Raw genomic sequence first — 72,089 nt, 5'->3', positions numbered from 1 at the left:
TTTCTACCTTTCCTCTCAAGATGCCGCTGTTAAGACTTTCATTCTGCATGTCTTGGTTCCACTGATACATTTTCTCAAAGCCTTACTACTCTATAAAAAACAGCAGGGATCAGGTAAATGCCAGCTTTCGTCTTCTTTTTAATTATTAGTGATTAGTAGTTATTAGATTATTGGAGTTTTCTGTTGCTTATACTGCTTCAAATGGAACATTGGAAGACTCTATGCTAGCTACCAAATCATTCAGCCCTGTTAAGATCCAGTCCTGAAAGTTGTTGAGAATTCCTTATTGAAAGTGAAACTCCAACTTGAGTGCTAGTGCACTGCAAATTTGAACAAGCCATCAAACTGAGTGAGGAGAAAGAGAAACTTTTGCTTGGGGCTTTGCATTATACAGGTACATGTGTATTTGTGTTTGTCTTAAACTTGGTCTTTGAAATAATGAGAATGAGTATAAAAATATGTGCACAAGGAAAGGCTGCAGGATCAGTAAACTAGTCCGTCTTTAACACACTTTTTTCCGAAGTGGAATCACTCCTTTGTAGCACTCCTGCAGATTCTGAGTATTAGATCTTTCTTATTTTTATGTGCCAACATATGTCTTGTTCTTGCTCATGCTATAAAAATTAGGAGCAATACTCCATGATGAAAAGGCATCCTATGTAATCCTATTGTGTAAATGAACAAGTGACTCAACTAGTAACTGCATTCAGCGAAGTACAGGCCAGTATAGGATTTATCCTGACATTTGCTACTTAAACAAATAGCCTAATTTTATTCTGAGCATGCAAACCTGAGAAAATAAAGCTAATTACCTCAGTGAGGTAGGGCATCTGGCAGAGAAGAAAACTGTGCCTGTACCAGTTTCGTTTTTTCCTAGAAGAAAGTGAGAACAAGTTACTGCAAAGAAAAACTTCCCCCTACACACACACACACACACACACACACACACACACACACACACAGAGACACATAATGCTGTGTGTGAAATACCCACAGCCATTTGATGCACCATGCAGCGCCATTCAGAAGGTTCACCAGGAGCAGGTGTTTCTAAACGAAGAGATGTTCTTGTTAATATCAGACAAAGTTTTCCCTAATGATAGGCAAAGCACTGCTTGATCAGCCAAATGTTTCCTGCTACTACGCATCCACACAGCTGTCAACTCTTCCAGCCACAGTTCCAGGGAAAATTCAGGCTGTGAACACTTCCACTGGGTGAGGCCAACAGCTTCAGCCTTCTGATCCATGAAGAAACCTCTCTGGGAAAAGGCACACTTTCTTCACAAAGAATTGCCTGAGAGGCCATCTTATAGAGCAGTTATTTTATAGATCAAAGGGAAAAGACAGGAAATAAACCAGCAGTCAGAATTACTATCTTCTGATCTATGTGGTATTCTAATGAACAGGTCAAAGAAAAATTGTGAGAATATGTTCTAAGCTGTCTGCAGCACTTATCTGAACATTATTTGAAAAACAGTAATAAACCAGAAAAATGTTAAAAATCCAAAGGAACAAACCCACAAACAAAACAAGCAAACACAAAGTAAAATAAAGAAATAAAACTTTCCAAAACAAGGACATAAGCCAAGCCACTTGAAAAAATATCAATTAGAAGTTCAGGAGAAGAGGAATTTAAAACAAATTAAGCAACTTTGTTTTTTAGAAAAAACATAAGGACAGCCCTACCACAGTGAAATAATGTCAAATACCAACAGGACTGTCAAAAATAAACAACATGATTTATTTTTGACAAAGGAAGTCAATTAATAATAAGTCACAGTGAAACACAGCGAATGAAGAAAGCTGTGATGCTAATGCTTGGAGCAATTACTTAGGTTTATGAGTATTCTTGATGAACAAATCTTTATTGGAGCATGAGAAATATAAGATAAGCATATTCAAATACACAGGATCAAGACTGAATCAAACAACTTCAAAGAAATATTAGCAACTTATGCTATAAGCATAACAATATGCTTATTAAAATGAAACCGAAACCAAAACCTTACACAAAGGTGGGCTGTTCAGGGGGGGGGGGGGGGGGGGGGTGTCCCACCAGAGCAGACCAGAGTGACAGAATCCCCTCCCTCTCCGTCTCTCCGTGCTGGCCACGCTGCTTTGGATGCAGCCCAGGATATGGTTGGGTTTACAGACTGTCAGCACACATTGGCTTAGGGTGCCGCCAGCACCCAGCATTGCTGGGTCACGTCCAGCCCCTCATCTACCCCAACTCCTTCTCCTCAGGGCTGGTTTCAATCCAGTCTTGGTCCAGTCTGTGTTTGTGATTAGTATTGCCCCAACCCAGGCGCAGCATCTTGCACTTGGCTCTGTTGAAGTTCATGACATTTGCATAGACCCCTGGCTGAAGCCTGTCCAGGTCCCTCTGGATGGCATCCCTTTCTCTGCAGCATGTTGACTGTGCCACACAGCCCAGTGTCACCAGCAAACTTGCTGAGGGTGCACTGGCTGTGTCACCAACAAAGACACCAGTGGACATCCCTGAGGAACATTACTCATCACTGGTCTCCACACAGACATTGAGCCAGTGATCGCAACTCTTTGAGTGCAACCACCCAGCCAAATCCTTATCCACCAAGTGTTACATCCATCAATTCCAGCTTAGAGACAAGGATCTCATGTGGAGAAGCATAAAATGCTCTGCATAAGTCTAAGACAGGTGATGTAAATCACACCTCCTTCATCCATAACTGCTGTAACTCCATGGTAGAAGGCCACCCATGTTTGTAAGCTGTGATCTGCTTTTCAGCAAAGACATACTGAGTTCATTACTTTCACTTTAAAAAGGGAAGTGAAAACCATTAGAAGGACCCTACACTTCTTTTTCTGTGTGTGTTCTTCCTTACAGCTCACTGGAAGCTGAATAAGAACCAGAGTTCCCTTCTCTCCACTCACACTGAGATGCTAAAAGTTGTCTAAGAAAGCAAATGATTTGGCACCTTCCTTTTTATAACAGTGCATTTCCCTTCTCCTCAGGTGATTGATAGGGTACGCTTACAGATCTCTTCCACAATTTTCTGCTAGTGAACATGTATTCTTCAGAAACAGTTAACATTTTCTTTTCTAGCATATATTTTGTGATATTGAACAGGAATCAACAGATTTTTATTATCAGTCTTATGCCAACAGCCCTGTGGAGTTTTACTGTGATATCACAGTGTGAAGACAAAGCAGCTAAAATGGGTCTGTAGCTGAAAAGTTTTTTATAAAGCACTATGCAGTGGTTAGTCTCTGCTACCTAATTTTGTATAGTGTCAAAAGGATTATTTAATTTTTTTGCTAGTACAGCTACATTTAACTAAGCTGTGTTCAGCTATAGGTGTCAGCAATCTTCCAGATTCCTTAATCTACATCACTCATGGCAGCAAAAGCTTTTCATTCTTGAGCACATGAAAATAGCAGGCTATTATCATGGTTGGGCTATTTCTATTTTGACGGTGTTTCCACTCTGCAGCAGTGGTGAGGACAGTCTGCTGTGTTCATTTTGTGGATTCTGCATACTTTAGCTTATGAACATAATATACAGAAAACCAAGGGAAAACAGAAGGAATAGCTATGCTATAACTTTCATAGTAACATATCTTAGAATAAGTTGATATATGTTACTGATTGTAACATCTGCACAACTAAATGCAGATGGCTAGAAATATTTGTGACTAAGCCAAGTGTTCATGGGTAATTTCTTCTTTCTGTTTGATATCTCACTGATGCAGATCTTAAAATTGTTTTTAAGAAATGCAAGCCCACAGAAAACCAAAACATAAAGCTGAAATAGAGTCATTACATTCTTCAAAGTGAAGTTTTTAATAAGTCTGTAATAAATTACCGGTGAGTACAACTAGCATAAAGGCTAGGCTGACAAAAATCTCACTACATGACGTATTAACTAAGGTGCAGCATTTCCTTTGTACATTCACATACTCGAACATACAAAGAACCAAAGGGCCAATGTAAACATGAAGATTAATTAAAAAGACTCCTGCTACATTCTTACTTTATTTGATGTGCTGAGGCTAACTGCAGACAGGGGCATACCACCTGTGCCAACCACAAAACTCAACTGTTTCCATTTCCCAGTGCCTTTGAAAATGAGGCACTCTTATTTCTATCAAAATTGTTTGTACAATTTTAAACCATACAGGCTCTTAATAAATGTATCTTATTTTAATGCAGCCCAAATAATCAGATTATGAGTAACCATTTATGCAGAAAAATTATACGTTCTTTAAACATCTTGAGCCATCTAGTCTTCCCAGCCTTGTCATTTTCTTCAGGAAGCTCTATTTAGCTGGTGTTCTCATAACTATGAGCGTTATGGTATTCCATAACTATGGATCTTGACTACAGAATGGGAAAGGAATGCAACAAAAGAAGCATTTCTATGGGGTGAAAAACACCATAGGAAAAGGGACTGGATTTCAGCATTTGTAATGCATCAGCAGCAGCAGAAGAAGGGCTGTGATATAACCATGGACTTCTTTATGAAAGATGTATCAGAAAAAAACATTTCAAAGCAGGTAAAAATGGGGTATTCTATTTCAGTGAGACTAAGCAAAGCTGGCATGCAAGACAGTGCAAAGGACATTGCTGGGTTTCAGCTCCAGCTCAGCTGTGTCACCTTGGGCAATTATTTCTCTGCAATATTTTATCCATCTGTATTGTGAACTCCACAGGACAGATCTTTTCCCCCACTACTTTCAAGACAGCTATCTGTGAAAATGAGCCACATTGCTAGAATAGGATAGGAATATTCTAAAGCAGCAATGATCATTGATCATACCAGCTTTAATATGTTTATAGTAGAAGAACCTAAATCTTGGGGAAAAGTGAGTATTCAGCAAAAGCTCAGAAATCACGTCTCTTCAGAAAAACATATTTTAAACAAAAATCAAGGTACCATTAAAACCATGTTTCCATAGCTTTAAAACAAGGCTTGCAGCTTCAAATAATATGTTCATTCAAACATGCTTAATTATTAGTAATATTCATCAGGACTGTTGCTGCTCTCTTGTACAAGTGTTTACAGAAATTAGCTGCAGCAAGGTTTGCATTGGCATGTTATTAGTGCCCACATGCACTGAGCTGTTAAAGACCATACTAGAAGTTGAATATGTCTCCAAATACCTGAGAAATGCTTCAGAGCCTAAAGTGTGCACACTCCTCTGTTGTGCTGCAACCAGAATAAGACTCTTTAATTTTACAAGTTACTTTCTATAACATTTATCTTGTAACTCTGACATCTGTGATGGAGGCAGTGTAATGCAGCATATCTGTCCATGGTTCACTGTTTTGCAGATCTTTCAAGACAGAATATCTGTTACTCAAGTAGGTGAAATACAGCTCAGATCTTCACAAAATTGTTAATTCCCTTGCTTAGTGTGTATTTAAACATTTTGAGGTTGAATAAGGTTTCTTTCCAATTGCCATGATACCCTCAACAACTTCTGACTCCAAATGCTACCACATTTAAAGCTTGTGCCTTGGAACCCAGCTTAGGCTTTGAACCTACAGAAGGATCTGCCACCCAGATGAAAGCTCTGTTTCTCTCTTCTCTTACCGTCTCTCTGCTTATGAGATGCAGGCATGCAGATTTATATTGAATGGAAAGGAAAAGGAATGGCTGGAGGGCAGCTGTGAAACAGAAGTTGCCTCTCTTCCATCCTTCAACAAGTGTCACTTTTGTAGAGCAAGAATGAATGTCTGACTGTGCCCTCAGCGTCATACTGGAGATCAACTCTGTCAAAGCAGCAGGAGATTTGAATGTCCCATCACTTTTCATACAGATAACTGCCCTGAAATAGTTTAATTCACAGCATTCTTATGAACTCTTTCAAAGAATTCCAGAACAGTTCCAGTGTTGGAAACCCCCGAACAATTTCTTTGTACATGCCTCTAGCAAAGACACATATGATCATCTATAGTTCTCTCTCCCAGGGAACCATTGAGAATGGTCCGGCTCCCTTCTGGGAACTTAGCAAGAGTTAGACAAAAAAAGTAACAATTTGGCACACTCTGGGTTTTGCTCTTACTCAAGGTTGTGCTAGCAGGAATTAACAAGGATGTTTACTATAGATAAAGTTTGTTCTGAAGTCTTCTAGAGTGAGGTGAAGCACAGACCGTTGTGACACTAATCATCTTGGAAGGACACAATTTCATGGGTAAAGAAACAGGTCAGCTACATGTTCAGTCCTGTTCATGTAACATGTGCTGGAGGTCCCACTGGGTTCTGTAATACTGACTGAACATTGGGAAAACTGGACTTCACTTTAAGTGTGCATTGTTCAAAAACATTAAATTTTTAACAGGGGTTTGTTTGTTTGCTTGTTTATTGTGAGTATGTGTGCATGTAAATCTACTGGGGATTTAAACAAATGGCAAGGTAACAACAAACAATTGACTTCAGGTGAGCAGTGAACTGCTCCAGGTGTGCAAGATTTACCCTGAACATATCTATGACTATTCTTGCATGCACAAAGGTCTGAATATGTGAACTTACTGGATTTAAATTTTAAAATATTCACAAATATGAACTGAGTAAGTTTCAACTGTAAGGATTCCCTCAAAACCCTGTGTATTAGTTTTTAATAGTCTTCAAAATATTATTAAGTAGTTTATTTATATAATGACTTCTGGCTGGAGATTTTCCAAGAGAATTTTTCAGGTGTTCTCTCATGAACATGAGAAAGTAAGATAAACCATTTCTTTCTGTCTCTCTGAGTTTACAACTATGCTACTTTGGTTTTAGCCAAGGATAACCTTCACTGCCCACTGTTGCCAAGTACTTGGTCACTTTTAGAATAATAATACATGAAAAACTTATGTTTAATTAACTACTTTCTGACACAATACCCCTTCAAGCCTTGTCAAAAATCATTCTTACTGATAAAACTGATCACATCTTATATTCTACAGGTTCTGAAAACACAGTTTGATAACAGAAGTAGAAATAGGAACACACTTAAGGGTTTAGCCCTGCGTCCCCAACACAGAAATTAACTCTTTGCAACTTTGATCCAGTATCTCATAGAGCCTGAATTAAGTCCTTGGATCTCAGTACAGACGACTTGCAGAATTAGGCCCTGGTTCTTAAAGTACTGCCCTTACCATAAGTCAGATTAAAATGATTGCTACGCAGCGTGTGATACAAATTTAAGTTCTCTTTAGAGCCAAATACTACATTTTTTATTCCTTCAGACTGTAAAGGGCTCTTGATATCCCAATATATTATAACTGAAATAAGGCACATGCTCTAAATCTGAAGTCTTCATACAATGGTCAAAGGATATTTATTCCTACTCTGTCCAAAAGGAGGAACACAAAAAAATGCTACAAGAAACATATAAAGAGACTGTGTACTGCAACTGCTTGACAAAGTTTCTCAGTTGTCAGACATTCCTGAGGAGCAATAGGATGACACCGGTTGATGAAGGGGAATGGAAATGGGTCCCTCCTCAGAGAGGTAATAAAAATTCCTCCCAACCCACATCACCTACCCAGGTACCACTTCAGAATAGGTGTGAGGCTCTGGACCTAGAGGGTCAGCCAGAGGATGTAGAAGAAAATTATCTGCCCAGAGAGCCTCCCAATTAAGCTTCTGAGGGGAACCCATATGTCAACTGGATCCACGTCACTGCTGCCTCCCTGGGGCCTGGGTACAGGATATTACTGAGAGACTCCCTGAGCTGATTAAGCCCTCTGATTATTACCCACTGCTGATACTCCAGGCTGGCAGTGATGAGATTGAAAAGAGGAGTGTCAGGGCAATTAAAAGGGACTTTAAGGCCCTGGAACAAGTAGTTGATAGGGCAGGAGCACAGGTAGTGTGGGAATGAACTCTAAAATCACAATGGAGCATCCCAAGGGACAACTAACTAATGACAGATGTATAGAAATAACAAGTCATGAACATGATACTCTTTCAAATTAATCAAAGTCTGTAAGGGACAATATGAATACTAAGAAAAATTAAATTGTCAGTTACCTACAAAAAACAGATTATTTGAATATTTAAAAAGAAAAAATAATATAAGTATGCTAGATACATAAAACAAAGATCTGTTTCAATTGTTAGAGCCCTGCACTGATAGGAAATTTGGTCCGTTAATGAAAGTTGCTACTATAAACACGGAAGAATGTCAAGAAAATTCTTCAGGGAGAAAAAAATGTGTTGTGTGATAATGATATTCCACTATAACTGTTATCAGCTAATTGGCCATCTTGGAAACTCTGCTGTTTCCCTGACACTTCCAAATATGCTACATACAAAGCTTACCACTGGAGGGTATTGTTATGCCAAGCTGTAGAAGAAAGGCACCTGGAGGTGCTAACAAATTTATTACACAGGTGTTATGTCAAGATGTAGCAGGAAGGCACACGAAGGAGGCAACAAACCTGTTATACACATGTGGTGCTGCTCACACAATGAAGTACGAAGGCTTCTTTACAGAAAAGATGTGGCCATTTCTCCATTATTAAGCACAGCCGTAGCCTCAGTTGAATAAAAACTGAGAAAACTTACAGAGTTTTACAAAAGATAAGCTGTACCAGAAACCCATGTCACAGAACGTCAAGATGTAAGTAAAATAAATTAGTCTGCATCCTAAAAAAGTAGACGGTTAAAATAGGCAAGTTAGATGTTTCTCTTCAGTCAACAACCAAGTCAGCTAAGCAACCCTAGGCCAAATGATCTCCTGTAGCCATGATATTATGAAAAATCCTTTGCTGGGATTTCTCCCGTCCTGAGAAGCTGAGGAGCCTCAGGAGAGAAATGTAAACAATTACTATCTGCTGCTGTGGAATGCAACAGGTGCATCTGTGATTGGTCCATGTGGATTGTTTTCCATTGATGACCAATCACAGCCACCTGTGCCAAGGCTGCGAGCAGTCACAGGATTTTGTTGTTCTGTTCTATTCTTGTTGTAGCCTTCTGATCTCTCTGTTTTTTTAGTATAGTCTTACTGTAGTATTTCAATATAATATTTAACATAATAAATCAGCCTTCTGAAATGGAGTCAAGCCTGGTGTCTCAACACGCGGAGAGTCCCCAACAATCTCCAACATTCACAGTTTCACTACGAAAATTGTTACATCCTGAAGATATTCTCATTAGCTACATTAGCTACATCATAATTGTAATTACTGTTAAAATACAAAGCAACTAATGCAAACAAGTTACTTCCATCTGGGGAAAAAATGGAGTGAGAAAAACATGAGACAGAGTGTTTTGATGTTAATCCAGAAGGCTTGGGGGAGGAATCTCTTTCAATAGGAGATGATATCACTACTCTGTGTCCCATCACAGGAAAAAAAATAGGAATATTTCTTCATCCAAAAGCAATGTCTGCTTTTCCAACAAACATTCTGCTCAAAGGAAACTCTGACCATTAGTTTTCTTCCAAACAGTCCTTCAGCACTAGAGAAGATGAAAAACTTTCTTCTGGCTTTTCTTCATCTTGATATCACATCTTCTTTCTGCCTTTGAAATAAATAGACTCAGCAGGAGAGTCCATACCCAGTACGACCCTGTCGGAAACCTCGATTACAAATAGCTTTGGGTTTCCCTGACAAGCCTCTCCCAGAGCCTACATCTACACCTGCTGACTGCAGTCTCCATTTAACCTCGTGTTTGTGCCTTCAGTCTCTGCTTAGCTACATCATAGCAGATGTGCCTGAATCATTGTTTGGATTCACCCGCCTCTGGTGCCAGGGGACAGCACTGTATTGCCAAGGTCACTGCTTGGCCTGCTTCACGGCTGCTCTCCTCAAACCTTCTTTTGGGAAACAGCCTCTTCTTGCCTGACCTTTCCGTGATGAAAAGACACTTGCCTTCCTGAAAGAGCCACACTTGTGCTTACAAATAGGTTGGTAATCTCTGCCTCTGGAAGGTTTGTAAATGGTGGCAGTGAGTAACTCAATTCAGCATAAAAAAATGCAATGGGAAAAAGGATATAATATTCCCTGACCATCTCCAACTATGTATTATGAATTAGAGTGAGAACATACCAAAATTTCTGATGCACCCTCAAAACATACCACCTCATTAGTGATGCATTACATACATACCCAAGATTCATACTGACTGGATCCTGGGAGAAGGGCAATGAAAAGGACTAAGAATTAGATCTTTGCTGCCATACTTACTGCATAGACTCCTACTAAATTTTTCTATGTTTTTTTGTCTCAAGGACAAAGGTTGTCTCAAAACAATCAGATACAACAGGAAATGTTTGGTACTGTCTTATCAGCATCGAAAAACGGTTATGGCTACCTTTTCAAATGGCTACTTTTGAGCTTAAACATGATTTGGGGTGATCTTCTGGGTTTCCTCTAAACTGGCCAATGCCAAATATTTATTTTAAAAGCAAAATTTATTTGCCTCATTGGGGGTAGGGGCTATACGTTCCAAATTTTACACATTCTCCAAGTTCTATGCACAAATACTGATTTTGAAGCATAATTTTACATCCCAAATTTCCTACATTTTGCATCAGCATTTTCCTTTAAGGTCTAGGAACAATCTAAAAATTTATATCAACAAACACAGTCATAATACCTTTCAATTTCTGCCATTCTTAAATATTACACATTATTTCAAGGCTCTTGAAACCCAAACTCTGCCAAAGCTTTTTGTTGTTCTCACCTGATCTTTTGTCACTTTCTAAAGCTTCCAAAGATCTTTCCAGCTCTGGACTCATTTGAACAGGCTATAGCTCACAGGTTAGCTGTGTTGTTTCCTCCACTGGTAATTTAGTTAGTACATTCCACAAGGCAGACATACATTAATTTGCTGGCATTTGCCAATAAATGCTATTTAGGTTTACTGTGATCTTAGAATGATTCTGCATTGAAATCAGGAGATAACATATGGTCTTAAATGGTATGTGAGTCCTAACTAAAAAACCATTTTCCTCATTACTATGGCAAGAGCACATATATTTTAACACATTCTTACACTTACCTGAACAGAAATTTCCCAAGTTTACCCCAGGAAAGAAAAACAACCAACCCTCTCCTTGTAGCACCGCCCCTGAAAAAAAAAAAAAAAAAAAAAAAAAAAAAAAAAAAAAAAAAAAAAAAAAAAAAAAAAAAAACACCCCCCCCCCTTGTGACCCCCCCCCCCAAAAAAAAAAAAAAAAAAAAAAAAAAAAAAAAAAAAAAAAAAAAAAAAAAAAAAGAAAAAGATCAGGTTTTTGATAAATACAGCTTTTAGTAGCTTACCAAAACAATTTCTACTTTTTCTTCACTGCCAGTAAAATTCTGCTAAAATTTGCACCCAGTTTTCTGCAGTGCATCAGGCTCCATAGTGGAAGACACAGAATGGTAAATCACAACACATAATTGTCACTTTGAGTGTTTCCCTTAAAGTAACTGGTTTAGTCAGAGAAAGCATCTACTTTTGTTTCTCTCCAGAAGTGATCAGCAGAGCCAAAGATGCAGCTTGTATTTCTGACTCAGTGCAGTGAGCAGTTTGGTGGAGTAGCCATACCCTACCAGGAGTTTGCAGCCTGTACAGTGCACAATAAACCTGAGAGGGGTAGGACCATGGAAGTCCACGGCTGCTCTTTCCAGATGTCTGCTCTGCTATGCTACTGTACTAATCCTAAAACCAAAAAGGTGGAGGAAGTTACCTTTTTAAATGCAGTTTATGGAGTGACTTTGCAGTTTAGTTGCACCACAACAGCTGAGGAGCTGGTAAAATTGCAGCGAATTACAAGGTTTAAAAAGGACTGTTATTTCTTGAGCTACATCTCTAGATGAAAGCCTTGTGTTGTCAGGCTGGAGCAAGTCAAATGACCTAGTCAATGACTACCCTGCTAAGAAATCTCTTAGGGTTTTTTTTTTTTTTTTCCAGGAAACTAAACAAAGAAGTTCCTACTAGAAGTGGTACTGAATAGTATTCTCAGAAATATAATGCATCTGGTTACATAAACATAACATATTACAAAGAACTGGAGTTTTAGTAGAAGAGTTACCTGAAAAACAACAACGTATCAAATTATTCTGAGTAAATAGGAGCTGCATAAAATGGATAATAGGTCCTCATTGAATAGAGAACAGCTTAGAAAACCTTTTAGCTGCCAAATATTAATTTATGTCATAAACACTCAAACCCATGGAATTATAATTACAACTCCAAAACACAAAACCACGTAATTTGGTTTTGATTTATTTTCATAGTGTAAGCAAGTGTTAGCAATATGGACAACAACAATATCAATAAGATAAAAATACAGTAGGTATTAGTTTCTTTCAACTTGATAGAATAACATCAAAGACAAGTAATTTTTAGTAAAATATGGTGTTGCTAAAACCAGATAAACATAGTTTGTTTAAAATAGACTAATTGCATCTGTCTATTCGTATTTGTATGCTGAGCAGACAAAATATCGTGCACTCAGGCCCTGATGCTATAATTGGATCTGTGCATACAGATATCTGTTCTTCCTCGAAGTTCTATCTAATTAAACCACACTATATACCTCTTTAAAGTAAACAAAACCATCATTCAGTTTCTATGTCCATATAAAAGACACAGCTGGAAACAACACATCCATTCAAAACACACACATCTAATTTATAGACAGCACAATTCCACAGACTTCCCTAAAGTTGCAAGAAACATGAATTTGACATAGGTCAGGAAGAATACAGTTTAAATTAATGAGAAAAAAGAGAAAAAGCTACAGACATAACCAATCAGAGAAACAAGCCAAAATTAATAAATAGAATAAGGGGACCAATTAAAAACAAACAAAACCACAAATGAACAAAACCTCCAAACTGAAAACAAACAAAAAATCTCTAAAAGTGTGACAGGTGAAGTAGGAAAAGAACTCCCAAAGCCCAAGTTTGCTTCCTAGAAGTATTTCCCCTCACATTATCTTTATCTCTCTCTCTATCCCTTTCACTCCTTGCCTCCCAAGAAGGGAATGATCAAAGTTTTCTTCCTTTCTGTTGTTCCCTGCTTGTGTAGCAACCAGCTCACAGGCCCCATCACAAAGGATTTATTTTCTTTTTCTATTATAACAATTTATCAAAATTTCTACTGTCTTTGTGAATTGCAGTTGAAAACTAATTTAAAAGCATTCTTCAATGGCAGCAAAGTCTAGATTACTGGCAAAACACACTTCTTTCTATTTTTATAGTGTACAGGGCAATTACAGGAGAACCATTATAGTATTTTTAAATTACGTTGTATATTTAACTTGTAACAAGAAACATGTGTGCTAAGGGATGAAACTGTACGTCATTTTTCACAACGTGACCTCTAAAGAAAAGCTCTTTCAACAGACTCAAAAATCCTTAATTTTTAGATTTATATACATATAGGAATTTAATTACTAACATATATAAAATATATTCCAATACATTGGAAATATTTAATATATTAGTATATTCTCATATGTATGTATGTATGTATGTATGTTCTCACATTAGTATATCTAAAATATTGATATTCTCACTTCCTTTTCTCATAATAACTGATTCAAACATAATAATTTCTGAGTCTGCTGGTATGTCTAAAATTTATTTTTGACCCTTATGTTAACACTAAAATTCATTTTTTTCAAACAACTACTCCCCAAAGTACTTCCTTGATCATAGTGACTTGTCCTATTCCTGTAGTTTGTGGGGGAACAGAAAAGCAAACTTCTAGATACTCCTGTATTCTTAGGAGAGAAGTCTATCAGACTCACAGGACATTCAAGAATTGTCCTGTGACTAATCCATTTGATTGAGGCGACACTTTTCTTTAACAACACAGCCCAGAAAAAGAGTTAGCTCAGGGAAGTCCACCCTACACAGGACATAACCAGAGGAACACAATTCCTTGCAGTTACATGAAGCACAGATGTCTCTATCTCATATCTCCAGGGCACTTCTTGCCCTTGGGAGCCCACTTCTAGGGAGCAGGATGTAGACATAGCTCACTTGAACTGCAGACAGCCAAGAGTATGTCACCAGACTTTGCCTGGCATCACCCAGCTTCTCTCTCTACTCTCCAGTCAGGGGACCAGACATCTGTCCCCTGTCACACCTATGGATCTTGGAGGCACCAGCTTGAGCTGTTATTTTGTTGTTTAGTTATTGCACCCAGGGGATGTGGACTTCTGAAACTCAGCTCTGGGAAACCTGAGTTGTGGGAATCTGGTGTTACAGTGTGAGCAGGGGAGTGTAGCTGTGAAGGGGCCTTGATCCCAGCTCAGGTTGTGCAAGACGGACTGCCAGAGTGGCTCCTGGTCAAGCAGGGAAGTTTCCTTTACATATGGCTCAGCAAATTCACAAACCCACACACCCAGCTTTTACAGGGACAGGGGCTGACCACCTTTTAACAGCACAACAGCCAGCGCTGAGGCTGTGCCACATGGAGGGACAGCACAACCAGCATCCAGGTCAGGGCTGGTACCTGAATCCCATCTGGTGGTGCCGGGTGAGTGGCCAGCTTTTTCTCCCTCTGTCCTGGTTGCCCCAGCTGCTCTGTGCGACCCGAAAGGCAGGAGGACACTGGGGCCCTCAAGGGATGGTGAAGTCCCTGACCTGTGGCTGCTGCCCTGAACCTTGCAGCACTACAGGCTGGGGGAGGAGTGGATAGGAAGCTGCCTGGCAGAAAAGGACCTGGGGTGCTGGTTGACAGATGATGGAACACGAGGCAGTGGTGTGCCCAGCGGGCTAAAAAGGACAATGTTGTCTTGGCTTGCACCAGCACAGTGTGGCCAAGAAGACCAGGACAGTGACCACTCCCGACCCTCACTGAGTACTGGTGAGATTGTACCTCAAATCCTGCTTTCAGTTCTGAGCAGGAAACACACAGGGGTTCTGGCGAGAACCCAGGGAAGGAAAATGTAATTGGGGAAAGGTTTGGAGCCCAAGTCTTCTGAAGAGCAGCTGAAGAAGCTGGGAGTGTTAGCCTGGAGAAAGGGGGGCTCAGGGGAGACCTCACCATTCTCCACAGCTGCCTGAAAGGCGTGCAGCCAGCTCGGGGTCGGTCCCTTCTTCCAGGCAGCCAGGGACACGACAAGAGGAAATGGCCTCAAGCTGTGCCAGGGGAGGACATTAGGAGTTACGTTCACAGAAGGGTTGATTAAAATTTGGAATGGGGTTGCCCGGAAAGTACTAGTCACCGTCCTTGGAGGTGTTTAGCGAAGGACTGGACGTAGTACCATGGTCTAGTTGACATGGCGTTCGGATCACAGATTGGACTCGATGACCTCGGAGTCTTTTCCAACTTAAGTGATGCCGAGCGATCCATGCCTTCTTCCCGTGCTCCGGAGCGAGCACCCGATGACCCGGCACAGCCCGACCGCGCCCCACAGCGGCGGGACCGCCGCACTGCGCAGGCGCCGCAGAGGGAGAGTCCGGGGGCGGAGGGGCGCGGGACCTCGGTGCGCCTGCGCCGCGCTCCGCTCCGCGAGGGTTCCATCTGGTGCTGCCTGCGGCGGGGTGGGGCGGTGACCAGCACATCCCGGCTCCTTCTTCCTCGGAGCAGCGGGGGTGGAGAGAGAGGGGCTGGGGGAGGTCCTCTCCGCCCCCGTCGGAGGGAGCGGAGTGGAGCGAGGGGAAAGGTGGGTGTCGGAGGGGGGCCGGGTTTCGAAGGGGCCGGGCTTGGGGTGGGGATATTCCCGAGGGCTGCTCCGCCAGGTACTTGTAGAAGGAGGAAGCCAGCGGCTGTCACCGACCTGGAGCTGAGGGGCCGGGCGCTGCCGCCGGGAACTTTGTGGTACTCAGGGCGTGCGGGTCTCGCTTCCGTTCCCTTCCTCTTTCTTTTTCCCTCTTTTCCTCCCAGGGCGGCCGGCGTCGCGTTTTCCCCGCGGCCGTGGCCAGGGCCGGTTTCCTGCCCCGCGGGGTCGTGGCCCCGGGCCGGGATGCGCCGCTCGCGGGGCTGGACGCGGCTCCCGTTCCCCCGCGGGTTGGAGGGGGCGGCCGCCGCTCGGGGCCTGCGCTTGCCCGGGTTTTAAACTTTATTACGGAGGTACCCCTCTTAAGGTGGTAAAAAAATCCTTTGGCGCGCGGGTTTCTTAGCGGTGGATCGCGATGAGGTTTTGGGTATTTGCGGTTTCACGTGGTAATTGAAGTTTAGTATCCCGACTTTGGGAGGTGCTTCTCTGTACAGGGAAAACGTGGAACCGCTGGTGTTCGCCTTGTCGCTGGTGCCTGGTGGAAGTGTGTATGTGGAAGCGAACTGATTGACATCTATTCTGCGGAGTTAATCAATAATCAGAATGGCTGTTCATGTAATGCATTTTAGTAGACCTTATTGAAAGCCTTAACTATGCAGCAGATTGTTACGGGGATGAAGTTTCCACAGCGTTGTCGTCCTCAGAAGATAAAGATATTTTAAACAAGTCTGAATTATTGTGCTCCCACTGCTGGGATAGCATGACGGTAGCTGGCTGTTGTGTGTCTTGATAAAGTTTCTCAACTTGCAACTAAGTAATAAACCCAAGTTCATTGTGTGTACTGCTAACTTCCCTGGCTGCTTTTTAAGTGAAAATTTGATTGCTGATATTTTTCCTTTACCTATTCATATTTTAGAATCCAAGGTCTGGGTAGCTTGGCCATGGTGGGAAATTCAACTGTCCCAGGAAACTAACCTAATGTTTATTTTTTTCACTGTAACCATATGCAGAGGTGAAAATAGAAATGTTCACGGAAGTCAGCACTTCCAACTTCATGGAAAGATGTAGATGCTACGCTAACTTAAACTTGTGTCCTGAATGTCGGTGACATGTAAAACCTTTGCTGTTCTTAAAATCTAGGTGTTCTGATACAGAAGTTAAGGCTTCTTTTTCCCTTGTGATTGAAAAAACTTCCTGACATCTTTTAACAGACTGTGGTATTAGAAGACTTTATAGGGAGACATGTTGATGAGAACAGTCTTTTATAAATGCTGATTAATCAAACAGCAAATAGTCTTAAGAGGTATCTTTTTGAAAAATTTAATTTAAAATTCTACTGAGTAATTCTGATATCAGCATTTTTTCACATTTTCTTTAAAAGTGCATGTTGCAAAATTTCAAGAGAAAATTAAGAAAGTTCTCACTAGAGTGAATTTTTTTTTCTTAATTTGCCAAATTTGCTTGTGGAGGAACTTGTAATTTTGTTTTTCCTGTGTTCTGTTAGAGAATACAGGGATTCTTTTTGTTGTTGTTTTGGTTTTTTTCTTTGTTTGTTTCTTTCTTAAGGTTTGGAATTGCTATCTAATGTGGGTGTGAGGTTCCTGTGCTGTCATACAACTAGTATGATGACCTCTTTTCCCAAGTATTTTTAAAAAAAAATTTATAAAGGTTTTATTATTTCAGTTGAGAAAGGAGGGAAGAAGAGTCATGGGTCAGTTTGTGTACTGCCCTGAAATACTACTAAAGATAGCTTAATGTTAGCATTGTTTCTGGTTTGGGTAGAAATGATGCAGGTTAAATACATGTAATTCTTAAACTCTACAAATCTAACATTGCAAAGTAGAACCTCCCTAATAAACTTTCTTTTGAGAGAGTGAAACAAAGACTATAAAAGTATTAAAGGTGAATTAACTGAGTGTTTTAAAAGAAATTTTCTGAAGTAGAGCCTTTATCTGTTTCAGTGAAGATACAGGTGATTGGTGATAACTGCAAGTTTGAGTATGCTCTGAGATGCCTGTGACACTTCAGGAAGACCTGGGGTTTTTGAGTGATTTGGGAATATTCTTTTTTTTGTTGGAAGTTGCTAAGTACCTTCTGAGAATTGAATGCCATTTGTTGATCTCCAAACTTTGTTGAAAATGCCCTAGTAAACCTAAAGTAAAACAAAATTTTTCATAAGTTGTCTTGTGACTTTTTATTTTCAAGGGCATTTAATTAAAAAAAAAGTGAAAGAAGAAAAATTACACTTCCATGCTGCTTTAATACAGAAATGAAATAAAAGCATCAATTTCTTTCTGTGGAATGCTGAGGCTAATTTAGATCCAAACCTTATCTTTAATAAGGGTGAGAATACATAAAAGTAAACACAGATAAGTAATTTTTATTTGGATCAGAAAATTTCTGTAAAAAGCTGTAAGAATTTCAGTTTTATGGCAAAGAAATTGGTTCTTTATTTAAGCTTATTTTTTTTTTAGCAGGAATATGTGACTCAAGTTAAACTTAAAAAATTCAAAGGAACCAAAGTGGTGTAAACTGTAATTTTTTTGTTGGCTATCAAAAGCAGACCAGATATGTACCTAAACCTATAAGTGTTTATAGTTGAGGTTAGTGGCCTCCTTGTGGATTAGTAAGAGGGAAGCTCAGGAACAACACTATACACAGCAGTGGTATTTTGTTTTCAAATTAAATTTAGTCATTCTGGTACCAGATTAAATCTTCAGGTAACAAGACTTTGGAATTCTGGAAGATAATGCTCAAGCTTTTAAAGAGTCATCAACCACTTCATTCTTATTATCCATAGATTTCTGGCTCAGGAGCCTTTTAAAAGAAATTATATTTTACATGGAATTATATCGATTTCTTTCCCATAGTTGCTTCATAAATACCTGTTTTTAACCCACTTTGATTCAGGTGCTTGTGGAAAACATGTAGTATAGCCTGGTATGAATGAAGTTGTCTCGCCTTATGAGCTTGCTGTTCACTCCCAAATCTTGTTTACTACTACTCTCTGTTAATCAGAAATGGAAATAATCTATCACAATCAGAAGCATTAAAATAGCAAAATATTAATAAATCTCTTAGTTTCCATAGCCAATTGTCAAATTGCTATTCATTTGATTTGGTCTGTAGTCAAGACAGTTAATCTGCTTTTTGTACCCTGTCTGGGGAGATAAGGAGTTGATTTGGGTTCTACCAGGGAGTTATCATGTTTTCTGCTGAACTCATCCTGTCTTAAGTGATAAGCACAAGTGTATGTTTGTCAACTTTCTTTTAGAGAATATCCTGATTAAACAAAATCTTGTGTCAAAACATGAGGATGAGAGTTAGTTATATCATAAAATTATGCCTACAGCTGTTGTTTCAAATTGCTGTTGTTAATTCTTTTGCACTCGTTAACTGTTGCATGTAACTGTACTTTTGCTTTTGGTTTTCTTGCTTTTGACCATTGTCTGTATTTTGTTCTTACAGTTTCATTTAGTTATGCATATTTTTAATGAAAGACTATATTTAAGAGACTTTTCTCATTTCTTTTCTCATTTCAGTATGTGAAAATTGTTCCTATTTCTTCAGGTCTGTGGAAGTGAGTTTTGCATTGTCCACTTCGAGGCAGCATTTTTGATACTCTTTGCAGAGTGGGTAGGTGAAAAAGTATTTTGTCTACTCCTGTTGATACCATTCTTCCCTGCTCTTGCTGTTTCCCTCTTGGCTGAAGTTGTTGAAACTCAGGTCTGCTGCCAAAAGAGCAGCACAGCAGCGCCATCCTCACCAGTGCATTTCTGCATCTCCCTCATAGTGTAGCAACTGTCATATGTGAATTGCATGGTAAAATAAATCATTCTGGTACCATGCTGCCTTGCAGTTGTTAGTCACTGCCGTGAGAGCTGTGAAAACACAAGGGCGAGGAATTACATGATTGCCTTTGCTCACTCTAGCTATAGATCAGCTTGAAACCACACCCTGAATTTCTTGTGAAAGCCAATGGAATGAATGCTTCTATAATTCAATAAACCAACCATTATCTTGCAAATAACTTCCTTAATCACACTGAACTACTAGTAGTTTAACTTGTTGCCATGCTTGCTCATTAAAAGACATGGTCTATTACAAGGGCATTTGAAGTCAAGGGGAAGAAAAATTGTTCTTTCTGCACAGTGAGTAGTAGTAGTTGTAGAATTGTGTTTGCATGTGTGCACTCTGTGAAAGTGTGCATACTTCACACAGCTGCAGAGGTGTATGGTGGGCTCAGTGCTCTCTATTAGGATTTTACCATTTAAATGAGATGTTACTATTTTCTTCAAAGGTGGATTGCATTAGTCACGGGAATAAGGATGATCCAGAACCACTTCACTTATAGGCAGAAATCAAATCTTACCACGTTATCTGCTTTGGGTGCAACCAGACCATATGGCAAAATCAGGGAATGGTAACCCTTTCCTTGTCTGTAGGCTACATGGTAGCTACAACTGAAGTGGTACAAGAGACGGATGTACCTTCATGAAAAGGAAGATTTTAGAGTATTGCTCCAGCTTTTGATCCATCTTACTAGGTGATTCCTAGACTGCACTACTTTGGAGAAGACAATAAACATTTTTAAAGCAAGAATTCAAGGCACATTTTTACATATGTCCAGAGTGATAACATACTTCATACTGCATTTGAATGTGTAAATTATGCTTCAACACTTTGAGATGCAGACTCCCCTCCCTTAAAGGCCTTTTCCAACCTAAATGATTCTATGATTCTATATGTCTTCAGGCTTTTAACCTTAGTGTTTTCTAGGCTAAACACAAATACTATTTGGGAGTCAGCATGAAATACATGATGGTGCAGTGATCCCAAAGACCACTGAAAATGAAAAGAATATATCATCCAAGTGTTTTATTGACTTGTAACATTAAGAGGTGATTTTAACTAATAAATTGCATGTAGTCCCTCTTGGTACTTTTAGGCCTTATTTCTCTTTCTGATTGTAATCAGCTTAATTAGGATTTTTTTCCTCTATTTTTTTTCCATTTCTGTAGGTTTTTTGCTGGTTCACTTCCTCATTTTATTACACAATACTGAATTAGTTTTCTTACTCTTTTGATTTGTCACTTCATCTGTTTCTATTTTCTAGTCTAATTTGTCTTTCTCCTTGTGTGTGTCTTTCTCGTTTTCTTGTGTATGCAGACAAGCTGTTTGTTTTGGTCTTGTGTTATCAGGAAAATGACTCTAGCTTCGCACCTACCCCTTTGCACCTACGCATCTGTTCCTACCCCTTCATCTCAATTATCTGTCCTTTCTCAGAACACAATCAATGTTGAAGTAGTTAATGTGAAGTTATTCAGTGCAAAGTATATCACCTTGAATAGGGTGGAAAATATCGTGCAAAGCTTAAGTTTCTGTGGAGGAAACGTGTTGAACTCAAAAGTAAGTGATGTGCTTGTTTTTCATTTGATTTCTGTCACTGCTAGAACTTTTTTCTGTTTAATAAAACCTGATATAGAAACTAAGTTATCATAATTGTCATTAGTTTGAAATTCTGTCATAGAAGTTTCTCTTTCTATCTAATTTCCTTCTGCTGTGTACAATCTGCTTGTAAGTGTACAACAGTTTTCTAAAATAGAAAACAAATGTGTGGAAGTAAAATTGAGTGCTTTAAAAGTGTGAAAGTGACTTGAAAATAACTCTTCATTGCTGAATCTTTCCTGCAATGCCCCATAATGTACTGTCTGTAGGGTGATCAGTTTGCTCATGGTAGTTTTTGTCTTGTCATCACATAAGTTTCAACTGTATGTATATTTATATGTATGTACAGTAATGGGACTTATGTGTATATATGAAAAGGCACTCTATCTGTACTGGTCCTCTGTAGCATCTGCTCTATATAGCTTGGTTTTGGTGTATAGTGGTTGGTCTCTGTAGGGCTGAGGAGTGGACAATAAATGCAGTCTCTGGTGTAGAATCCTGAAGTGACATTATAATTCATTAGAATTTTTATTTTTGTGAACTTATTTTGGACATATAGGATTCAGCTGTTTTGTGTACAAAATTGATGTTTTAGTGCATGTGTGTAACAAGTGTAGCCTAGTGTGTTGTGAAGGATGTTGTGCTCTCTCAGAGGAGCTGTTTATCATGTACTTGTTGGTGTTTCAATGTGTGCCTTTAAATATAAGGAAAACATCACAGAATACACACACACACACACACACATAAAGCAGTGTTTCAGCAGGATCCAGGGTTCTCAAAGCATGCAATCCAAAGACCAGATTTGAACTGTTCTAGACTGAGAAGTGTTAAGTCATTCAGTTTTCAACCAAGCGGTCAAATTTAAAACTGTAGACTTTGCAAAGGTGATAACTTGTTTAAAAAACAGTATTTTATAAAGCACAGAGTATTAATAGGGAGCATGGATTTAATTATTGATAAAATTCAGGAGTTGTATTTGCTTCATAGGTTTTCTTCTCAAAATCATGTTTCTTCCATAGCTGGTTGTATGTTTTACTGTTAAATTACTTCACAGTACACTTTAATCAAGGAAAAATAATTTTTTTACCAACTAAGTTGTGTGTTCCATTGAGAGGTGGAAGAAATGAAGACTGTTAGATGATTTATCACTGTGAAGTAAAACTGAAGGGAAAAGTTCATGTTGTGTGATGAAAGAATGAGTAAGGAGAACTTGTCCTTTACCATGTATGCTGAAAAGATGAAACACTGGTTTCAACTAAAGACGTATGTTTTCTGGATAGGGGGAGATGTAAACAAAAATAGAGATTTACTGATGCTGTGCTGTCTACTGTGTCTGCCAACAGGCTGAGATTATGACTTTCCCCTCATTTATGTAACTAGTGTATTAATACAGAAGCTTTCTTTTAAGGTATGATCCTTACAGGGGCTAGTTTATTACTAATTTTTCCAAAAGATGAAGTGAAAGTGGGCCTGAGAAGCACAGACCACTGCATGAGAGAGTTTCTTAGAGTGAGAAATTGATAAGAAACATTGCAAAGCACAGAGGAAACTAAATACACGAGACAGAAAGGACAAGAGCTGTGGGGCTCATAGTTGTGACCATGTTTTCCTTGCATGCAGCACTACTCTCCCAGAAAGCATTAAGGAGTAATTAAAACTTCAGCTTGTGAATAAAAATATTGAATCTATTGTTGATCCTAAGACAAGTCTTTCATGTGGTAGGACAATTATTCAACTCATAATTTATGTGATACATATCATCAAACAGACTTTTATTTCTTTCCAACCTCTTTACTTTAAGTGTGCAATTCTTAGATTTAAATGAGTGTTTCTGCATATGAATTTACTTAAAAAAAAAAAAAGTAAAATTTCCTCTCTTTTGGATGAAATATTTAATTGTGAAGAAGTCTTTAATTGTGAAGAAAATTCAATAGACAAAAACCATACAGTCAAGAACATGTGTCTTTCAAGTGTCACAGTTTAGTTGAGACTAGAAAGATTTTTTTAAAACTATTTGTTAGGCTCTGAAAGTTTGTAAGTTAGATAAATTAGTTTCATGCTTTCAAGTTAAATGATCGATCAGTTAAGAGTCAAATCTTTTTGGAATCTTCCTATGAATCTGTGGTGGTTTTTGGATGCATGGGAAGTGAGTTTCCTCCCCCCACCCCCAATAATTTTTTCTTAAACTAAGCTGTGTATATTTACTTCTGCAAAACAATAGGAATCAAAGTAACAAAAGTAGATGTCTTTTGTGCTGCAGGGTAGAGCTGCTGATAAACACTGTATCCTGGAATCTTTGTTTTCAGAAGGAACTAGAGTTAAAAATGAATGCTAAAAGGGATGCTTCAGATAGCAATTTTGCAGAAATTTTGATTGCTGTTGTGATCCAGCTACCTTTCTTTCTCTTCATGCTATGCAAGTTAAATTATTTCCTTTGCAAGAGGAAAGAAAATAATCCACAGTTCGTCACATTTTTACTTGTATCACAGTGGGGTTTTTTTCTTCCTTTAAGCTGTTTACCATCACCTTTGAGTAATTTGCTAATATCTTTCAATCTTTTTTTAAATTTTTTTAAATGTGTTATTACATAGCATAACTGTTGTTACAGATGATCTGTTGTTACAGATCACGTAGCAGTTAGTTTAAATGGAAGAATCTCATTTATAGCCTTTCACACACTAGTTCTTTAGTTAAAATCCCTCCTGGGTTTTGCTGCTACCATATTGTTTGGCATTGGTGTAATGGTTTCTTTCAGCTGTTCTTCTTTCTTGATTTTGACCTTTAATAACAAATTATAAACCAGATTGTCAAGTTATGGTACTTTATAAGGCTATGTAAATTTTCTTCTGACCAAAGTCAAGGGAAGACAGCTTACTGGTGGTTTGTTCGGGATCCTGTATGTTTATGTCATGACTTGTGCATAGTGAAGTGTAAAATTATGCAATACCGTACACAATATGGCATTGTATAGATACATTTCTGACTTTAAAGCCTTTAAATTTAAAGCCTAGTATCTTCATCTGTACATCTGTACACTTCATTCTGTTTGGTGTTTATTTATAGATATGTTTCCATATTCACTTGCTTATTAAGGATAAGAATGAAGACTTTTATTAAGGATTGTGTTAAGTGTTCTCTTGATAATTTGAAAAAAATATATATGTGGAAGGAGTAAATTGCAGTAACTTAAGTAAATTTTCTTCACAAAAAACCTGTGTTTACTCTTGAGGAAAACTTAATCATCACATATTTAAGGCTTAAGCTACCTAGGAAGCATAGACATCAATCTTTATTTTCAGTCAAGTTTGTATTTATACTGTCAGAAAATAATATTTGTGGAAATTGTAAATGAGTGATGATATCACAAAAAAAAGCAGTCATCTTTGATGACAGTTTCAAAGAAAGCTCTGCCACTGTGTCACGATGCCTGCTGGATTTCTGGAATATTCAAAATGCTATATGGCTTATTGTCCTTTTGGATGAGCTTAAGGCTTTCACACTACATAGAGGTATTTCTGACATTAAGAATGAAAGTCCGTATTTTGTATTAATTAAAAAACTAAGCTGGTCACTCTTAATTTTACAGCTCTTGATAATCATGTGATCAAGGTTGCTTTGGCATATTTTGCATCTTCAGGAGGAAAATGTTATTTCCTTATGTTCTTGCTCTGTATCTAGCATAAATGCAAAATACATAATGTTTTTCTCTTAACATTTTAATTACTGTTACATACTTCTTTGAAGGTGTGCAGTACCTTGTTACCAGTACAGGAGCGAGCTTCAGTAGTTGACAAGAGAGGCCGTGGAGCAAGCAATGTTGCTGGCAGAGCCAGTGAGCATGCTGGCCTACAGAAGAGCAGCCATCAGTGCTAAGACAGTGCTTCTAGGGTGGCTGGCGATCAGCAGCTTGAGCCTGTGTTTGGGAGGGGTCTTGACAGCAGAGGAAAAGAGGTTTTCTTATATGTGATCATTGCCTATAATTAATTTCTTCTTCAGCTTACTGAAATGGTAGGCTTTATCTATGTAAGGTCAGTTTATTTTTAGTACAAGTACATGGTTTTGAAATTTCCCCACTTTCTTTGAAATCTTTATTTTGGCACCAACAGCATTGTACTCCATATTAAATCCCCATTTTGGAAGTAGGAGCTGCATCTCCTTTGCAAACATGAAAGAGGAAGAAAGAGTAAATTAATATAGTAATTATCTAGAGACATGCTACAGAAGTAGAAGATAAAGGAAATTTTCTTTCTTCTCATACCCTTAGCTTTTGTTTTCGCAGTCAGATTCTATAAAAATTAATAAAGTATGCAGTAGAACAGTTAGTTTAAATATAACTATGGTTATCACTGGTATAGCTTGAAATTGTCATGTTTTGAAATTTGCCCTTTTGGGACAAATTTCAAGTAATTAATTTGTTCTGCCATGTAGAATCTCATAGAAGAATGTAACAGTTTTAATTTACATGCATGGAGAGAGGTCTTTTTTGAAATAATTATTTTCCATTAAAATTGCCCATGCTCTTTTTTTCATAATGATCATATTCTTCCTTATTGTTGACTTAAAAATAATAACATAGAAAGATGACTAGCTAAATTCTAGGAAAATCATCAATATAAATGTAAGTTTCTCTGGAACTATCCCATTTCTAATTAATTGAACTGTACTGAAGAATTTGTGACTTCTAGAAAATGAGAGGGGAGGAAAATACTGTAGCTGAATGCTGAGGGGAGATAATAAGGGAGTTGCTTACAGCTTTTTTAGAAATTAAAAGATTGTTTATAGTATTCAGTGATTCCAGAAGTAATGCTAAATAGATATCTGCTATAGTTTTAACATGTGGACATGTTCTAAAGAAGGATTTTGCAGTACTAGACTTACCCTTCTGTTTCCAACTATATGTGACTCACAAAGATTTTGGAAACTTAGAGTTCCTGATTTTCAGATGTTTGTTTTTTGCTATGAATGCAGTGGGTTTTGTCCTGGAATTGCAGAATCATTAGCATAAATTATTATCAGAATTTTAAAAAATCATAAAACAGCTGAAGTAGTTTCAGGGCAGGCACCTGTTTCTGTAGTCAGTTGTGTAATATGCCTTATTTAGTCAAGGAAATTGATCTGGTAGATATGGAAGACTACTTTGTTTCATTAACCTATTATTGAATTTCACACTTTGTGGTGGCCTTTTATTTGACTTTTTACTCAGCACTATAGATTACCTGTTTTTAAGGAAATGTCCAAAATCAAACTGAGCTTTCTAAGCACCTGGTTTCTAGTTCCTACTTAATAATACAAGGAAAGAATAAACTTAATCCGGTTGTAACTCTTCTATTGCTCTTGCCTTGCCTATAGCCAAGTAATAATCCCCAAAAAAATGTTAAAATGCTGCCTTGAACTAGGAGAGGTAGAAAGTCTTATGGTGTAAAAAAGGGAGTCTTAAGATCTTAGGAGATGATGAATGTGTTTGGAATGATGGAATGAGTGCTGGAATAGAGGAGGATGTTGCAGCCTTGCTTTGGTAGCTGTCCTTTTTTTGAGCTATTCCATTCACCTTGTTTATCACAGTCTGAAAGAAGGAATATTCACCATGTACAGTCCTGGCACTCAGAAAGCAGGTGCTGCTTTCTCTGAGGTAGGCTTTGTGCTGGAAGAAGTGTACATCAGGGAAGGGTTTGGCAGCATGGTTACTCGTCCTGCCTGCCTGTTCACTTTCACTGTGTGGCCTCACAGAGATCTGGTGCAAGCAGCTCGCTGAGGCTAAGCAGCTGTCTTACCTCACAGTTGTGCTGTGAAAGCTGAAATGGATGTGGTGGCACAAGGGCAGTGTGAGCTCCTGTCTGCTTAAAGAGGTGCTTGTCAAGTGTCTATGAACTGTGGACAGGGAAGGATGTCAAGCTAGCTTTATAAGCAGGATTTGGCTGCTCTTTCTTTTCAGCTGGACTTAAATACTGAATAACTAAGAAGTAACTAGTGGAAGACTCATGTACAGAGAGAGATTAGGGACATAGTGGGACTCTAACCTCTGTGGAAAGATTCAATTAGATTCCTCTAAAATATTATCTAGGGCACACTACCCTATTGTGTAGAGTTTTTCAGCACTAAAGGCCTTGCAAACCCAGAGCAGCCCATAGCAGATCTTTGTCACTACATTAAATGCTTTATGTTACAAAGTATTTTAAAAATATCTCTTTCACCTCTATGTGGGAAAGAAAGAGATTGAATTTTTGTAATCTCTTTCAGTATTCTATATGAGCAGAGTTGTGAAAACACTGAAGAAGTAAATGTTGTCTTTTTCTTCCGTCCAGACTATCACATAGACATTTTGTACTTCAACTTGTGCAACTGCCATGGTGTCAGTTCATCTTTGTGATCTTCTAGAACATTTTTGCATTTGGTTTGGTTTTGATTTCAGTCAGTGAGTAAGAAGGGTTATCATTTATAAGCTGGCTAAACAAGGAGATGATGAAAAGCATCTTTTTAGTATTCTTGTACCTGAGAAATACCTTGATCAGCTACCTGCAAAAACAGTGGCATTCCTAGCAGTTTTTATATACTACATCCTTCCAAGGGGCATGCTGTAGTTAATAAATGTGCTGTAATTGTTTGGGTGGATATATAACTTCGTATTGATATCAAAAGTTAAAAATTGGAGCAGTGTTTCAGTGGAGCATTCAGACAATAACAAAAAGTATAACAAAGATCTTCAGGTAAGATTCTAAATTCTTCTGTAAGAAACTAAGTTTTGTAGTCAGGGCTCTAGACTTAGCAAGCCTAGGCCAGGCCAATTATTCTACGGTGTCTTGATTGAATTGTTTTGTTTTGGTTTTTTTAATAAAAATATAGTTGAAAGTATGTAATTTAAAAAAATACTCCTTATATCAGTTTGAAGATATGAAGACAGTTAGACATTTGAAATTATGATGGTTCTCTGTATTGCTTTGTTGATCTTTTATTAAACCAAATAAAACAGTTTCATAGGTGATGAGCTTGGGGTTTATAGAGTTCCTTTGTGTTTTCGCTGCTGTAGTGGGTTAATGGTTGTCAGTGTAATGGCACAATCTAGGGAACTGTCTTAGGATGTAGTGACTGAATGATGTGTCAGTTTTAAGTACTGACACATGTCATGGATGAATGTTGTAATTTTGGTATAATTTTTCTCCTGTCAAAGTGGTTTAGTCCACCATCCTGGAGCAGCAGTTCATTGTGTGCTGCAGTGAGCTACAGCTTCAGTTTTATGAATACAGGCCAGTTACACAAAGAGTTGTAAAACAGGTCACTGCAGCCATCTCCATTGTGTTTCTTTGTGTGCTAAAAATGGAAGAGGTTGGAAAATATTTTCTTCTGAAAATGTCTGAGGTGTTTTTTTAAATACCAGTGTATATAAAATTAAATATGAGTTTGTAAGAATATATGTTGAACGTGGTAATACACCACATTTTTTTACAGCCTTCTGGAAATATGCAGAGGTTTCTTCTGTTGAATAAATGCAAGTTAAAAACCAAATTAAAGCCTCCACTTTACTGAAACAAAGCCTCCAACAGGAGTTGCATCAGTAGCAGTTTTTCTTCCTGCCTCCAGTAAGTAAAAGGAAGGTTTAGTGTAATAAAGGACCATAATTTATACTTTCTACTACATCTGCACATACAGCTTTTGTTTAATTAGCATGATATGCATTTTACAATCAAAATATGCTCTTTAGGTGCAATACGAGTGCTGGTATACTCAGTGTAGTGATAATAGTTAAAAATTAATATCAGTATTGCATATTAATTTCATTCTAGTATTTGTGCAAGTGCAGTGTGATATGCATGACATCTAGTAACCAATTAATTAACATTTCTTTAAAATACAGGGTTTATATTTTTTTAGTTCTCTTAATGTAAAAATGATTTTGCTGTTTGTCACAATTATATGTTGTACTTACATATACTGTTAAGATGTAGTTTCATGGTTAAAATAAGTCTCTGCTCTTACTGGAGAAGAGTGAACACACTCATGTTTTCTTCCATCCACACTAACACCTGTGCTCCTTCATGAGCAGCTAAATTTGGCTAAAAAGGTTTTTAAGCACCCTAGCCTAGTCACAGTCTTCTGTTGTGAATGACTTTCTCACACTAGGGAAGCAGCAGGAACACATGGTTAACAAGGAGGAGGGGAACCTAATTGCTCCTTTTAGCACAGACCCCATATAAGCCAGTACTCTGAGCAGTGTTTTTGCAGCCGATGCAAGCCAACATGATGACTTATCCCTACCCCTTTGCAGTGGATCTTGCCACTTCTCAACATTTCTTTCAGCTGAATAACTAGTCTAGCTCAGCTTAGAATGCTGGTAGGCTGGAGAATTGATTAACCTCATAGGAAAACTCTTGGGCACTGGACTTGATGCAAGATAAATAGTTCATGGTCATGTGGGAATACTGGACCAAGGGCAGTGGGAAGTTCTCTTTCCACCAAAGTGATGAGAAGCTGTTTAGATCAACTTATTCCATCATGTAGAATCACTTCCTTGGTCTTTATTTTTCATTAAAATTCTTTTATGGAAGAGAGTGGTGAAAGTTTCAGGAAATGCAACTGCCTTTCAGAGGTGTTTGTTTGTTCAAGGTGCACCTTGTTTCTTGGTGTTTTGAAGCTGATGCTTGGCTGGGATATTACAGCAGTCTGAATGAGTAAACAGACATAACTGGAGCTAGATGCTGATTTTTGAATGACAGACCTGTGGTACTCAAATTCTTTTCTGTCAGTAGTTAGAACCTCAAATTGTTAACATTCTTAAAGTAAATACTTTGATCTTTGTCCTAAGAATTTGATGGTAAGTCATATGTATTTTAAAAAAAATGTACTGAAACCAGATTTTTTTTAAATGTGCCATGGGTTTGTTTAAATATGTCTCAAATTAGTTGTGCTCAAGATCCCCTGTGTCCTGTTGCAAAGGCAGACTTTACCTGTGTGACTGTGCATTTGTGGAAGTAATGTTGTATTGCAGACGCAAAGCCTGCAGCCAGCTCATTTATTTTCTTAAGCATATGTTATTCTTGGTATTTTAAAAAGTGAACTGTAGTGAGATAGATTTAAATATTAAGTGTAACATAACTTTTTCCCATGTCTCAATAAATCAATAAATTCAGTTATGTTGTTGATTTTTTTTTTCCCTGAAAAACGAGTTCTTGGCTGTTGTGGGTATTGTGTATAGGAAGGAGGTGTTCTTGGGAAGAATAAGTAAAGGAAGTTGTTGCACTTTTACATCGAGCTTTCTCTGTAACAGCTTTTACTAGTAATCTTGTCTTTTATTTCTTTAGTGTGGTCCTGACAAGTTGCCTCTGGTGTCAGTAATAGACCTTCTACCATGAGCAATTCTACTCCAGCTACAGGTATACATGAAAAAAAAAACCTCAAAGTTCTTCAGCTGTTCTTTCTCTGTGTTGTTTTTTTTTTTCCTTTGTTGTTTTGTGTGTGTGTGTGTTGAGGAAGATGCAGTAAGTGTATGTGTTTGTTTACCTGTAGTTTTAGATCAGACAGGAAGTTGAAAGTGAGAGAAAGCTGTTACTACTTTTGGTAATATTACTTCCAGCATTAGGTGTACACGGAGTGTTAATGACCCATGGTTGCATGAAGTAACTTTATGTCAAATAAATTAACTAAATCATGATGTAGACAATTACCTGTCAGCAGTGGTTTCCAAATAGTTTATTTTATATCAGGGCAAAGGACAGAGCAGATCACCTTTTGGTAAGTGTCTAATACTTGCTATATTTTCAGTGGGGAAGAAGGAAGAGTCTGAGGAGCTAACTTGAAGATTTTTCTTTTTGATTTCTTTGACTTGCACATGTCAGGTTGTTTATACTTCTGCTGATCAATTCAATGTGATGTCCAAATGTTTCTGCTTGGCTTGAAATAGCATTAGCTTATAGCTCAGCAATGTAATAGCTGAAGTATATACTATTAATTAACAGTGCAATGACTGATCCTTCACAGTGATATCCAAGGTATCTAAATGATATAGAGGTTTTTGGGATCTATTAGTAGGCATTCTCATTAATAATCATATAAATCTAAAATTAAATATGGTCACTCTTGAAATGCATCTTTTTACCCAATACAGTTGCTCCAGCTGCAGGACTTGTTTTTTGTTATGTTTGGGGGTCTGGCGCTTTTTTGGTCTGGTGGGTCACGTATCTAAAATGTGTACCTCTCTACCTCAGGCTGCTGAGGAAATACATTTGTACCAGTCATGAATTGTGATTGTAATGAGCTTCCCTTTGTACATCAGGAACCAATTTTCATAAGCCTTTTCATAAGGCTTCTTTTGGTCTGTCTGAAGGCATTTTTTACTTTCACTCAATTGAGAGTACAATTCAGAAAGGTGATCACCTTTGGCATGCTTTAAAGAAATGTTGAATCAATTTGGAAATTTAGATGTTGGAAGATACAGATGGTTATCACTCTGCATCAAAATTAGTATCAAACCACAGCTGGAGAAAGAAGCATGGTTTAAAAACTATGAGGTTTTATATTTGAGATGTGCTAGCTTTTATTGCCGATTTGGTAACTTAGCTAAAGTTTCACAAGAAAAGAAGCACTGCAACAGTTTGCCACTTAGCTCCATTTTGTCACCTCTGACAGTGTGTCAGAACCCAGAAGATACTGCTTCTGCAAGTCTGTCTTATATAAAACTAAAAGGAAAACTCATACTAGGCTTCATTTCCTGTTTCCTTTGGTCCAGCATTCCTTGACTTAGTATTAAGTCAGGGACATCTTGTCCATTTAGGACCTGAAAAGTAACAAAATAGGTTGTTAGAGTTTACTAGTAATATGTCCTGTCATGTCTTGGTACCAATATGTTTAATATGGTCATGTTTGTCTTAAAGTTCGCATTTTTCAGAATGCATACAGAGCACATGAAGCCATTTAAAACTTCTTGATGGAAAAATCAATGCATAACAGACTTTTCAGTTTTACAGGTGGGAGAATTGTTAAGTGTGGTATGGTTGGGGCTTTGATCATCCAACTTAAAATTTTACAGTCTTCAAGTAATAAAAAGACTCTCTGTAAACATCCTTATGCAGAATGACTTGTGTGAGCCAGTTCTCAGCCTTAGACTGCATGCAAAACCTACAGCAAAATCTGAAATTTCTTATATAGCTCACACAGAAATTTCTGCCAATCTTTTGCATTTTTCCTTGGAAGACTAAATGCAACAGATTAGCTATTAAGGCTATCTTTCTTGCCTCCATTGCAACTGCTTCTAGAACAATATACTTGTTCCAGATATGGTGTGCTGCTTTAAAGTGCTCTCAAGGATACTGAGTAAAGTTCCTGAAATGCAGTCATTGGTCACTTACCAATCCAGATCAGTCCCTTACAGGATCCAAACAGGCATATGTCCAAGAAAAACCACACTTCTGGCAGTATGTCAAAGTGGAAGATGTAAGAGTTTGTGTGGATTTCATGCTATCTTTTTGGAAGACTTTTTAAAACTTAAAATAATTTGGAACAGCAGGCTTTCTTTAATAAAGTAAAAACAAACCCAAAACCTCGAGTTAGCCATTCAGTCACAGAAAGATAAGTTGGTGATAAAAGGAAAATTAATATATTACCTCCCAATTGGGACTTTCCCCTCTTTTGTGCAACTAACATTTTGTAAATACCTTATGTAGGCATCTGGGGAGAAGCTACTCACCTCCCATTAAAAAAAACCAAAACAACAGCAAACTAAAACCAAATCTTCAGAAAATAAACAAACAAGTCCAAAGCAAAGCCAGACATACCCCACCCTCCCCTTGCTATCAAGATTTGAAATAGTTGATGATATCTTCTTACACTGTCCATTTGTATGATATGAAATATCTTTTCACAGGGTTTGAAGAACTAAGTACCTAAGTCAATGTCAGTGCTAAGGCAGCAGTTTCTCTCCTTTAGGTTTTGACGTGTACACTGTGCAATGAGTTTGTCTTGTTTACTTTTCTGTCTCCCTCCCTAAAATATTTTAGGTAATGAGAAGACAAAAAGTCAAGGAAGAAGATCACTATGTTCCCCTTCACGTGTCATTCATATTCGTCAAATTCCAGATGGTGTTACTGAAGCAGAAGTTATTTCATTAGGTGTCCCTTTTGGCAAAGTAACAAATGTCTTGATGCTAAGAGGGAAAGGTCAGGTATGTGCTTTACAATGTTTCAATAACAAGAGCAAGACTGAAGATGTGGTTCATGTTATGATAATTTTGATCTTGACCTTGGGTGAAATGATTGCAACAATGTCTAAATATTTCATTGATAGCAGAAGATTTTCACATTTTTAAATGTGAAAGGATGTTTTGAAATTTATTTTAAGTTTTTAATATGCTTTTGGATTACATAATGAACTAAACATTTGTTAATAGTACTGTTAAACATTATATCCACTTTATGTGAGAACATATAGGTGATAAAGATAGATGTCACTGTTGATGACATATGTCTTCAAAGAGCCTGCCTGCTTAAGTTACTAACATGCATGTAATTTTTTAATCCTGTTAGATGTGGCAGAGTAGTTTGTATCACGAAGAAGCACAGAAATCCTAAAAATAATAAGCATTCATTGAAAAAATTGTCTGGAGCACTGAGCTGGATTAATAGAATGCATAAGCTAATGGATGTTTAATGTTCTGTTCCAGCTTTTGCATTCACTATGCATATCAGCTGCCTAAGTAATAGTGCTTGATTTCAGGAATTTAACAAATTGATTAGTAGCGTAGTACTTTTAGCAGTATTTCTTTCCATATGTCATACTCATTCTACCTCTTCTTAAATGACATAATGTACTTACAATGTAAAACTCTCTAAGAAACCCCACAAATTGAATAAAACAGCCCCATAAACATGGACACACAAATGCATTCTATGGCTGAGTAAATCAGTATTGTACTTTCACATAATCTTTTTGTAGTGAGAGTGGAATTGGGAAAAAGTTATGCTTTTGTCTCTCTTGTAAACAAAAACAACATTGAAATCAGCTATGTATTGGTTGCAGGCATTTTTGGAAATGGCTTCCATAGATGCTGCTGTTTCTATGGTGAATTGCTACGCTCTTGCTACACCCCTCCTCCACAATCAGCCAGTTTATATGCAATATTCCCATTACAAGGAACTTAGGATTGACAATCAACCTAATCAGGCTGTAAGTACAATATTTCTGTTTAATAGGATATAATTGCATGAGTTGTGAATGCATGTGTTAATACAGAAAGTATTAAGGTGTTTTCTGCTTCTCACCTTGCCCTGCTAGTGGTAGTACACAAGAAGATGGAAAGGGTCTCAACTAGGACAGTTGATCCCAACTGACCCAGGGGATGTCCCACACTATATGATGCTGGGCTCAGCACTGAAAGCTGAGGGAAGGACAAGGAAGGAGGGATGTTCAGAGTTGAGGCCTTTTTCTTTCCAAGTAATTGTTAAACTAAATGAAGTTCCTGCTTTCTTGGAAATGTTTAAACACCTCTCTGCCAATGGGGGAAGTGTTTAAACACCTTTTTTTTGCCTTGCACATGCAACTATTGCTTTGCCTATTAAACTGTCTGTAAATGAGCCCATGAGTTTTCTCACTTCTGTGCTTCCAATTCCCTCTCCTTGTTGTGCTAAGGGAAAGTGACTGAGCAGTTGTGTGGCACTTTGCTGCATGCCAGAGTTAAACCACAACACTAGTAAATAGACAGGCTGCTCTTCATTATACCAGTAGACAAATTCTGATATAGATATAATTTCAGTAACTTCTTACAGAGAGAGTCTTTTCAAAATCTGTAAAATTATTGTGAAGGAGCTCAAGTTCAAAAGTAGTTCACCATAATGACCATGAAATCAAGTGAAGGTGGCAGGAGGACTGCTTGTATGAACAAGGAGCTCCTGATTGGGTTTAAAGATAGAAGAGAGGCATAGGACACTTGGAATCATAAACAGATGCCTCAGGAAGATTATAGAGCATTATCTAAACACGCAGGGATATGGTTAGGGAAGTCAAAGGCTACATGGAGTTGACTCTGATGAGAGATGTGCAGCAAGAAAAGCAGCAAGTTTGGTTCCTTGAGGTATATCAGCAGTAGAAATAAGATTTCTTTTTTCTAAAAAAATATGTAGGCCTGCTGCTGAATGGGGCAGGGACAGAGGTGGAAAAGGCTGAATTACCGAGAGCCTTCTTGGCAGCCTGTGGTGGTTAAGACTTGCGCTTGAGAAGAGTGGAAAAGTCTTGATGAAGGAAGTAGAAAAAAATAACATTAGAGAACATTTAAATTAATTTGATAAACGAAAAGTCTATGGCCCTAGTGAGATACACTTTTGAATGCTGAGGGAGCAGATTGGTGTCATTGCACTGCCAATGTACAATCTTGAAAATGTCATGGTAGTTGGAAAAAGTTACTGAGGACTAGAAAAAAGAAAATCCTTCCATGTCCTATCTTAAGAAAGGATAGCAAGGAAGATGAAAAGAAAGATCTGGGGAACCACTGCTTGATCAGCCTTACTTTGGTTCCTGGGTAAGGAATGGAGCAACTCATTCTGGAAACTATCTCCAAACATTCTAAGGAGGAGAAAGTGGTTAGTCATAGTGAAGCATAGTTTTTAAAAGGACTTTATGCTAACCAATGTGATGGCCTTTTATGGTGAGATGGCTGGATTGATGGACAAGACAAGGGGTTATTGTTCATCTTGACTTTGCCAAGACTTTTGGTTTTGTTTCCAATAACATCTGAATAGATGAACTGATTTATGCAGTCTAGTTAAGTGAACTGTGAAGTGATTTGAAAGGCTGAAATGGTTGTGACCAATGGCATAAAGCTGGGGTCCAGTCACTGGCAGAGTACCCTAGGGGTTAATGCTGGATTTTAGATTCCTGGATGAATTTCAATTGACTTCCCATTTAGATACATAAGTTGTATACTGTGATGGATATATAATGATTTTTTTTTTCCTGGAAGAATGTTGACAGTAGTGATTTGGGTATAAATCATTCATCTGTGCTGGCACAAAAGTCACACAAGTCTTGCAAGCTTGACAGTCTGGTAAATGTTATTTGTCTCTTTCCTCATCTAAGATTGCTATCTGTTTGTTATCTGCAAAACCGAACAAATGACAAGGTTTTTGTTTTAAGGATGTAGTTTGCGTGAGAGCCTCAGGAAAACTATATGTGTATTTGCAAATAAGACTGCTTGGGTCTCTTTCTGAGTATTTTCAACTTGCTTTCTTCTATAACAACATTGTCTGCTTTTGAAAATAAGTTGTTTGGCACTTATATTTGAGTTATATCTAAATTTTAAAGAGATCCTAGTAGAGCAGCTGAATACTGTTACTGTCCCAGTCCCTAGGCTGAGCCCTGAAGTACAGATTATTTTGCAGGGTTATATTTTTCTGAAACTAAGTAACATGTACCGGGTGCCCTGTTAAATCTGTCTTCCAAAGAAATAGTGTAGCTGAGACGTGACTTTAAGTCACAATACTGCATCTGAAAAGGAACATCTCTCCATAGTCTTGCTACTCACAGGAAGTACGAAGACCTCTTTGGGGAAAACCCATGGAAAACAAGTGAAAAGACTTCTGTAATCGCAGAAAGTAGTAGCAGTTTGACAAAAAAATAGTTGTAATTCTGTGAATTACACTGACTAGTTGTAAGGGAGGAGCATGGAAAGTAAGAGTTATGATTTATAAATGTGGGATTTTAATGAATAAGATGAAGGAAATATGGTTTTATGAAGTTATTTTTTATGTCCTTTTCATTTAGGAGAACTTTGTTTCAGTATGAATAATTTGTATGTAAAATAACTGCACTCTCTGCTATGACTTAATTTCAGAGACCCCAACCTGCACCACAATGTATGAATGCTGTGCAGCATGGAAACCTGGGTATTACAAGTGCTTTTGCTGCTGAAGGTGGGGTCCTACCAAGTCATGGTTCTGTTCTTCGAGTCCTTGTTGAAAATGTTTTTTGCCCTGTCACTTTAGACACACTGTATCAGGTAATGAGGACTGCTTAAAAAAAGTCACAATCTGTTCCAATGTTACTACTGTAAATCCATTAAATATTTTTTAAATTCCTATGGTTCCTGAATCTTCTGAATGAGGACTGTCTCTTTAAAATAATTTCCTGAATTCAGGGATCTAGGTTTGAAATAGTTGTATGTAAATAAAATTCAAGTAAACAGGGCTTCAGTACTCAGATTTTCATGTTGTCTCATTTAGTTCCTTGCTAAGGAGGCAGCAACAAATTTGAATTGTTAATTCTGCTTTCGTGATGGCCTAGTGAAATGCTGAATGTTATGAACTTTTGATTCCATATTTTAGCACTCTTTCTGCTGAGTAACCTTGATAGTTTGCTTGATATTTAGGGTTTTATGTTCACTTTTATACCTCAGTGCAGGTGATGTAATATGCAAATTGCTTGTTCAAATCAAATGTTTTTGATTGTTCATCTTTGCAATGGCATTTGACTACCTCTCTAAGCTTAGAATAATGGTAGGCTGTAATTATGAAAGACATTACTATAACTTCTGCTAGGTGTTTGGGCTATGCTGTTGAAAGCTCTCAGTTAAAAAATAATAACTTTAAGACCACTTTGCTTCCAGAAGATTTGTTGTTACTTTACAAATATTGCAAAGTTTTTCATTCTTGAAACTTTTGTAATTAGTAGTAATTTATGCAGTAAAACCCACGCCCCACATATGAGTTTCTTAAATAATACAAATTAGAATAACTGGGATAATTTTGTAGGAACCTGCAGTCTTGGAAGATTCTTTTCCTGCTCTGCTAAGATCTCAAGCAATAGTTGTTTTTAGCAACACTCTGTTTTAGCTCTTACCTCTTAAAATTTTCTGTTTCTCTGTATTTCCTCACCATGATACTGATTAACTAGTGTACATATTAGTTGCCACTTGGATCTAAACCTTTGTGTGTGTCTTTGAGTGTTACTCACTCATTACTGAGCCTGTGCAAATACTATGTCACCTGCTTAGGATTATTACTGCATTCAGAATAGCCTCAGAACAAGCTCCTGTGGTTATGGGAGCTGTACTAGTTCTAAGAGTGCAAAAGCAAAGAGGAAATTCATACTAATTTACTTTCATTTGATTTTAGTCTACTTCAGTGCAGCACAACTATATTTTCAGTATTTGAATTGCTCTCAACTACTTTTCCAATATGTCTGGAAAATTTAGTAATATTTGAAAAGGGGTCTTATTTGGAGTCCTTAATAGGACACAATTTCCTCTAGTTAAAGCAGCACTTTGTACCCAATAGCTACATTCTAACTTTGTGTGGTAAGGTTAATGAAAATGAGTATTTTCACTGACAAGCAGAGCATCTTGTGGAACACTAGTAAGCAAGCTGTCATCCCCTACTTGGATTGTATTTTGTAAGTTGTTTTACCTGTCAAAAAAATTAACTTTTTAAAATCACAATTTGCCTTAAAATATTTATCATAAGAAGCTGAAAATTCAGTGTTATCTTTGCAGAAACAAAGTTGATATATACAGTGTGTTTAGGTTTAAAATCAAACAGGAAGGAATACATTAAATTTCATTAATTTAAAAAGGTCTGTTAAGTTTTCTGGATAAACATGAAAAAACATATGTTGAGAAGGTGTATTTAGGCATTTCTTAAGAGGAAGTGATTTATGAACAGGAACTCAAAGACTAATTTTAAGTTGCTGTGAAAAGGTTTTTGTTCTGTTTTCTACGACTAAATGATGCCTTCAGCATTAAAATCTCGTTTCTGAGAGATGAAGAAACTGGGTCCAAATGGTTGGGACATTAGTCTTGTATCACTGATTCTAGCCTAAGAGGCTGTCAAGAGATGGTTGTACTTATCTAAGGCCTTTCTTTCCATTGCAGGTTTAATATTTCTCAGGGGTTTCTGCTTTCCTTACTTTGCATTGATTCTAACAGTTTGTTTGAAAACTAATCATATTTCTCAAACTTGCCTTTCCTCTTGGACTGGACATTTTTTTTCCTGCACTTGCATGATACATCCTAGCTTTATTTTTGTCCTTGCTCTTTGTGGCATAGCTTTTGTTTAAACATCTTCATGTAATGCACACTCTCATTTGGAATGTGTATATATTTAAATTCAGCCTTTACAAGTATTTCTGCAATACTTAGGTTTGCAATAAATCAAATACCACTTGATTAAAGTATAGGGGTGGGTTCAAATCTAGGTCTTTGTCTTGCTTCTTTCCTCGCTGTTTTCTAGTTTAGGCAGTGGGTCTTAATAAGAGCACAAATTATTTAGGTTGTATTTTATTCAACAGATTTGCGGAACTTATCTAATGTACAGAACATAAAAGTGGATGCCTTGAAATGTAGTTTACAGTTGCCATCTCAACTGACTTCCAGTAACAAGGAATAATATTTATAGAAATAGACAGATCCACCAGGTCAACACGTGGCTCTGTTGTGTACTTGAATAAATTTTGGTGTTTTTCACCATGGGATAATCTACTCAACACCTGTTCCACTGACACCTGATGTGATGTGCCTTTCTCAGAGGGGAAAAAGGGTCCTAGTGTAGGGGGTAGTGGGGCTTGTTGACAGCTTTAAACTAGCTTGGAACAGAGAAGGGTAATGTGTATAAGCTAGAGAACAAGAGGCTGCAGAGCAGCACTGTGGAAAGGGACCTGCACATCTTGGTCAATAGCAAGTTGAATATGAATCAGCAGTGTACAGAGTCTAGAGGGGAAGCCTTATGGGGAGTGGCTGAGGGCACTAGGTCTGTTCAGCCTGGAGGAGATTGAGGGGAGACCTCCTTGCAGTTACAGCTTCCTCAGAGGGGAAGTGGGAGGAGCAGGTACTGATCTCTTCAGTGTTGTGACTTCACTGTTGTTCACATAGTGACAGGACTTGAGGAAATGGCATGAAGCTGAGTTGGGGAATGTTTAAGTTGGATTGGAAAAGGTTTTTCACCCAGAGGGTGTTGTGCTCTGGAACAGGCTCTTCAGGGAAGTGATCACAGGACCAAGCCTGACAGAGTTCCCAGAAACCTTTGGACAATGCTCTCATGCACATGATTACTGTGATTCTGTGGGGTGTCCTGTGCAGAGCTGGGAATTGGACTCAGCTGATGATCCTTGCAGATCCCTTCCAACTCCATGTGTTCTGTGATTCTGGGACTTCTGAAGTCCATTTCTCAAACCTCCGCTCTGATTTGTAATTCACAATTCATCTGCAGACACTTGACAAATGCTTGTTTGGACTGTCCTTGTTTACTTGATTAGACATTGCTAATTCTTTAAGGAAATTTTATACATCTTTCCTGTCTTCTGTAGCTTTTCTTTGATTATTTTTTTTTACCTGATACAAAATTCTGAGTTCACACAATTTTATTTTTGTTCAGCTCTCACAACAGAAATATTTTTCAGAAATTTATTTGGAATATTAAGTGCTAGTTTTTAGTGTGCATGAATTACTCACTGCTTCTTAAAACCCATGTTCTTTCCCTAACAGATTTTCTCTAAATTTGGCTTTGTCTTGAAGATTGTCATGTTCCATAAGAACAATCAATTTCAAGCTCTGCTCCAGTATGCTGATGCAATGAATGCATATTATGCCAAAATGGTAAGTATAGTGTATTCAGCTTGATTTTGTTTGTTTGTTGGGGGGGTTTCCTTGCTAAGGGATAGGGGAAGCATTAGGAATATTTTGACTGTTAACTTCGTGATTTTTCACCATTCTAACACTCTTGTTGCGCATGAATAACTTTGACATCTCTCTTTATTTAAGAGGACAGCACTCTATCATCAGCTGCCAACAAATCTGTAGCATATACTCCAGGACCTGCATGAGTCTGTCAAAATGAAAATCATTGATAATATTCTCTCTCAGTCTTCTTGAGGCTGAGCAGGCCCAGCTCCCTGTACTTTTACTTGTGAAAGAGATGCTTCAATTGCTTAGTCATCTTTCTAAGTCTACACTGAACCCATTCCAAGAGCTCCATGTCTCCCTTGGGCTGAGTTGCCCACAACTGAACACAGCAGTTTAAATGTGGCCTCACCAGTGCTGAGTAGAGGGGCAGGATCACCTCCTTTCTCCTGCTCGCAGTGTTGTTTATAATGCTGCCCAGGATGCCATTGGCCTTCTTGGCCACAAGGACAGATTGCTGGCACACAGGTATCTTGTGGTCCACAAAGATTCACATTCTTTGTAGGGCTGCTTTCCAGTAGATCAGGCCCTAGTCTGTGTTTTCCACTTGCTTTTGATGAATTTCAGAAGGTTCCTCTGTGCCCTCCAGGCTGCTGGAATCCTTCTGAAGGGCTGCTTAGCGCTCTGGGCTATTGGCCACTCCTCCCAGCTTTGTGTTGTCAGTGAAATTGCTGAGCAGGCCTTTGCACCTTCATCCAAGTCATCTTTAATTCTCATATAAAGGGAGCAGGAGGTAATAAATAGTCAGATATGTAGAAAAGCTTTAGCAATCCTTTCATGACACCTGTGATTCAAGTCCCAGAGAGGCAGACTGGAGACCTTTTTAGACCACTGGTCAGGTCAGCAGATGGGTGCCTCTGCTGTGGCATCACCTACAATTATACACCACCTCTGGGGGTTACTGGCACAGGATCTGCCCGCTCTCTTGTTTCACTTGAAGTCATACCTAGGTCTGGGACTTATATTGGAAAACACCAGTGAGTCCAATGATAAACCTAATGCTGCCAAACCTAATTCTAACCATGTCCTGAAGCACAACATCTGCACATCTTTTAAGTACCTCCAGGGATGGTGACTTCACCACTTGTCTGTTCCAATGCCTGATAACCCTTTTGATGAAGAAATTTTTCATAATATCCAGTCTAAACTCCTGTTGCAGAACTTGAGCCTATTTCCTCTTGTCATGTCACTTGTTTCATGGGAGAAGAGACTGACTCCTACCTTGCTACATCTTCCTTTCAGGCAATTGTAGAGAACAGTAAGGCCTCTCCTGAGCCTCCTTTTCCGCAGGGCAGACAACCCCAGCTCCCTCCAGCACTCCTCGTGGGACTTGTGCTTCAGATCCTACATTAGACTCCCTCATGTAAGGGTCAGTTCACGCAGTTAAAATTTCCAAATTAGTATTCCTATTACCATCTGATACTGTGTGTTGAGTGGGAGAGAAGTAAGATTAGAGACATAAGAAGTTAAGTCATGCTTAAAGCTGTGTTTTGTCCACTTGGCACAAGGTGATATACTACTAACTAGTAGACTACACTAGAGGTTTAGGTAAGGATAGTCGCAGCATAATTGTCTACTTGGTGTTTAAAAAGAGGGCTTAATACCAGAAGGTGAATTACTGTTTGGATTCAATTACAAGGTGAAAACTTTGTAATGGTGGAGTGGTTTGAATTAGAAGCAACTTTTAAAGGTCATCCAGTCCAATCCCCTGGAGTGAGCAGGGTCAACTTCAACTAGATCAGGTTGCTCAGAGCCCTGTCCAGTGGGCATCGGCCTCCTCTCAGGGCAACCTGTGCCAATGTTTAATCACACTCTTTGCAAAAACTTCTTCCATATAGCTAATCCAAATCAACCCTCCCAGTTTAAAATCATTACTCCTTGTCCTATGCCAACCTGCCCTACTATCTGTCCTGATCTTTCTTATAGGCCACCTTCAAGTCCTGAAAGGCTGCAATAATAATATAAACTTATAGCAATGGCTGACATGATGTGTTTTATCTCTGAAAATGTAATTATTTTTCTTCAGGCTCTGGATGGCCATTGTATCTACACTGGCTGCTGCACTCTGCGTATTGATTTCTCCAAGTTTACTAAGCTAACGGTGAAGTACAACAATGACAAAAGTAGAGATTTCACTCGCACTGACCTTCCTTTTGGTGATGGCCACCGAACTGTAGAGACATCCTTATCTACTCCTTTTGGTAAGAAACCTTCGCTTCTAGTGCTAAATACACTTAGAGATCATAATTTTTATGTCACATCTATGCTTTGGCTTCATATCAGGTTCATAGAGGGGTAAATTTTTCATACATTTTGTTTTGCAATGCCCAGTAAAATTCATATGGAAAGCATGAAGTCAGAGTCATAGTAAATGAATATCTGAAACAATAACATGAGGAATACTAGTGGGTGAATTTTAAAGTGTTGTAAAAAAAGCTATAAAATACTACTAAAATGCTGTGAAATTGTATCATTGGTACAAGTAATGTAGTAAATATTGCATATCAGAATTGAAGTCATCACAAATTGACACTGGCTGCCTAAAGCTGCTTGAAAATAAGTGTTTTAAGAGTATTAGCTCTTATTTGTTGATATTTTAGGGTAATTGAGTGCTCCAAGAAACAAAACTGCAAGAAAATCCGAAATTCTATACTTATTTATATATGTCTATATTCATCTTTTAAAATATAAAATTTAAGAAATTTTCTTAAATTTTAGAAGTCATTTTGGCATAGAGGAGACAGTGTCTGCTTGAAGTGGCACTAGAGAAACACAATTAGAGTGATTTTAGCTATTTTTCTCTCTCTAATGACAACTATTAACAATAATACACAGCTAAGAACTGTCTTAGCTGTTGAATAGGTATCTAAGTGCTGTCCAATTGATTATCACAGTAAAAAGTGTGGGAGAGTAATTCCCTATTTTCCTTTATTTTTCTGTGGCAGCTAGGACAAATACTGGGTTTGGTTTGATTTTTTTTTGGATAGTTGAGTTAGCTTAAATTAGAATAAGAAAGTGAGTTGCACTCACTACTTTCTTGATTTTTGTCTTTAGTGCTCCCCTTAAATGCAGGCCTTGGATCTTTATGTAATGGACAAATGTCATTACAGTGTGGGGCAGAGGAGGATGGTGGAATTTGCCATACAGCATTATAGAAATGTGCTGTTACAAGTCTAATATAGACTAATTAATTAGACTTGCACTATTTGAAATGTCAGTGGAAGGGAAAAGTACAATTTGAGTAGTTTATTTCTGCACTTGCTTGTAGGGCAGAAATAAGAATGCTTTTGGAGAATAACACATGAACACTTCTCTTCTTCCCCCTCACTCTCCCAAGCTTCTCATTGCTAGGAGCCTTATTTTCCTTTACTGTAAGAAGTGCTGGAGTAGGCTGATGTATTTGTCTGTGGTACATTCATAGTGAAGCAGCTGCACGTTTATTTTAAAAAACAATAATAAACAGCTGTAGACGGGGAAAAGTGTGCTTCCTAGCCTTTCTAGTGATGGCAATACACATATTGTCATTGGCATGTTCTGAGAAGCTTAGTTGCAGAACATGAGGAAAAGATGTTCTAAGCCATGTGACTACCTTCACTACTTCTTATTACTGGATGTAGTTTTGATGTAAATTATAAAACAAAGCTGGTAATTGTCAAAATAATATATCTGTTTTTTATTGTAGACTTGAAGTTATCTTAGTAGCAAAACTAAACTGTTTTTGAAACTTGTTTTTCTTCTTTTTTCTTTAATTTTCTTCTGCTTTCTGTGGAAAAGATACTGCACTATAAACAAACAAATTTTGTGCATATTTTGCATTTAAAGCGTTCTTGCATCCACTGAGCAGAAATACCTGAATTGGCTTGCTTAGAAAGCTAGGCTGATAACCATGAAGCAAATTAATTTAAAAGAAACATGCAAACAAACCCAAAAAAAACCCAAAGAATGCTAGATCTTCCTGCATTCGCTCAGTTTGACAATTTTTACATTCCTGATTTTGGTATCATGGTGCAACATGCAGGTCTTATTTGGCAGAATAAAAGTTCTTGATCTATTTATTCATTAATGTTTCCATTACAGTTCTTGGTTTGTGAATAAGTGATTAATAACTATATTGCCAGAATTTGTCAGTATCATTTCCAAAATGTATTTGCTTGATTTGGTGTGATAAATGTGTTCAGTTTTTTGTATGAAAGATACTTTTTTACCACAGATAAGAGGAGGTGTAATGTGATGCAGTATTCATGGATACTTGATCTGTGGTGTCTGTTACATTTCTTTCTGTAGTTCATAATAGATACTTTTTTTGGTGTTATATTATCCCTATTGATAATCATTTGTTAGTAGCTCTATTTTAGTCAGTGTAGAGGTTTGAGTAGTAAAACAGACATATTACCAAGCTTGTAGAATGTTTTCTAATTATACATGCCCCATTTGAAAAAAATAAAATCTGGTGTGTCCTTACATACAAACGAATCCACAACTCAAGCTTTTATCTAACTGCTTAGAACACAGCTTTGTGAGCTACCCTGGGTAGCACTTGACTCCACATACTAATGTGGAAATCACTGAGCTATCTTTGATGCTGGGACTCTCCATATGTTGTTATTCCAAATCTGGTTAATGCTTGTGATTTCCAGGGGAAATATAAAAAACACTGGTTACTTATAAGTTAAACAAACTGGGAAAGTACATCTCCTTAGAAAGCAGAATATATATGCTTTATGCATTTGAGCAGGTAGTAAAATTCAGAACCTCAGATTAGTTGTAGAAGTTCGTATTGTTTAGCTTGTACTGATCTTAGTATTCAGGAGTTGTATCTCATCATTGTAAAACATCTTTGACTGTATTTACTTGCAGAAAATTTCTAGTATGTCCATTGTGTGAATAGAAACCATTGAACACAGGCTTTAATGGATACTAGTCTCTGCTGTGCTTTCCTATTCAAATTTCTCTAATTTACATTTTGCCCAGACTTCATTTTAGAGGGGAATGTTGAGGCTGACCAGAATATTTGCCTTCAAAAGTGGCTATGTTGTCTTTGTACAACATAGAATCTTGGATTTCAATGAGAGTTTTAATCCAAAAAGTTTTATAAACATCTGGAATCACATATAAAGTCAAAATAGCAATACTGGTAGCTGATTCTGATTGCTGAAATCTCTTCTGTTTTCCAAAACTTTTAATATCTGCTTTAAAAAATGTCTGTTCTCTCTAGCCACCCAAAATACCATATTTCCATCATATACAGGGCCTCCTGGGTTTGCCCCAGCCTTGGGCTTTCCTCAGGGAGCAGGTAAGATTGTTTTCTAAAAATGTGGTGTTTGTAGTTATGGCTAGTGGCCCATCTGAATACATCCATTCTGAGCCATTTGTTTTAAAATATAGCAATCAGAACACATTATTAATTTGAGTAATTGTAACTCTTTTCATATATATATACTCAATAAAATAAGTTTCTGTAATAAAAACAATATCCTGATGTAGTTTATCATTCAATAAGCAAAGAACCTAAATGCCATGATCAAGGTTACCTATAAGAGAAGAAATTAAGCATTTATTTTTTTCTCAGAATCATAAAACTGCTATAACATTCAAAGCAAATTGAGGGAAGTCTCTGCTTTTCTGGCTATCAAGTGAGAAATATATAGTTTTTTAGACTGTGATCTTTCCCTTTCTAGCACAGGATAAACTTGTGTGCTGTATTATTTTTTTTCTTTCTTCGGCTGCAATTTATGTCCCTGTTTGTTTGGGTCTATTTGTGTAGCTGAATATTTCTTTTTTCTCTGAAAGGGAGATGCTTCCTGCTTTATTGGTCAGATACTAGTAATAACTAAATTCCTTAAAATAATTTTTAAATTGGATATTGATGGTTTTGCCAAATACAACCTGCTTGTGTATTCTTCCTTATCCACTTCGAGATGTCAAGTGATGCTATTTATACCTTTCCAGGTCCTTCAGCTCTGCCTGTTCCTGGAGCACTTGGTCCTCTCACGGTCACCACATCAGCAGCACCTGGACACATGACTGTTCCGGGTATTCCAGGAAACTCTGTTTTACTAGTCAGCAACCTCAACCCTGAAGTAAGTTTGATTGGTGGAACTGATGTAAATGTCACCTTGTATCAACTGCCAGAATCCTTGCAAACTGACATTAGCTGAAGGAGTAAGAGAAATTCTCTATGCTGATAATATAAAAAACAGGACATATCTATACTTGTTGTAGGTAGTTAGCAATATTGGGGAGGTTTAAAAACTCCCATCAAGCCGTGAAAAGCTTTCTAACACAATTTACTTTTGGAACCCTATGTTTGCAGTGTAGCTAGTAATTAGAGAGAAGTCTGTGATCAAGTGTAAGAAATGTTTGAAGATGTAAACAACATACATATGATAATTTACTGGTATCTCTGTTAGTATGACTTCTCTGTGTGGTTTCTTATCTGTAAAGAAGGCAATCCTTATCTGTAAAGGATTTTTCCTTACATTTTTTAAAAAACAAGGAATTAAATGGAAAGGAGGAAACAGAAAAAGAGATAAAAGCATGCCAAATCAAGTACCTTTCTAAACATGTGTAGGATCTTTCTAGTTTTGCAGCTTTGAGATTGAAGAAAAAGAACACGGGTACATTATGTTGTTGACATCACTCTACATGTATTTTTAACAGTTATAGTAAGTACCCATGTTCACTTTTCATAGTACCACACAGATGCTTTTTCATATGGTGGCAGTAAAATTACCAAGGACGACTTGGAAAGTTATTTTTGTAGTGGAAATGACATAGGCTGGTCTATAATCTTCTTTGTGTTATTCAAACAGTGATCAGTTCTTAATTGAAAGGAATATACATCTTCTTAAAAAATTAAACAAGCTTTAACAGGGCCCTGACTTAAAAAACAGTTCTTTTTGACTATTGATAAGCAGCAATGTAAAATTCTTGTTGCACACACTCCATACATTTCCTTAACTGTAAAACTGTTAGAAGTTGTTGGCGAAATTGAAGTTATCTTCATATTCTGAAGTTTAAAAATCTGTTCACCAGTTTCTTTAAGTAATTGTTCTGTTTCCGTTTGTTCTGTTTCCGTTTGTGTATTAACAGCCAAATTCATAGCAAGCATCAAAAACCCAGCTGTATATAGGGCTGTAAGACAAGTAATTTTTCTTTGATTTCACAATATATTAGTGAGTTTCTGATGATGGCTGCAGATGTGCTTTCTGCAGCTGACTATTTTCTGAATCTGAAAGGAGCCTACCTCTTAAAAATAAGCATATGTGAACCATAGGTCAGAGCTCTTTTTAGGACATTGATGCTTTACAAAGTATGAATCATAGCTAAGGATTCATATAGAACTTAGTGCTGTAAGGCATGATACAATAACAATGTGTTAAGTAATGCTCAACTTCTTAAAAGGATTAAAATAAGAATGTACTACAAATTTAATTGTTGAAAATATATTTCTTGGCAGTTTTGTAGCACTTGTTCTTCAGTATTGGTTGTCTGACCCCTGTCACTCCTTTTTCTCTGTATAGAAAATCTGGTTGACCTTATTCCAGTTCATATTTCTCTCCTGGTTTGTGTGCATTTTAACATTCCTTCATGACTGGTTTTGTCTTTCATTCTCCTCCCCACCCTTTGATTTTTAAGTAGAAATATTTCAGTCTCATTTGAATAAGAAATTTCTTTTTAAAAACAGCAGTCTCTATCCTGAATTTTTATATTTGGGCCAGAAGAATAAACTCTTGATGAATTTAGATTTTACATTGATAGTAATTGTTCTCTACCACTAAATGCTGATGATAAATGGGTATGGCCTTACACTTAGGCTGCAATATCTTCTGTTCTTGAATAATGTAGGTATGTTTGGTACACATTCAAGAAGTTGAGTTGAGAAGGAATAGGGATAGAGAGTGTGAGTAGCACTTCTGATATGCAGGTATTTTTAGAACTCATTACTGGCAAAACCTTTGAAAAATTTTGGCTGCATTACATTGTAAATTGTCTTCTTTGGTAATTGACACACAAGATTTGTATTGAGAGTCACTGAAGAGAAATTTACCTTTCTGTTCACAGCTTCTAATTGAATACAATTTAAATACCACTTGCTATATGCTTCCGACATAAACAATTAAATACTCTGTGTCTCCCTTTAGAATGTCATGGCCATGTACAGGGATGGGGACAAAATTGAAGACAAAGCAAACACATTTTGAAGCAGCTGGGTTTATTTTTGTTGGTATTGTCTGTTGTTTACAAAATGCAAAGGAGTTCTTTAATACTTTATTTTAATTTAACCAGTGTCTTTCATTCTTTTCACAGAATGAGCAGGTAGCTTAGAAAGGATAAGGTCAAATAATACAGCTACTTATAAAACTAATAGCTTCTGCAGCATGACAGAATGAGTCTTGAGTGATAAAAATGTATGAGCTGAAGTGTTTGCTTGTTTACATATTTTACATGTGTATAGCAAATGTGTATTAACAAGAGTGCCATACACTGTGATTATTGCAGGGAATGGCTTTTGGAGAGACAGGTTTATGTATTAGTATGCAGCATCTCTTCCATTTTTTTTTTCTTTTGTTTACCATGCACTTATAGAATAGATGTCTTCATTTGCATGGCTTTAGAAATAATGTACTCATTTTATCATTTAAACAGGCCATCACACCTTATGGACTTTTCATCCTATTTGGTAAGATATGTCAAATATACCTTGACAAACCACAGGGCTAGTGGTTCTTTTTATTTATCTGACTCATGCTGGTTAATTCAAACTCTGTTGCTCTGTGCATGTCCAGGAAATACACTGAGAGAATGCACTGGTTTTAAAATGGCAGTAAGTTGAGGCATTACTTAAAAGCCACAGATACCAAAATGGCAAAACAGTTAGTGTCAGAAGAATTTTGATGTGTGGTCCAATTTGTTTACTACAAAAAATGGGAAAGCAAAGTAAGATAAAAAAACGGAGGTTGCATCAGAGGAAATGCTGTACAGATTTGCCTCATACATTAGTAGCAGGGGACAGTGTTGGGTAGAGTAATATTTTAAGCCTCTGTTAAGAGGACTCTGGCAACTGTTGCACTATTTGAAAACTGAACACAAACATGCAGTAGTATGACTGGGATCTGGGGGATTTTCCTCCACTTAAGAGCCCCAGAATATAATAAACAAACTTTAAAACACTCCTTAAACTAATATTCTAACCAACCTGTTTAATGAGGTATTATTATTTGTAACACTAATGTTAGTCAAAAGAAACAGACTTGGCATTCTGCTTTTCATAATAGTGTTCTGAAAAAATTTCCTTTCTGGATTTCCACAGGTGTATATGGTGACGTGCATCGTGTGAAAATCATGTTTAAGAAAAGAGGAATTGCTTTGGTTCAGATGGCAGATGCAACCCAAGCTCAATTAGGTATTGATTTTTAAGGCACAGTTATGCTTCAAGCTAACATGAGTTTAATATAAAGGAAGAGTTTTTAATCTGTCAGTGACAGGCATAAACAAATAAAATTCATCACTGAGCTGCCTTACTACATGCAAACTTTGATAATACTCTTACTGGTTTTAAAAAAATAGTCTATTATGAATCTCAATTTAGTAAACAATAGAGCTAAAACGTACTTTTATATTTATATATAACATATTTATTTTAATAATACATTATACTATTTTCCTGTAATTTATCTTATATCTACCTATTTAAGAATGGTCAACTGATCTGTATTGAAATGCTATTTTGCATTTTTTTTGGCATTTGAACTGGAGATTATATTATATCCTTATACCTTTTTAAAATGTAATGTTGTGACATAGCCCACCTGGTAGATGTGGAAGTTGCAATTTAAATTTAGGATGTGAAATCTGACATTAAGTAGAAAACAGTATTAGTATTCAAAGAATTGTCTTTTCTTCCCTCCATTAATTCCTGTTCAAATTACATTTCCACTGGTTAGCTATCAACTACTTGAATGGACAAAAGCTTTATGGAAGGGTCATGCATACTACTCTTTCAAAATATCAGACAATTCAACTTCCTCGTGAGGGACAAGAGGACACAGGTCTGACAAAGGACTATAGCAATAGCCCTTTACATCGTTTTAAGAATCCCTGCTCCAAGAATTTTCAAAATATCTTTCCTCCATCTGCAACCTTGCATCTGTCCAACATCCCGTGAGTATCGGCATGTGTCATCTTCTTGGAAAGGTATTTTTTAGGTGGTGTTGTCAAGTTAAAAAGTCTAACATAAGTCTTGGTTTTCTTTCCTTGGCCTTTTACAATGCATTCTGTTGTGGGTCATTCTGGTATGTTATTAACAATAAGTGGATCTTTTAACTGTCCCGTTTTTATCATTAGCAAAGAGGATAACTGAAGGAATTACCTTCTTTGAGTTTTTGATACTCTTTCATACTCTCAATTTATATTTTCTTGAGAGTATGCTTTTGGTTTTTGACATGTTAAATCATATCACAAATTTTCACAAAGGTTAATGACATGTTTTTTTAGGTAATGTACACGACAACAAATTAATCGCTGATATTGTTATTTAATATAGATATGGTGTTTAATAATTCTAATACTTTTTAAAGAACATCTTCTACAGAATTCAGATCTCTTACATGGAGGGCAAGTTGTGAGAAAGTAAAAAGTATTATTTAGTGTGCTCTTTAAGACTGAAATAATCTTTTTAATGTCTAGAATATTATCAGTAGTGTGTGGAGTAACAGCCAAACATAAGTTTTACAGGCTTCTCATCTTTGGCAGCTGTGCAGGGAGGAAAAAAGGAAAGTATGGAATTTTGCTACAGTAAGAAAGTAAATTATAAGACACTTTCAAAACAGCTTTTTGAGTAAAACAAAAATCTTTGAAAATTGAAAATATGTGAAAATATGTGATGTGCACAAAGTGCAAGATGAAATGTATTCCTTAAGATTTTAGGAGATTTTTATGCAATCTGAATTTTACTGACAAAGAAACAGGGTTGGATGAAAAACAATAGATTGTCCAAATTATTTTTGTAGCACAATGTGACACTAAAATGTAGAGTAAATGCAAGTGTTTTGGGCTGAAGTGTTTCGAGTTGATGGAGATAAACTTAAACAGCAAAAACTAGTTTAGAAGCCAAAATTGAGATCTTGATATTATTACAGAACTCTGTGCTCTTCTACAAGTTGAGGGGAGTTTGTTTTTGTTTTGTTTGTTTGTTTTTTGTTGTTTTCAATTAGGCCTTCTGTTACTGTCGATGATTTGAAGAACCTTTTTACAAGTAAAGGATCTACTGTGAAAGGCTTCAAATTTTTCCAGTAAGTTCTCTTGTAAAATTGCTAAGGAAGCTTTCATCCTAAAAAATAGCTAATTGCTTTTTTGTGACTTTCTATGTGTATACAACTTCAGGCAAAATTCTATGTATGTATAGCTGTACATAAAAGTGGTACACCTATCACGATTTTTCTGATACTTTGTCTTAAAATTGTAAATGGAATACTGGGTTAGCATAACGAAGCTGAAAATATACAGCCTTTTGACAAATTTCACGTGTGTTCAAAGTAAAGCAAGTTCAAGGAAAATGCTCACTTCTTTGAAAAATACAAGCTTTGTATTTGTAAAATGCCATATAAAAATGACAGTGATGACAATGTGTCTACATTAATTAAGGTTAGTTGACAGTATTATTTTAGCACAATCATACTTGCTAGACTAATCCCATATATATGGACAATGCAATTATTTCTTAGAGGTCTTCAAGCCGTATTTTGACCTAGATTTTTGATGTCCAGTGTAACGAAAGAATGACATGACTTTAAGCCATAGATTCAAAAATTTATGTAGTTTTTTATCTTTGCATTTTAGCAGATGCATAAATAGCTCCAATTCTTTTGCTGTACAAGTGTGTGTGATATAGCTGCGAAAAAAACCCCACTTATGCCACTTTTCTGTGTTGGCTAGTGAAAATTTGGTTAGGATTAATAATAATTTTTATTGTTCTTCAGGAAAGATTGCAAAATGGCTCTTATCCAGCTGGGCTCAGTGGAAGAAGCAGTTCACGCTCTCATTGAGCTTCACAATCATGACTTTGGAGAAAACCAACATCTCAGAGTTTCCTTCTCAAAATCTTCAATCTGAATTTTGTGTGAATTTTTCCTTTAAGGCTGCTGAATGTTTTCTCTAAAATCTTCAAACAGAGACTGAGACAGCTCTGACCAACTCTCTCTCTTAAAAGAAAAACCTCACTCATTCACAAAGAATTAAGTCATGATTTTTTCTGATTCTAGCTGCAATTATGTCATCCATAGAAAGATTCTTCTGTGAAATCATTTTAGCAACAATATTTATCATCAAATTTCCTACTTGAAATTATATTTTAAGACCATCCTTTCAGCTTTTGTTTGAAATCAGCCTTACAAAACAATTTAGAGTGCTTTTGCAATGTACCAAACGAGTATGTTTAATGAAAAGGTAAACCTACTCTGTGCAGATTAAACACTAATTTGAAATGTGAAATAGTGCTTGGGTTTCTTGAAGAAAAGCAAACAGTAACTGTGAGTATCCTCTAAATAGTATTTATGTTACCAAGGTGTGTGTTCATACTTTGACGAATCTTTACAAATAACTTGCTTATAAAAATAAAAAGTCTGTGCTGTTCTTATAGATGAAATTATTAGAGAAAAGGCAGTGCCTTCTCTCTGGAATAAAAGTATTTGACAAATTACTTCAAGGTGTGGAATTGGAGAATTAGTTTGACTTGACTGTGGGTTGGAAGTTGGATGTCCTATTTCTACTATGAAGGGATGTGTAATAGTACCTTGGAGAAAATAAAATACGAAAATGCTCCTGATTAAAATATTTTTTTTACATTTCTCTAAATAATTAAATGTTTGCAATCTTATGGAAAATATTCAGGTCTGTGATGGTTTCTCAAGATTTTAAGAAGTTATTTTTGCTAAGGTCGTCTTTCAGGGCAGAAAAATTAAACCTCGAGTTTTTTTACCACTCTACAGTCTAATACTTAAATTACTCTGTATTTACCTAATTTCTTATTTTGTGCCTTACTATATGTATATGAATAGATTAGAGTGTTACCTAAGTATCTTGCAAAAATATTGTGGGCTTTGTGAAAATTCTCCTCTTGGTCTTTTTGTAAATGTTTTCCATGATAATTTAAGATATATTTTTTCATTAATATTTTGAATTCTAGTTTCTTGCGCTTTCTTATGGAGATTGGATGTAGACGAGAATGAGGTTTCATTTGTTGTGAAATTATATAGGGATTCTTTAAATTTACCTGGTTGCACTTCTCTGATGGTAGTTCTTCACTGATAAAAAATTCACACAAAAAAAAAATATACTAAAAAAACCAAACCAAACTATATAGAAGGGCCAAACAGCAAATCCAGTTAGTTTTTTGGATTTCATCTGACTTTTTGAGAGACACTGGCTGTAGCAAAATATTCTTTTGGGTTTCTGCATTTCTTTATTTTTAATACTTTACACTATTAAAGTAATAGAATACTATCATTCTTTCCTTCCTAAGTATGAAAAAATGTTTGATACTAAATCTTGATTCCTCTTTGGGGAATGAGCTGAGATGCAGTTAGGTTTTGCCATGAGTGTACAGATGAATAGTAATGACTTCTGATTGTATTTTAAAAAGCTAAATTCCATTTTAAGAGCTTTTTTTCCCAGTATTGTCTTTCACATAAATTAATTGAAAATTAATTTAATTTTACTTAAGACATTTTAAAGCCCTATTTATTTCATGGCATTTATTTACTTCTAACTATTGCAGAATTTGTTTCTGCTGTAATGTTTTGCCACTCATAATTGTTTTTGTTCATCTGAATTGTATGACTTTATCTTTCTAGAAGAAAGCGTATGTTTCTACCATGATATGAGTATTCCGTAGTGAGCTTTCTCAAATTTTCTCTCTGAATTATTTTTGCAAAATTAGCCTTATAGTAGCTTGCTAGATACTACTTTGATCTGTGTAAATTGATTACAGGTGTAGTGTTAAGGAAACTTCCCTGCCCAGCCATCTGGGAGCCTCTCTGGCAGTCCCTCTAGCACCACCTGAGCTGGGACAGAGGCTCTTCCCAGTTACAGCCCCCACATTCCCACAGTCAGAACAGGTTTCCGTACTGGGTGGACCCCAGGTTTCCCATAGCAGTCTCAGGCGTCCCAACCATTAAAATAATTTCTAACAAACTAACAGCTCGAGCTGGTGTCTCTGAGGAGGGACCCAGAACAAAGGGACCCTCCTTGGACTTTCATCCCCTCAGCAGTCTAAGCGTGGGAAGGTCTGGGATCGTTGGCTCCTGCCGTGTCCCAGTGTCCGGTCCCCTGGCTGGGCCACAGGTCCTGGGGCCCTTGTGTGCCCAGGGTCGGCTCTTCACGGCCTCTTTGCCTGGGCTGCCCCAGCCTGAGCTCAGCCTGCAGCTCCCACTGCACTGCACCCCGAGCTACCTCAGCGAACGTGTTCCTCAACAGTAGCAGCCAATCTGACTGCAGAGTTGTAGCCGTAATAAGTACTGTACAACACAACTATATAAATATGCAGAATGTCCTATGTACTGGAAAGTTCAGCTGGCTTAGGAAAAATATTCTCCTAAGGGATGTTATCTTTTGGATTTCACAGAATCACAGAATGGTGTGGGTTGATCTTCATGAGGTTCTCACAGTCTCACTGCTCAGTCTGTCCAGATCCTTCTCGATGGTATCCTTTCTTTCCAGGCATGCTGACTGCACCACACAGCTTGATGTTGTCACCAAACTTGCAGAAGGTGCAGTTGATTCCACTGTCCATGTTACCCACAAGGCTGTTTAACAGCTCTGGTACCAGTGATTATCCTTACAGAACACTGCTCATTATTGGTCTCCACTTGGACATCAAGCTGTTGACCACAACTCTTTGAATGTGGCCATCCAGCCATTTCCTTTTCCAGCTAGAGGTCCACTCATCAAATCCATCTCTCCAGTTTAGAGACAAGGAAATTTTGAGACAGTGTCATGCTTTGCACAAGTCCTGGTAGATGATATCAGTTGCTGTTGTCTTATCCACCGTTGCTGTAACTCTGTTGTTGGCCATTAAATCTGTCAGGCATGATTTGGCTTTAGTGAAGCCATCTACTTAATAATCTTACTGGGAACCAAGTTGGGACTTCTAGACTTATACTTCCCTGGGTCTTTCTTACTTCCCTTTTTACAAAAGGGTAGGCTATATTTCCCCTTTCCAAGAAAAACTTTAGCTTTCACAGTTTGATAGACTTGAGCTGCTTAGAAAACCTCTTTCCCTCCCAGGCTACATGTTACTTCCACCCTCTGTAGCCTTTCTTTTAGTGTTTGAGTTAATCCAGTAGTTCCTTGTTCATCTAATGCCATTCTGACATTTTTGCTTGACTTCCTTTTTGTTGGGATAATCACTTCTGAGCTTGGAGAAGGTGATCCTTTAATATCAACCAGCTTTCTTGCGTCTCTCTTTCTCCAGGGCTTTATCCCATGATACTGTATGAGGCAGATCCCAGAGGAGACCAAAGTCTGCTCTCCTGAACTCCAGGGTAGTGAGCTTTCTATGCACCTTCCTTGCTGCCCTGAGGATGTCAAACTCCATTTCATGGTCCTTGCAGTCAAGGCTGCACTCGAGCTTCACATTTCCCACCAGCCCCTTCTTGTTGGGAAAAAAAGTACAGCATAGCACCTCCTCTTCTTGGCTCCTTCATCAATTGAAGAAAAAAGGTATCATCAGTGCATTCCAGGAAGCTTCTGGATTGTTTGTGTGCTGCTGTGTTGACAGATATTAGGGTGGTTGAAATTCTCCATGAGGAACAACGTTTGTGTATGCTCTTCTCTGTAAGGAGCCTTATCTTCTCTGTCTTCCTGTTCAGACAATCTGTAGCAGACATCCACTATAAAACCGCCTTCCCTTGCCTGCCTTTAATCCTGACCCATTAACTCTCAAGTCAGCTCCTCATCCATCCCCAGGTGAGGCTCCATGATCTCCAGCTGGTCATGGACATAGAGGGCAACACCACCTCCTTGTCTACCCTTCCAGTCTTTCCTGAAGAGCCAATATCTTTCCATTTCAGCACTACTCTTTGGAGCCATCCCACTATGTGTCCATGACATACCAATGAGGTCATAGGCATGCCCACATGTCTAACTCTGCTTGTTTATTCCCCTTATGTGCTCTTGCATAGATGATTTGGAGTTGAGACCCTAATGAAGCTGACTTTTTGGCTGGAGTAGCTGGAATTCATTTGTGTTGTTCTTCTGGTCAGCTTTTCTGCTGACCTGTGATCCCTCTTCAGGCTCTGGGCATCTATTGCTGGCACTGGCACCAAAGTGATAGGAGTGGGGTGTGTCAGGACCCATCCCGACAATTGGTGGCATTGGTGCTTGGCACCAACTGGTGTTGGATGGAAACTGACTGTCACCATCAGTTTATCATCTTACGTTACTTTCTTACCTTTTCTCTCTGAGTTCCCACAGGCAGCTTCTCACAATACTGACTCCTTTTCTCTTCCTTCTGCTTGGCCAGCTGACTCCTTCTTGTCCCTTTTGCAACCACATAACCCTGACTGTCCCTCGCAGCACGTACTGACCCTGACTGTCCCTCGCAGCATATGCTGACCCCAACTGTCCCTCACAGGACGTACTGACCCTCACTGTCCCTTACAGCACATAGTTGCCCTTACTGGCTCTTGCACAACAACCTGCCCCTTACTGCTCCTCACAGTACAGCCAACAAACTGCAGCTCTCCTCTCAATCAGCTAACCCACTCTTTTATAACACTCATCCTTATTGGAAATAGCTGTGCCGTATTAAGGGCAGGCCTGTCCCTACTCTTTGGTAATTAGTACAGCTGCAACTCAGGAATGAGACTGCCTTCAGCACTACCTCTATTCTCCTACAATCCATCCTCTCACAGGATGGACTGAGGTTCCCTTCCCCCTTGACATCTTTAGTTTAAAGCCCTCCTCATCAGCTTGGCAAGTCTGTGGCAGAAAATGCTCTTCCCTTGTTCTGACAGATGGACCCCATCAGCTCTCAGCAGATCCTGTTTCTGAAAGCAAGTCCCATGGTCAAAGCACACAGCCCCAGAAGCATTTGTTGATTCACTAGATTTGACTGGCCCTTTCAAACACCTTCCCTTTGACTATGAGCATTGATGAAAAAAACTGCCTCTGGAATCTTAAAAATTTTTAACTTAGAAAAAATCTGAATGTTGGTATTTATTATGTTTGCTTTTTGGTTTTGTGATACAAGTATTGTGTATCTTTTTTGATTCATCTTTATTCTCTGGTTTTGCAACCAAATTATTCTTGCCCACATACTTTTAGATGTGTGTGTATCTGAAAGATGCTGCCTCTTAGGGAGATCTGCTTTTACAAGATTTGCAGATAAGCTTTGAAACTTGACAGTGCACCTAAACATTTGCTTAGCAGTGTGAAGGCACTGGTTAAGGTTACTTTTTCCCTTTTAGTGTTCCACCTTGAATAATTGAAAGCATAAACCAAACACCTTAGTTATTACAATTCTTCATTGTTAATGAAGAATCATGGCAGAAGGAATACTTTTTATACTTCGTGCTTGACTCATTAGAGCCTGGTGCAGAAGCACAGTTGCATCTCAGTTTTTGATTCTCTAAAGCTCTTGATATCTGTGAAAAGAGCAAGATTTGGGAAAGAATGATATTCTAGAGTCTCACGGTGATGTGGATGGAATGGGACCTCCAAAGGCCTTAATCCTACCTTTCAGTCAGATCATAGACAACTTTAAGCAGTTACTCAAAAAATTGTCCATTGTAAATTAAAAAAAAAAAAAACAACAAATGGAACAAATTCTCTGTTCTTTGCTGTTCCGTTTGGTGGTCCTCACTGTGAATTTGCTTCCTTAATATGTAACTAGGCTTTAAACATATTACATTCTATGTCTTTTGCCTTTTTCCCTGTTACCTGTGTAACTCTGAAGAGGTTCTGGCTTCATCTTCAGTATACTGCGGCCTTAAGCTGTTAAAGATATGTTTATAATTTCTTTAACTATGTCATTAATTTCTGTTTGTGAAGTATCTGGTAATGTGCACAGTTTAAGTTGGAATTTGGGCGCATGGTGGGATTCTTTGTGGCTGCCTTGTGCAGGGCCAGGAGTTGGACTCAATGATCTTTGTGCATCCCTTCCACTTCCACATATTCTATGATTCTGTGACTGTATGGTTATGCCTGTTACATGTCATGTCCTTGAATCAACTCTGAGTTGCCTCCTGGTCCATTTTTTTTGATGGGTGCACTCTTGGTTCAAAGTTAATAAGGTTTTTTTAACAACAGAGGAGCAGCTAAGTGCCTTTTCAAATGATTCTTGATTTGTTATATAATGGTAAAACTTCTGCTTCTTTTAATTTCTGCAGCACTTAAAACATGAGAACCAATTTCTGAAACTTTTATTTATAATTTGACTCAGCTGCCTTGTCTGCTGGTTCTGTAAGTTGCACTGGATTTGTGTACTGATAAATTGAGGTCCTTTTTATTCAGAAGATATTCCACGTACCTGTGGAAACTTGACTATTTGTGACATTTTTCTGATTACAAGCAGCAAACCTGTGTTTGTGTGCCAAGAAAACTATTAGTCTTTGTGCATAGTAGTGCCAGTGAGGTCTGTCTGATCAAGTACCTTGCCTCTGATTCATGTCAGTAGGAAAGTGGTAAGTTGGGGTTTTTTATAAGAGATGTAGACCTACTACTTGCCATTTTATGCTGTTAGCTTATATTTCTGTTTTTCAAATAAGAGGTCAGCTGCCTACAAAAAGCGTTGCTTTGCCTTAGCCTTTGGCCCTAATACAATGTTAGCTAGAGCACAGCTACCAGACTTAGTCTTGTTACTGTTGTGCTGAAACAACAGTCAGATTGCACAGAATTTTTTCTTTACATTAACTTTATCTTCTGTCTTCTGAAGTTTGGTTTGCTATATTGAAGATTGTTTGCCTGCTCTTTTCAAAGCAAATCCTAACAGAATATTAAATTTCTGAAGTATTTAACTTCAGAGTTTTATTGATGGGGGATCTGATATATGAACAAAATTGGACCAAAGTTTTTGTGCCTTCAGTAGTTTTATATGTAGGGTTTTTCATATCTGTAGGTGTCTTAAGTATAATAAATACATTTTTCCCCTCTGGAAAATGTATATTTATATTGTGAAAAATTAATATTGTCTACTGACTATACAAGAAGTGAACTACAGCTGTTTCAATACAGATCTAATTATTCTACTGTCTTTCGCATTACAGGTTGGGGTGTTTTTTTGTTTTGTGGTTTGTTTTTGGGGTTTTTTTTTTGTTTTTTCGGGGTTTTTTTGTTGTTTTGGTTTTTTTTTTTTTTGGGGGGTTTTTTTTTTTTTTTTTTTTTTTGGGGGTTTTTTGGGTTTTTTTTTTTTTTTTTTTGTACTGCAGTATGTAGGAGTCCAAGCATAACTCATGTTATTTCCTACTTCAGATAATTATGACATGTTGTGCTTGGAGCAGTCCCAAAGAAATGCTTACATAATTGAAGGTCCTTGATAAATGAAGAAAGCTTTTACTTTAGCAGATTAATGTCATCACTGTAAGCAGTTTTTCACTCCTTGGAAACTGTGCTTTATTTATGGGTGGGAAGCTACCACACATAAATTTGATTTGAAGCACTTTACAATTCTTTCTGAATAGGTTACCCACTTTCTGCAGAAGTTCACCACAGAACTGAAGCAGCACTAGATGAAATTTGCTAACCAAGCAGATTCTTGCATCAGAAGGTCACTTCAGTCTCTGACCAAAGACTGTTCTGGTTTTACTGAGATACATGAAGACCTGTTTTCTCTCACACTCCTTTCTGATGGGAAGACCCAATGCAAAGTAGCCTCTATTTGAGACTGTTACTGCTGGTGGAAACAGTGGAAAATGGAAAAATAGTAATGTGAACCAAATACTGTGAGGGAAGGCAAAAAGTTAATATATTGCTCTTAGTACTGTACTCAAGACACAGTAAACATCTCTAAGAATTGCTGTCGTTCCCTCATTTCACATGATCTGTTCATAAAAATTCCCTTTCAGTTTATAAAAATGTTCATCTAACACAAGAAAATACTTGTAACGTCATGTTTTGTTTTGTTTTTGGTTTTTTTGTTTTTATTTTTACATCTGGCAAAAGAGTGTTTGGGGAAACAATGGAAATGTAAAATGTTTTTATATAAAAAGATTGTCTGTATATTTTAATAAGCAAAACCTTTCATTTGTAAAGCATCTTGTGGCATTGCATGAAAAGTATTTTATATCTGTGGAGATGATTTAAAACTGAAAAGATATAAGATGTATTAAAGAAACCTATTTTGTGACTGTGTAGTGCATGGTGAATTTGATTTTGTTTGTGCTGTAATATATTCTGTTTTTTTAGGTTAGTGTGTTTTCTGATTACATATCTATACCTAATTACATATCTATAACTAATTTCCTAAATCTAGTTGTTGTAGCATGTCTTTTAATAAATGTAATTATGGCTGTACTCTCTTAAATTTTCCTGTGTTCTTGTCTATTACTTTGGGGTTTTTTTGGTCTTACAATTGTGCAGCTAATAACATCTAATTTTCTGGGTTTTTTCCCTTCAGCATACATGGGCATCTAAACAAAAGCTTTTCATATCAAAAGTATTTAAGAGGATAATGCACATCTTCAGCAAGATATGAAGGTCAGCAGCACCTAAAGTTTTTCCTGAGAGGTACAGAAATTCTTATTTTCAGTAGGATGGAAATTTATTCTACAACTCTAAACCAGTACAGTAGTTGATGACTATTTTATTATTTAGGATAGGGATGACAGGCTTCAGTGATGAGAGATTTGGGGCCTTATAGCTGAGAATTCCTTTATCTTTAACCATGCTGTACTCTTCAGTCCTAGTCCTAGGATTGAAGTTCATATCCTTTGCACAAAGATTTAAAAAAATGTAAATAGCAGCTTAAAAAGATGGTCTGCTTTCAGCTTCCTGTTTCTCAACTGTCTTGTGGATTGCTTTTCTTTCATACTCATTTGGTTGCCCTTCTCTGTGTTGCGCAACACTAATTTAGACCCTCTTATTCTTGCATGCAAAATTCAGAACTGATGGTAAAACAGATAATAGTCGAAGGCCATAGATACAAATATGAGGGGAGTGCAGCACCTCTTTCTGAATTTTCACCCAGTCTGGCAAGGATTTAATTGTCTGCCACTCAGTAAATTATGCAATTGCCAGTCTCTGAGTGTAGATGCTTTTGTGGGGAGAAAGATCTGACTCAGTTTAGACTGAATTGCAGGTTTCAGCAAATTATTCTCCAAAGGCTAGATGTGAAGTCTCCATGTGTAACTCTTGATTTTGTCCTTGATACTTAAATATTTGATGAGCATTCTGGGTAAAATGCTAGCTTTTGGTGGCCGTAATCTGGCTTCTTATTTTTTGACCAAGTCTGCCTGAGAATGTGTGACAAAGTGAAATTCCTGACTGTTGTCTTCTCCCATTAGTCCTTAACCAAAAAGTAAATCCCATCTTGAATTCTTGTCTCCTGTTGTTAACCCTGCAATACAATCACAGTAATTTTTTTTCCTCAAGCAGTTTATATAAGTGTGCATCTTGGAAAATGAAAAATGAAATACAACCTTTAAATAGCACAGATATAAAATTTTTGGTACCAGAATTTGTTCTGTTACTTGCAAGTTGAAAGAGAAAGGGCAGTAACTGGTGAATTTGCCAGCATCTAATTTCTCATATGGTTTGGATCAGTCCCAAAAGATTTCTTGATAGCCCCAGGGCTCACCCATTTACAGAGGTGGAAAGAAGATTATTGTATACTTTGAAAATACAGTAAAAATTCCCACTTACATTTTCTTAACTGTACTGAGATATTTGTACTTGAGTTCTTTAGCATGTAGCAGGTGAGTACAAGGATGTCTAAAAAAATATAATGAAAGCAGCAGTTGTGGTAGAGTATGTAGGTGAGAGAAGGTGTGGGGGGTAGAGGCAGAGGGAAGGAGAGACCTCAGAAAAGTGAGTCATCCCAGAGACCACTTTCAGACTGATGCCTTTGCTGTTGAACATTAACTCACCTCAGGTGCTGCAAAAAAACCAGAGAGAAACAGTCCAGTGCCAATGAGAACAAATGTCTTTAAGGAGTGCTAAGGTAGCAGTATGAGTTGTCCAGCTCCAAAAAAGCTCTTACAATGAGAGTAATACTTTAATCTCAAGTTAGTGATCATTCTTATTCCATAGTATTTGCTGCTTAGTCTAAGACAGTTCATCAGGGTAACACTTTTAGGTCCTGTGTTTTATTTCCAATCTGCTTCAAGTACAGCTATTCTGTCCTTTTTTGGGAATCGGAGCTTTTAATGGAAGCAAAGCATACCTTCTGTAATTCCTCCATTAAATCTACTATGTAAAGTGTTTTTCTAGCTGTGCAGCTTAGGGAGATACAAGAAGGCTGGAGAGGAATTTTTCACAAGAGCAGTAAGACACAAGCAAATGGCCTCAAGATTAATGAGAGTACATTCGGATTAGATACTAGGAAGAAATTCTTTACTGTGGTAGTGGTGAGACACAGAAAAGGCTGGCTAGAGAAGTTCCCATCCTTGGAAGTGTTCAAGGCCAGGTTGGATGGGCTTTTGAGCAACTTGGTCTGGTGGAAGGTGCTACTGCCCATGGCCAGCAGGTCAAACTATATGATCTTTAAGGCTGCTTCCAAGCAAGACTGTATGATATATGGCCTGTTTCTCTTGTATGTGCATATAGTTTGTACAATGCAGGATCTGTAAGGATTTTTATTGAGGGTTTTTTTGTGTTTCTTTTTTCCCTTCAGAGCCCATCTTGGTCTGCAAAGCCATATTGCTCAATGCTTGGAAACTTTTTTAAGGGAGGGTAGACTGGAGGATATTGCATAATGCTGCAGGCTTGCAGCTCTGGTTGAATACAGGTTCCATTTCTGCTCTGCCAGGGTGCTGCTTAGCACATACCTAGAGAATATATTCAGTAAGTATCATTGCCTGTAAAAATAAAACTGAAACTCTTTTTAAAACAAATATGATCTCAACACAAAAAAAAATTGCAAAGGCTAAAAAAAATTAAGATAACTCTGCTCTTCAGTACTATGAATTCTGTTGATGATCTAGGAAGAACTGTCTGTAGCTCCATGGTCTGTTTTACAGTCAGTGCAATGTGGGTGGGTGCTGGAAAGAAGGATTGTGGGTTCTTTCCTAATTAAAAACTTCTGATGAAAACCTGAAGTTGTTAGGTTTAGTTCTTACCAAAAAAACATGGCACTGTTACTGAAACAGTAACACTGTTACTGTTTCGCTTCATTCAGTGAAAAACACTGAATGTGTTTTTCAGTATTACAGACCTTCTGTCTTTCCTTCCTTTTCTTCCTTCTTCCAGTTCTCTCCTATGGCCAAATTATCCAAAAGCAGTGTGAGATTTAATAGCAGCAATGCAGTACCTTCAGCAAAATGTCATTTCTGTATGTGCAGAATTCTAGTCATCTGGTCATCAGATTTGAAGTATCTTGTGAATTGTGTAACTAAGGTTCCCCATTGTGCAAAGCTCTGAAAGTAGTTTTTCTATTTAAGGTCACAATAAATTTCTAAAAATAGTTTGCTACCAAAGTAGTCTCTTCTATCACATCTATTAACTGAAAGTGGTTTCTATACTTTTCTTCATATGTGATGTTTGGTTGGATGACATGCTCTTTTCCTTTTTGTGTGTATGTTCTCATTATGACTCAACAGCTTAAAATTCTGTCTTGCTGAGGCTTTAATTATGTCTTCAAAAGCATATAGGGTTTATACTGTTGCTGTTTGTGTTTCAACAAGTTTATCCTCTTTCACAGAGCCTTCACTAGTCTATCAGATATTGAACCGGTTGAAGATTTTTGATTGCAGACCTCTCCCAATCAACTCCATCATTGTTGAGTGTGTTTGCTTCAACAATAAATGACTGTGCATTATGCTCTTTGAACATTCGATCTTCAATGTTGATTCAACTACAGAGACATGAAAGTTAATAAACAAAACCACACTTCTTGATGCTAAGAATTGTTATGCTATAAATGTCTCTTTTTCTGCACTGGTTTGGCACTGCTGGTTACAGCCTGCCTGACACAAGATGGCCTGAGTTAATTTCTCCTTCAAGGCATGCTATTTGTGCTTGTAAGATTCCCAAAGAACTTACTGGAACACTCTGTGGTGCTCTTTACTCACCAGTCAGTGCAGAACTATGCTACTTGTGTGAACAGTTTTTGTTTAAGGAAGTTGTTCAATCACTGTGTACCTCTAGCTTTTACACAAACTGTTTATTCTGCAGGTCTCAGATTGTCCCAATTTTATATGACGGGAAGACTGCATTTTTCATTTAGGTGTTTTTTTGTTTGGGTTTTTTTTTTATGCATGTGATTTTAATCAAGGCCCTTCAAAAATACTTTTAGGTCATTGTTGCCACTCATCAACAGGAAAATAGATAAGGCAGATGTTACTTTCGAAAGGCTTGACCATAAGGTGTTAGCAGCAGCATCCTGTCTTGCCTGGGACATCTCACTCACTTACTGTCTCATGAAATCTAACAGGAAAATTGCTGATAACTTTGCAGATCAATTGCCTGTAAACACTGGGCTTGATTAAGATGCTGAATGTAACTTTGAGAATCCGCTAAGTAATCTTGATTTTGTCCCTTTCAAAGACTGGGATCCAGTCTAAAGAACCACACTCTAAACTGACATACACATAACTTCTTGCTCTCCAAATGATGGGGCTGCACCTTCAGCCATAGTTTAAATCACCCTCTGGTGTACTTCTGATTGTGTATCAAATGGGTATAAAACAAAAAATCTGTGATTGTAATTAGACAGTGGATTCATGTAGCACATAGCAAGAAAAAAATTCTCAGCCCCATGCAGGCCTAAATGGTCAGTCATTATTTAGTTCTCACAGGCTTACATTATTTGAATGTCAATCATTTTTCTACTATATGGAAAGTTCATGAACCAATGGTGCCTTTATGGCCAAGCAGGCCCATGGTATCCTGGGTTACATGGGAAGAAGCATTGCCAGCAGGTTGAGGCAGATGGTCCTGCCCCTCTGCTCAGCCCTGGTGTGGTCTCACCTGGAATGCTGTGTCCAGTTCTGGGCTGCTCAGTACAAGGGAGACATGGAGCTCTTGGAGTGAGTCCAGTGAAGGACAACAAAGATGATTAAAGGACTGGAGCGTCTCTCTTACAGGGAAGGGCTGAGAGAGTTGGGCGTGTTCAGCCTTGAGAAGAGAGAACTAAGAGGGGACCCCATCACTGTCTGTGAGTGTCTAAAGGGAGGGTGTTGAGTGGATGGAGCAAGGCTCTGCTCAGCCATGCCAAGCGATAGAACAAAAGGCAGAAACCGATGTACAGAAGTTCCACCTGAACATAAGGAAAAATTTCTTTGCAGTGTGAGTCACAATGCACTGGAACAGCTTGGCCAAAGAGTTTGTGGAGTTTCCCTCAACTGAGATATTCAAGAACCATCTGGATGGAATCCTGTACCAGGTGCTCTCAGATAACTCTGCATGAGCAGGGAGGTTGGTCCAGGGTCCTCCAGTGCTCCCTTCTAATATTTTCCATTCTGTGGTTCTGTGACTGTAAGAGAAACTTGATTTCTTGCAGGTATTATTTGAAGATAAATAGGCTTTCAGCTTTGCAATTTGAAGGAAAAAGAAAATTAAAAGACTAGGTGGCCACAGAAATGCTAATCTTAAGTTTTTATTACAATTTATAACAATGCAGAAATGCCATCACCCCTGGTGTATTTCTCCTCTGATTGCCAGTTAATGTAGAAATTACAGAGTTACATCTAATTTAATATTCCAGGATCAAGGAGCAGGGCTTGTGCTGGTTTTGTAACAAAACAAAAGCACTCTCTTTTTTTATGCCAATGTGTGCATAATTTTAGGAATCTAAAATCCAACTCATTCTGCTAGCTTTGTATTCCCCGGGTCTAAATATACAGTAATTTAAGGTACTTTCTAATTGAGATAAAAACAGCTACTTTAAACTTGATGATCAGCATGGAGAAGTTTAATTACTTACAGAACAACTCAGAGTAAAGGTTAAGGTATTTACTATGAAAGGTTTGGTTACTAGATTCTCTTTTCTTCCCCACTACACAGTGTTGATGCAAATCTGAGATTGCCTGGTGATAAAATACAATTGGTCCATGGAGAAAGAAGCCATGGCAAAAGAATTCCCAACTGCCTGAGCAGCTTCAGGATGGTTTGGTTTATTTTCTCTGGTCACAGAACCATGGAATGATTGGGGTTGGACGGACCTCTGGATATGATCTGGTTCAACTTCCCTGCTAAAGCAGGTTCACAGGAACATATTCAGGCAGGATGGCCAGGAACTCGCATGACACAAATATGGAATTTATCTTCATAGATAATATAATTTGACAAGTTGTCATATTTCTCATCTAATGTTTCTAGACTCACTTTAAGACTCATCTTGCCCATAAATACAACAAAGCTGATGGTGAGAGAAAGATAACACAAGTATAATTGTGTAGTCTGTGGGATTTGGGTTTTTTTCCTCTACCTGTCAAAGATATTGGCATTAATTTTTTGCCTTATTGACAAGCTGTTATTTAGTTCTATGCAGCTTCAATAGAAAGGCCAACACCCCTGTGGGTGAGCTTGAGGAGCCTGGTAGAAAAGAAAGCATGAATCTTGTTGCCAAGTTCTTTCTCTTCAGATTTTAGCAGATATTTTGGGATCTGAAAGGAAAAGATATCTTTTCATCTACTTGGAGCTGAAAAAATCACAACATTACTTTTTATTTATTTAGTTATTATTTTTAAAATGTATTAAGGAAGTGCTGTTATTGTTCCTTTCTGAACTTTTCCTTTGTGCCTCCCTCCCTTTCCTCTATCTACAGTCTTCAGTCAGCACAATCCTCAAAATAATGACACAGCATGAAACAATCGGAAACCATGGCTCTCAGCAGTACTCTCGGATGACATTCCAAGGTCTGACAACACCAGGACATGCCCCCATAAACCAATATGCACTAAATCCTTGTGGCTTAAAAACTTCTAAAAAGTGGGGCAGGGTGCTGTGGCATGAAAGCTTCTACCAGAAGCTGGGGCAGTATTCCTACTTATGTAGGAATACTGCCCCAGCTACGCATTTAAGTGGGAGGGAGAAGTGGAGAGGGAGAGAGGGGTTATCTTATCAAAGCTCCCAGTGGGTTTGTGGCAAAGCCTAGTTTGGTCTCCTATGCTAAAACCCACAGATAAAGCCCTTTTGCTCTGGAGAGCTGCTTTTCTGATTAGCAGTAACTGTCAGCAGGCTTTATCGCCTACTGTGCCCTTGTCATGAGATGTACAGGGCATGCTCTGATATGTGTTACATCCAAAGCCTACCCTCTAGGCAAATTGTAACATTCAATATTTAAAGTTCAAATTCAGTGCTTTTGCAGAAATCTCATTTACGTTTTCATTTACATTTTTCAACTCTGCTAGGAGATGAGACAGTGGCATAGGCACCCTGAGAGTACAGACAGAAATACTGCAAAAAACTTGAGTGATGATATTTCCTTTAAAAAAAATCAAACAAGATACTGCTTTACTTCTGCACAGTATTTACTGAAGCATTTTCAACAGAAACTGAAGAGGGTCAACCAATCTTTTCAGTTATTTCTGGATATTTTGAGTTATTTTCAACAATTGATGTTTCTTATTCTGGGAGCTAAGTGGGTAACCAAAAACCAGTTATTAATTTGACTAATTTTAAATAAGCAAAAGAGACAGAATTCAGATGGAAAGAATCTTCCATCAAGCTGTAGTTACTCTTTTCATTGCCATTTGGAAAGAAGCACTTGATAGAAAGCTACTCAAGAATGCAACTGCACAATGAATAGCTGAGTGATCTGTTAACAAGGATGAAATAAATTTATTCACTTTGGCTGAAGATGTTTGCTCTTTTTAAAAATGTGTTTGCTGAAAGAGCTATTAAAATAAAATATTTTGTCTTCATGTGTCAAAATAAGCAGTGTAGTCCATGCCAAAAATCCTTAGGAGAAAACATAAAGAGATTTAAATGACATGGTGGTATTCATTGTCTGCAAAGGAGACAGAACAAATACAGATGGCTGAGGAAATGCTTGATCCAGCTTGCCCTTCTGATTTTCAATTATCTGCATTTAGACCCCTGCAAGCACAGGAAACTTCCAAGCATCTCTGGATGAACTGAATTACTTTGGCCATCACAACTCTTCTCTTTTCACAAAGAAGAGCAAATACTGGTACATAGATCTTCTGGGTAATTTAACATTAGGGATGAAGGAAACACTGTAATTACAAACTAGGCTTCCTTTAGGTTTGACAAGGAAAAGATTAAAATTTTTATCCTATCCAAACCAGAAAATTTTCATGTTTTCATTAGAGAGATTTTTATGTGAAACAAGTAAGATTTGCTGAAGATGTTAAGGATGAGCATGTTGGGACACTAGTCTGTCTTACCGTCCTGAATCTTTAATTATCTTTCTGTACCAGTTAGCTAGGGTTTGGGCAGGTGACCTCAGGGCAGAAGTGATCTGTGATGAATCTCACTGGTGGATTCAAACCTGAAGTACTGGAAGAGATTGTCTGGGAATGCTGTGAGTTCTACATCACCATCAGCATAAAGAGCAAGTTAGACAAGTCAGGAACCATAGAGTTGTCCTTGTTGTAGAGCAGAAAGCAGAACAAATAACCTCTAAACATCTTTTGACACTTATTTCTTATTATCATGCATTGAATTTAAAGTAGCCTTTGTATGTAGTTGAATAATTTAAATGTTCTGAAGTATGTCTTAAACAGCAATTAATTGTGTGTTTGAGACACAATAGACAGGAACATAACAAGGAGATCAGTTCTAGTCTACATACTGTACTTTTTTCAGCTGATACACGTTTTATTACTTTCTTTAAATAATATTTCTATTAAAAATTTAATTGGTTCTCTTTATAAATATGATGTATTTCCTCAGGCTTTGTGCCAAAAATATTTTCCTGTTTGCTGCACGAGGCATTTATAATTATAAAAAGTCACTTCCACTACTTTTTATGAAAGGAATAGTAGAAATTGCAGTGATTAGTAGGTGTGCTACACAGTGGGCTGCCAAGTAAGTGGAAAATTGTCATTTCCAAACCATTTTAATATGTTGTGCAGAACAATTCTCTCTAAATGATTCCTTATAATGTTAAGATACTTACCACCACTGAGAATGCACACTTCCAATTTCAGTAAGTTTAAGGGAGAAATATGCAGCAATGACATCTGTAGTGTGTTCTTCCAAAAGGATTACTTGTATGTAACTGGCTGCTGCTGAAGAATCTGGTCAAGATGAATAAGCATAGCAGAAGCTGATTTCAAATGTATACATGATTAAGTAGGCAGAACTCTAATTAAAAAACCGAAACAACAAACAAACAAAAATCCCAAAACAAACAAAGGACCTCCCCCTCCCCATCAAAAAAAACCACCAAACCAAAACCCTCAAACCTGGAAGAGAGCAGCTTACATAAATAAATCAATAAAGTTGATGATTCAATGAAACTGGATTTTGCGTCCCTTGAAATCAGACAGTGATAGTTTGGTGTTTTTTATAATACAGCAGGAAAAGATCAGGTTATGTCCCTTAAATGCAATGGTGATGGAGGACTGGGCTGAATTAGCATTTAAAGGCATTAATGAAAAGCCACCATAGCACATAAGCAAAACTTTTTCAGAAATCTCATTAGAGTTATCAAATACGCCAAATTCTACTTTTGTGTTAGGCTTCCCTGATTCCACACCTTGGCACTCCTCTATTGTGGCAACTGGGCAACAGCATTTGTAGATAAGTTTATGCAGCATTCTAAAATCAGGCTCACAGACATGAATGATGACTCTGAGCGCTAGGGCTTTACTACTCTTTGCAGCAGAAAACTCTTCAGGCAGCACTGCTGGTCCTGCCTAAACACGAGGATCGGGGATTAACCTGAGCGGCGTCTAAGGCCTGCAGTGAGAAAGCTTTACTTTATTTCAAGCAGTACGGGCTGGCCGTGTACGGCTGCACCAGCTTCGTGCATCGCAGGACTGATGGGCCAGCTTCGCGCCGCTCCGAGCGCTCCGGCCCCGGCCGCTGGCTGGCGGGAGGCGGCACAGCTCCCACATACAAACAGGTGTGTCTATCTAGCAGCCCTTCCCGGAAATCGTAAATAATCCTACCATCCGTTTCTCCCCCGCCGCCGGGCTATGGACAGCAGCAGCCCCTTATCAGCCTTGCCACCTGCCTGGCAGGGGGAAGAGGCGGTGTCCCGGGGAAGGAAAGGGGTTGTGCCAGGGAAGAGAGGAAAAAGAAAAAAAAAAAAAAAAAGGAAAATAAGAAAAAAAGGGAAGAAAGAAATGAGAGGGTTTTGCGGGCAGCGGGGCGGGGGAGGAAAGGGGCCTCACTGAGGGTGAAAGCCCCGGAGGGGCCGAGGGCGCGGCGGCGCCGATAAGGGCATCCCGCCCGCGGGGAGGCAGCGCCAGCCGCCCTCCGCCCGGGGCCGCGGGCTGTGCCCTGTCCTGGGGCTCTGCCCTGCCCTCGGCTCCCCTCCCGCCCTCCGCCCCCAGGGGCGATGCGGAGCCACCGGGGCCGTGCAGCACCGAGGGGCGCGGCGGAGGCGGCGGGGACATGAGCTCGGGGGGCGGCGGGGTCCCGGGGCCGCTGCTGCCGCTGCTGCTGCTGCTGCTGGCGCTGCCGCCGTGCGCGGCGCGGGGTGAGTGCGGCCGGCCGGGGCGGCGGTGGGCTGGGGGGCAGCGCCAGCCCTAGCGCGGGGTCAGGGGCCCGGCTTGGCCCGTGGTGGGGGCGGCAGAGGCAGCCCGTGGTGGTGGCTCAGCCTTCCTTGGTGGCGGTGTTGGGGGCAGCCCATGCTGGTATGCATGTCCAGGTTTCCCGTGGCGATGGTGGCGGAGCGGCACGTGGTGGCGGTGCTGGAGGCAGCTGACGGTGGCGGGGAGCATCCCGCAGTGGTGGTGATGGCACCCGTGGCTTGCTGGCGGAGGTGGCCGTGGTGGGTGCTGCTGCCTGGGGTGTCTCCTGGACACCTGCTGACGGCGGTGGTGGCAGCGACCTCGTGTCCTTGAGAGGGCCTTAGGGGGAGGTCCTACCTGCCAAAACAGTGAGGGGACTGTAGTGCTGGCATGATAAATTGTGTGTTGTGAAGGAAGGGGAGGCGGGGGGGTGGAAACACGTTTTTACCTCTCCTGAAGCAGCAATCTGAGGAGGATACTTCCATGTCTTATCAGAAGGCTCAGGTGTCATGAGAAAGTTCTCTCCGTGGCTGTAAATTAAATTTTCTGATCTGTGTT

At 38.2% G+C, this 72,089-nt stretch overlaps 2 protein-coding genes across 12 annotated transcripts in view; both read left to right on the top strand.

Annotated features, from left to right (window-relative positions):
* Positions 1 to 15,433: 15,433 nt before the first annotated feature.
* Positions 15,434 to 53,428, top strand: LOC121338579 (polypyrimidine tract-binding protein 3-like). 11 transcript variants are annotated; one of them, XM_041409698.1, is made up of 17 exons: positions 15,434 to 15,581; positions 19,206 to 19,271; positions 20,805 to 21,044; positions 28,527 to 28,657; positions 30,377 to 30,448; positions 33,068 to 33,231; positions 34,086 to 34,232; positions 36,892 to 37,056; positions 40,534 to 40,644; positions 42,755 to 42,929; positions 45,944 to 46,021; positions 46,678 to 46,808; positions 49,378 to 49,411; positions 50,042 to 50,134; positions 50,676 to 50,892; positions 51,945 to 52,022; positions 52,710 to 53,428. In XM_041409698.1, exons 5-17 carry the CDS (start codon positions 30,424 to 30,426, stop codon positions 52,840 to 52,842), a joined length of 1,551 nt encoding a protein of 516 aa, XP_041265632.1. In that variant the 5' UTR covers positions 15,434 to 15,581; positions 19,206 to 19,271; positions 20,805 to 21,044; positions 28,527 to 28,657; positions 30,377 to 30,423; the 3' UTR covers positions 52,843 to 53,428. The 11 variants fall into 11 exon arrangements, with proteins under 11 accessions (XP_041265632.1, XP_041265629.1, XP_041265630.1 ...); XM_041409695.1 differs by having other exon boundaries at positions 19,178 to 19,271; XM_041409696.1 differs by lacking the exon at positions 20,805 to 21,044 and having other exon boundaries at positions 19,178 to 19,271.
* A 17,745-nt stretch (positions 53,429 to 71,173) lies between these two features.
* Positions 71,174 to 72,089, top strand: part of LOC121338581 (sushi domain-containing protein 1-like) — a gene marked incomplete at its 3' end in the record, with an annotated part of 12,808 nt that continues 11,892 nt past the window's right edge. Inside the window, exon 1 of the mRNA XM_041409704.1 lies at positions 71,174 to 71,497. Coding sequence (XP_041265638.1) covers positions 71,413 to 71,497 — 85 coding nt within the window. The remainder of the gene's footprint in view (positions 71,498 to 72,089) is intronic.

Source organism: Onychostruthus taczanowskii, unplaced genomic scaffold (genome assembly GCF_017590055.1).
Source record: "Onychostruthus taczanowskii isolate IOZ18803 unplaced genomic scaffold, ASM1759005v1 scaffold309, whole genome shotgun sequence".
Lineage (NCBI taxonomy): Eukaryota > Metazoa > Chordata > Aves > Passeriformes > Passeridae > Onychostruthus > Onychostruthus taczanowskii.
The sequence above is the reverse complement of the archived record's forward strand: the minus strand, read 5'-3'. Positions and strand labels throughout refer to the sequence as shown.

Excerpts from the sequence above, each read along its gene's own strand:
- LOC121338579 (XM_041409699.1), top strand. The coding sequence starts at position 30,424 with ATGAGCAATTCTACTCCAGCTACAG. Across the intron at positions 33,232-34,085 it reads TGCTAAGAGGGAAAGGTCAG|GCATTTTTGGAAATGGCTTC; the intron begins GTATGTGCTTTA and ends TATTGGTTGCAG. Across the intron at positions 46,022-46,677 it reads GGGCTTTCCTCAGGGAGCAG|GTCCTTCAGCTCTGCCTGTT; the intron begins GTAAGATTGTTT and ends ATACCTTTCCAG.